The sequence below is a fragment of the Leucoraja erinacea genome, chromosome 8 (genome assembly GCF_028641065.1).
Source record: "Leucoraja erinacea ecotype New England chromosome 8, Leri_hhj_1, whole genome shotgun sequence".
NCBI classification, from domain to species: Eukaryota; Metazoa; Chordata; class Chondrichthyes; order Rajiformes; family Rajidae; genus Leucoraja; species Leucoraja erinaceus.
In genome coordinates this window covers 883,964-956,052 of record NC_073384.1, presented here as the reverse complement: position 1 = coordinate 956,052, position 72,089 = coordinate 883,964, and the positions used below count along the sequence as shown (strand labels likewise).

At 47.2% G+C, this 72,089-nt stretch overlaps 1 protein-coding gene across 3 annotated transcripts; it reads right to left on the bottom strand.

Moving 5' to 3' along the window:
- Positions 1-35,057: 35,057 nt before the first annotated feature.
- LOC129699234 (ewing's tumor-associated antigen 1-like) lies at positions 35,058-71,728 on the bottom strand. Of its 3 annotated transcripts, XM_055638851.1 has the most exons (6): positions 71,640-71,728; positions 61,420-61,557; positions 59,342-59,418; positions 52,683-52,783; positions 40,949-43,176; positions 35,058-36,353 (listed from the first exon to the last, which is right to left on the bottom strand). In XM_055638851.1, the coding sequence occupies exons 1-6, from the start codon at positions 71,725-71,727 to the stop codon at positions 36,226-36,228; spliced, it is 2,760 nt and encodes a 919-aa protein (XP_055494826.1). In that variant the 5' UTR covers position 71,728; the 3' UTR covers positions 35,058-36,225. The 3 variants fall into 3 exon arrangements, with proteins under 3 accessions (XP_055494826.1, XP_055494824.1, XP_055494825.1); XM_055638849.1 differs by lacking the exon at positions 71,640-71,728 and having other exon boundaries at positions 61,420-62,866; XM_055638850.1 differs by lacking the exon at positions 71,640-71,728 and having other exon boundaries at positions 40,952-43,176; positions 61,420-62,866.
- Positions 71,729-72,089: the final 361 nt, after the last annotated feature.

The window sequence follows — 72,089 nt, the reverse complement described above, 5'->3', positions numbered from 1 at the left end:
TGTTCATATTGGTGGTCATGTGGTCCAACCGTAGCTTCTGCAGTGTCTGGACTCTTTGTCAGCATACCACCTTCAGGGTTAGTTATAGGCGGCCCCCACTGTCAAAGTAGGGTTAGTACCACGCTCACATCCCATATGTCCGTGTACCTTGGCCTTGGAGGTCTTAAATTGTAAATTCCCTTCATGAATTTTGTTGTAAAGGGGTGCGTTCCTATCGAACCGTGCCCTGCTTCCGGCATCAGATAGGATGAGAGTGCGCCTCTGGCACTATAGATTGCACTATAACTTTGTTTATAGTTATAGTACAGTTGATAGGAACTCCAAGACATCCATTATCCGAACTGTGTTGTATTTGTTCGGACAGTCCTATGCCTTGAAATGGCCTCCTCAGAATCTGCAGACCAACAAGTTATACGTTCATGTAGTGGATGATTACTCCCTGTAACTGGGTTCACTAGGAGGTCCCTGCTCTTGGGTACAGCCATTACTGGCTGGACTATAATTCCCTACATTTTTGGGGACCAGGCTTGAGTAGGCCAATCTGGCACTACCAATATGCCTGTGGCTTAGTCTTCCTTGATTTTGGTCAAGCATCGATTTGTGAAAAATTGGCGGAAAGCATACATAAACATTCCTCCCCAATTGAGGGAGAAAGCATCCACTGCCTTTGCTCCTGGATCCAGCTCGCAGGACACATATCTGGGTAAGTGATGGTTTGGTCTAGATGCAAACAGATCAATATCTGGTATGCCAAATCGTGTAGTTATTTCGTTAAATACTGTCTGATTCAACATCCATTCTGTGTTGTTATTAAACATTCGTGATCCAGCATCTGTCACCGTGTTATATCTACCTCGTAGATAGACCACTGTTACCCAAATATTCCTCTCGATACACCAGTGCCAAATGAGGTTTCAACAATCTGTCGTAAGATACAGAAGACCTTGAGTCCACCACCCTTGTTAATAGGTAATTGACTCCATGCAGTTGGTGAATTCAGAATCTGAATTTGAACTGATTCCTGGGATTGCATATCGCTTATGAAGAGAGACCGTGAGTGGTTTATACTGTCCCCCAACAATTCTAGGGGTAATTGACTTCCATGTGTTGGGGAATTACAGACTCCTGCTGAAGATTGCTCCATCTGTCCCCCACAGCTCTAGACTGTGTTTGTAAAACCCCCATTTTTACACAGAGAGTGGTGAATCTGCAGAGGGTCTCGAGAACCAGTTCATGGCTATTTAAGAGGGAGTTAGATGTGGCCCTTGAAAGGGGATCAGGGGGTCTGGAGAGAAGGCGTTCGTTATACCACCATCAGTTATTCATACAAGGGCCTCGAAGGGCCGAATGGCTAATCCACCTATTTTTTGCCAATTTGGCCTGTCGTGGAATCTGAGTAATGTTCGTTCCTTTGAATTTGCTGTAAGCATATCGCTACAGAAAACCTTGAGTCCATATTGTGCCCCACCAAAGGTAATTGATTCCTGGTAATGCAAAGGCCCGTACGTACTGCTGGAAATGCAACTACATATTTGCCAATTACACTCGCTGTTTGAATGATAGACTAATAATAATAATGCCCCCACATAACTGTATTTGTTAAGCACCTCCTTAAAACAACTGCATAGGTCTGAAGACCAAAGTGGCTGTACAGCAAATTTTAAAAGTTTCCTTAAGCAAGACACCATAGTTATCAAACATGGCTGCTGGCAATCCACAGAACAATACAACTAACACGAGTTCCTTTGCTCGCTGTAAATTACATATGCAAAGGCCCGTACGTTCAATAAATGCAGCTAAATTTGCCAATTTAAACTCGCTGGCTGATAGATGCTAGTTTGACTATCAGGTCATAGCAGGCTTAATTAATATAGTCGTTTGCCCCTAGGCAAAGTCACCAACATATTTACTGTGTTTGATAGTAAATCCTAGGTAATCAATTACCCTTGTAGTTGTCAATTTTGATTTAACTGGATGGATGAGGTAACCAATTCTTTCAAACAGGGTTTTGGTTTGCTTGACTGATGCTTCTGCCAATTCTTGGTGACTCCAAAATGAAAATGTCCTCCAAATCTGCCATTACTTTGTGGTTCTGAGACCTTTGTAGACCCAGAATTGGTTTCCGTAGTTTAGTCAATAGTCTAGGAGCTGATGTCAACCCATTTGGCAGAGCCATGCGATCCAGTTAAACTTCAAATATCTCCTGTTCTTAGTGAATAGACACCGAATAGTATGCATCTTTGAGGACGATGCATGCCATGTGACCATTTTATAGGAAGCTCCTATAAACAGTAGTTAGACCGTAACAAAAAATTGCTGTTTCTAAAAGTCTGTACTGCACAAATAAGTTAAACCTGGATGAAGTGACATCCTCCATCTGTCACCTGTCTTGGAATGCAATCCTGCCCAAAATACTGGGCCTGCCTTGAAGACAACTCCGGTCCGAGTTCCAACTCTGCTTGGAACCTATGTATGTTGTGCAGTAAAAAATAATCACATGTTATTATCTGTTTTTTAAAACCAGATCTGAAATTCATGTTATTGTCATGTTGAACAAAAACACAAGAGTAAAATTAGCAACATGTAACTGGTCCACAATCCCTTGTTTCAGTAAACCCAGACCCACCTACCTCCATGGCTACTGGTGGTCTTGTGGTAAGCCCAAAGGCCCCTGATGCGGGTTCCTTTTCTCTCCTTGATTGGGAGTTGGACTGGGAGGAAGTGTGGATTCCATGTTTCTCCTGACCTCTGCTTGGGTCTTGGTCTGAAAACCTCATCATACTGAGCCTGCCTTGTAGGACAATTCTGGCCATAATTCTGAGTCTGCCTTGAAAGACGACTCTGATCATATTTCCGTGCCCAGCTTTCAAGCTACCACCGGCTTCAGTGAACTGCGTACCCTATGGAGGTGTGGGGTGTGTTGTCGCCTACTGATGAAGTTTTGCTTGTTGTTGGTACCTTGATTGGTCCGACAGCTTTTGCTTCCTTCTTCTGGTCTTACCTGAAGAGAGGATTCGGCGGCTGGTTTCTCCAAAGTCACCCTGACACGCTGTTCCCTTGCCAGCACTCGTAGCGTGCGGATATTCTGCCAACTGCTGGCTCTTGAGGCCATATGCATGTGCTTCAGTATGTTCATACTTTGAATTCGAGATCAGTTACCTACTGATCACTCACACTCCCCTCCATTGAGAGCGAGGCGGCGGTGATTCGGTAGGCGGCGCGACTCTCGTCAGCAGACCCCTCTGGAGCCTGCGCTGACTGCGTTTCCAGTTATTTTTATTGGGGTGTCTTGCTTTGGGGGGGGACTGGGGTGGGGGTGGATGCTCCTCTCCTCAGAGGGGGAGACTTTTAATCTGCAGCCCTGCACAGGAGACGCCAACCTTTTCTTTACCCGGGCTGATAACTTGTCTTTGGGGTATGCAACGAGGAGCGGCCTCCAACAGGAGAAGACCATGTGGACTTTGAACGTTTGCCGACGTTACCCACGAGGTTATCCTCTCCATCGCGGATCCTCCTGGCCGAGTTGTTTGCGGGCTTTCTCCTTGGCGTTCCCTTCCTCAGCGAGTCGAATAGTGGCTAACCCTCCAATTGGGGCTGCTGCCCTGCTGCTGCTGCTTCCCCGACCTTGTGAGATTCGGAGGCTGCAACTGCGGGTCTGGCGGACTGCGGCACCGGGAGCCCGTGCTGCGGGTCCCTGGAGGGAGGAGCTTTTCAGGGCTCTCGCAAATGGCGAGTTTCTCCCGCCCGAGTTGTCGGGTCAGAAGCTCTCCTGGAGGGAGGGTATCCCTGACCCCGGATCACCGCCCTGCGCGGCTTGGAGAATGGCGGGTGGATTTTACTCCTGCAGAGCGCACGCGGGGCTCCTCTAACACCAAGACCCGGTGGTTGTGTGCCGGCGCAATGTCCGGAAACAAGGCGTTGCCCGCTTCAATGGCCGCGGGACAATCGCCATTCCCCAGCCGGGGGCTTTGACAAACTTGACTCTGACATCGGGGGGGGGGGTCCGAAAGTACACAGCAGTGGAGAGATAAGTTTATTAGGCCTGCCCATCACGAGCGATGTGATGGATGTTTATGTAAATTATGTTGTGTCTCGGGTCTATTTGTTTGTAATGTATGGCTGCAGAAACGGCATTTCGTTTGGACCTCAAGGGGTCCAAATGACAATTAAATTGAATCTTGAATCTTGATCTTGAGATTTGTAGGCAGCCCTGAAAACAGGTGCTGCCGCAGGCCCCTGAGGATACCTGCGCTGACATGGCCCCTCCAGCGGACCTAAATGAGGTTCTTGCTTTGGGTCAGACTGAAACTGACCGTGGATGCTCCTCTCCTCAGAGCAGGAGACATTTGTGAAGCCCTGAAACAGGTGCTGCTGCCTGCGGGTTCTCCATAATACCCGGGCTGATAGCTCCCTCCTTTGGAGTATATCATTGTGGAGCACCTCTCCATCAGGTGCTCCATGTGGGTTTTGAACGTTTAAACACGTTACCCATGAAGGAGGTAATCCTCTCCATCTGGGATCCTTCTGGCCCGACTTGTTTGCGGGCTTTCTCCTTGCGTTCCCTTCCTCAGAGCGAGAGACCAAATAGTGGCTAACCCTCCAATTGGGTTTGCCTAGATACTCCTGGCCGGTTTTGTTTTCCCCATGTGTGAGGCTGCTGGCACGACCTGCTGTAGAGGCCCGTGCTGATACTGCTTCCTCCTTTGGAGCAGATCATCGTTGGAGCAACTTGTCCATAAGTTGCTTCATGTGGGAGAGTCGTCCTCAGACGCTCTCCGTTGAGGGAGGGTATCCCTCTTCCCCGGACTCATCATTGAGTCAACGGGTTTGGTCAGCCTTGCGGGTGGTTTTTTACGCACCCGCTAAGTGCTGGACCGCCTCCCTGTAGCCTCATCCTCCTGCTGACCGTGTCTTTCACCGTTGTATCATCTGCATACGGCGGTAATGTTAGGAACCATGTACAGGTGTTGCCCGCATAGGTGGAGGGAGTAGAGCTGCGGTCTTCGCCCTGAGGAACGACGGTGTTCAGGGTGAGGGTTGAAGACCGTCTTGTCTCTCACAACTGGGCTGTTGGTTAGAAAGTCCAGTAAAAAGCTTCAAGAGGGGTCGAGCGCAGGTAAGTTTAGTGATCAGTTTTTCCTATACCTGCCGAATGCTGAGCTGTAATCGATGAACAGCATTCTTACGTAAGTCCGTCATGTGCGTTGCGTTCAGACGTAATGACGCGTACGCAGACGGACGGCCCTTCTTCACGTAGTCACTCACGTGACTCCGAAGTAAAATTCCCTGTTTTGTCTCTCCAACCTTTCTTAAAAAGTGGGATAACATTAGCTACCCTCCAATCCACAGGAACTGATCCTGAATCTATAGAACATTGGAAAATGTTCTGCCTCCACTGCCTTCTGAGGCAGAGAATTCCACAGACTCACAACTCCCTGTGTGAAAAGGTGTTTCCTCATCTCCGTTCTAAATGGCTTACTCCTTATTCTTAAAATAAGAATTTTACCCCTTATTCTTAACATAAGAAGTCCCAGCCTACTCAACCTCTCCCTGTAGCTCACACCCTCTAGTCCTGGCAACATCCTCGTAAATCTTCTCTGAACCCTTTCAAGCTTGACAATATTTCCTATAACATGGTGCCCAGAACTGAACACAATATTCTCAATGTGGTCTCACCAACGGCTTATACAACTGCAATGTGACCTCCCAACTTCTGTACTCGGTATTTTACACCCCAGCGGTATGACAATAGACAATAGACAATAGGTGCAGGAGTAGAGGCCATTCGGCCCTTTGAGCCAGCACCGCCGTTCAATGTGATCATGGCTGATCATCCCCAATCAGTACCCCGTTCCTGCCTTCTCCCCATATCCCCTGACCACTGTTTTTAAGAGCCCTATCTAGCTCTCTCTTGAACCCGTCTCCACTGTCCTCTGAGGCAGAGAATTCCACAGACTCACCGCTCTCTGTGAGAAAAAGTGTTTCCTCGTCTCCGTTCTAAATGGCTTACTCCTTTTTCTTAAAATATTGACCTACAATTTCAGGTAGTCCCTGCTTTCTCCCTCCTTCCCCTCCCCTTCCCAGCTCCCCCACAGTCCACTGTCTCCACCTCTTCCTTTCCTCTTCCCGTTTCCCCCACCCCCACATCAGTCTGAGGAAGGGTCTCGACCCGAAACGTCACCCATTCCTTCGCTCAATAGATGCTGCCTCACCCGCTGAGTTTCTCCAGCATTTTTGTCTACCTTTGATTATTCCAGCACCTGCAGTTCTCTCTTAAATGCCCTCGATCTACTTATTGTGTTGGTAGCAGAATAACTTCCCAGCAATTTCACAGGCCGACAAATTAATTCTTGGCATAACTAGCTGGGACTGTTACTTGAGATGGACCCAAGCTGCCAAGATGTACATTTCGTTGCATCATTGCCTCCAGGCTTGTACTTAAAAAACAAGTTGCAGCAAGAAGCAAAGGTATGTTTCAGGACAACATCTTCACGGGCCAGTAACTGCACTGACATTTCGAGACACTTTCCTCATTTCTAAAACATTTAATTGCTGGTTCTTAGAAGATTCCAAAGAAATGCAAAGGTTTCTTTTTTTGAAACAGAACAAAGGAATCGAGCTGACTGCTGTGTGAGACCTTGTCATTATCGGGCTGCCTCCTGGAACCCTCTTTGTGTTGGTGTCGGAGGCTGCCAGCTCAGAACAAGGGGATCTATTTTTCTCACTTTATTTGGCGTGAACTGCATTTGGCAGCAAATATTTAGGTCAGAAACAGACATTAGGGCTTTCTCACACGATGCTGGCGGCTTTGTGGAGTTTGAACGAGCTGCCCCGAGTCTCTCCTTCACAGTTATTGGTGGTCAAAGAGGTGGGAGGCCACACGATACCTGTAGTAGCAGGATTAGGCCATTCGGCCCATCAAGTCTACTCCTCCATTCAATGATGGCCGAACTATCTCTCCCTCCTAACCCCATTTTCCTGCCTTCTCCCCATAACCTCGGACACCTGAATGGATGGAGCCTAAAACATGGTGTGTGTGGTGTGTGGTCTGCCATCAGGCATTAGGCAGGGCAATGGGGTTAGGAGGGAGATATAGATCAGGCATGATTGAATGGCAGATTTATTTTGCTTGAATGAAGTGATTTTGTTTATCAACCAGCATTTTAACACCTTGGGCACATGAATCCCTGAGTTTCACTATTCAAATATCCGTCAACCTGCTTCAGTCTTTGCCCTTCTTTTAGACACCAAACCAATGACTTTCCAGCGAGCAGGTGCTGGTTTACAAAAAAAAGCACAGAGTGCTGGAGTAACTCAGTGGGTCAGGCAGCATCTGTGTTCTTTGAATGCAACATCTCCAAGTTTGCGGATGACACTAAGCTGGGGGGCAGTGTTAGTTGTGAGGAGGATGCTAGGAGGCTGCAAGGTGACTTGGATAGGCTGGGTGAGTGGGCAAATGTATGGCACATTTGGCCAGATACATGGATGGTGGACAAAAGTGCTGGAGAAACTCAGCGGGTGCAGCAGCATCTATGGAGCGAAGGAAATAGGCAACGTTTCAGCCTGAAACCCGGAAGGAAATAGGCAACGTTTCGGGCCGAAATCCAGAAGGAAATAGGCAACGTTTTGGGCCGAAACCCGGAAGGGTTTCGGGCCGAAACGTTGCCTATTTCCTTCGCTCCATAGATGCTGCTGCACCCGCTGAGTTTCTCCAGCACTTTTGTCTACCTTCGATTTTCCAGCATCTGCAGTTCCTTCTTAGATACATGGATGGGACAGGGTTTGGAGTGATATGGGCAGGTGGGACTAGTGTAGATGGGACACATTGGCCGGTGTGGGCAAGTTGGGCCGAAGGGCCTGTTTCCACGCTGTATGACTTCAGAAGTTTAGGGGTAACATGAGGGGGAACTTCTTTACTCAGAGAGTGGTGGCGGTGTGGAATGAGCTTCCAGTGGAAGTGGTGGAGGCAGGTTCGTTGGTATCATTTAAAAATAAATTGGATAGGCATATGGATGAGAAGGGAATGGAGGGTTATGGTATGAGTGCAGGCAGGTGGGACGAAGGGAAAAAAGTTGTGTCGGCACGGACTTGTAGGGCCGAGATGGCCTGTTTCCGTGCTGTAATTGTCATATGGTTATATATGATTCTAAGATTCCATCACTCCATAACTCCATTGAACTCGTTTGAGGAAGGACATCCTTGTGATTGAGGCAGTGCAGAGTAGGTTCACCAGATTGATCCCCGGGATGGCGGGACTGTCATATGAGGAAAGACTGAAAAGACTAGGCTTGTATTCACTGTAGTTTAGAAGGATGAGGGGGAAATCTTATAGAAACACATAAAATTATAAAAGGACTGGACAAGCTAGATGCAGGAAAAATGTTCCCAATGTTGGGCGAGTCCAGAACCAGGGGCCACACACAGTTTAAGAATACGGGGTCGGCCATTTAAGACTGAGGTGAGAATTTATGTGAATTTTGTGAATTTATGGAATTCCCTGCCACAGAGGGCAGTGGAGGCCAAGTCACTGGATGGATTTAAGAGAGAGTTAGATAGAGCTTTAGGGGCTAGTGGAGTCAAGGGATACGGGGAGAAGGCAGGCACGGGTTATTGATAGGGGACGATCAGCCATGATCACAATGAATGGAGGTGCTGGCTCGAAGGGCCGAATGGCCTCCTCCTGCATCTATTTTCTATGTTTCTATGTTGTGTCTCTCATATCTAGCAGTTGTCAGGAGAGGTCACGGGCCTGATATGGCCATCTGTTTTTCCTGCTAGAAATGCTACTCAGTTTACAAATTGTTACCAGCAGTTCGGGGTTTCTGTTTGACAGTTCCCAGCACGTTCCCCTTTGTAATGCATGGCGATTTGTTTACAATGCATGGGGCTGGAGAGGCAGTGATGAATGGTCACGCTACAGGTGGGGGCGCTTGGAGAGGCCCTATTTTGGCTGTGGGGGCATTTGCCGAGTCGAGACTTCAATGCTCAATTCTCCGGAGTCCGTCGCTCGCCCTAACCCTAAAATTAGCAGCGTCTCGGTAATAAAGTTGGCAAAAGCCTCGAATGCTCGCTGCAATTGTTTTTTTACACAATGCTGGTATCGAGGTTGCTCGAAGAAGTAGAATATTTTACCGTGTTCAAGAAGGAACTGTGCAGATGCTGGAAGATCAAAGGTAGACAAAAATGCTGGAGAAACTCAGCGGGTGCAGCAGTATCTGTGGAGCGAAGGAAATAGGCAACGTTTCGGGTTGAAACTCGGAAGGAAATAGGCAACGTTTCGGGTTGAAACTCGGAAGGAAATAGGCAACGTTTCGGGCCGAAACCCGGAAGGAAATAGGCAACGTTTCGGGCCGAAACCCGGAAGGAAATAGGCAACGTTTCGGGTTGAAACACGGAAGGAAATAGGCAACGTTTCGGGCTGAAACTCGGAAGGAAATAGGCAACGTTTCGGGCCGAAACCCGGAAGGGTTTCGGGCCGAAACGTTACCTATTTCCTTCACTCCATAGATGCTGCTGCACCCGCTGAGTTTCTCCAGCATTTGTGTGTACCTTAGAATATTAAAATACCAAAAAAGGACTTATTCACCAACTATCTGGCAGGACGATTCGGGTTGAAACTCGGAAGGAAATAGGCAACGTTTCGGGCCAAAACTCGGAAGGAAATAGGCAACGTTTCGGGCCGAAACCCGGAAGGAAATAGGCAACGTTTCGGGCCGAAACCCGGAAGGAAATAGGCAACGTTTCGGGTTGAAACACGGAAGGAAATAGGCAACGTTTCGGGCTGAAACTCGGAAGGAAATAGGCAACGTTTCGGGCCGAAACCCGGAAGGGTTTCGGGCCGAAACGTTACCTATTTCCTTCGCTCCATAGATGCTGCTGCACCCGCTGAGTTTCTCCAGCATTTGTGTGTACCTTAGAATATTAAAATACCAAAAAATGACATTCACCAACTATCTGGCAGGACGATTTCTCAGTTCAAATTTTCCGTCTACAGAGAGAATCATGAAATATGTAAAACATGGAACTGGGACATTTGGCACAAGTCCAAAATAAGATTATGGATCTTGCCAAGCATTTGGCCTTTCGCAAGGTGAAGTCTCCCCTTCAGTCTGAAAATTATTTTCTCTTCCTGAGCCATGGAATTCTTGCTCCCCTTTTGCTGCTCTGGGTAAAGCAGAAACATATGTGGCTGTCAAACATGCCTTGCGATCCAGGCATTGACTGGGAGAGGTCCTCAAGACAGTCGCTCCATGCTCACCCCAACCCATCTTTAGTTGAGTTTAGTGGCGGTGCAGGCTCGAAGGGTCGAATGGCCTCCTCCTGCACCTATTTTCTATGTTTCTTTGTTTCTATATTTACAGATGCAGCACAGAAACAAGGCCCTTCGGCCCACCGAGTCCGTGCCGACCAGCGATCCACGCACACCAACACTATCCTACACACACACACACTGGGGACAATTTACATTTACACCAAGCCAATTAACCTACATACCTGCGTGAGTCTTTGGAGTGTGGGAGGAAACCGGAGCACCCCGAGAAAACCCACGCAGGTCACGGGGAGAACCTGCAAACTCCGTACAGACAGCGCCCGTAGTCGGGATCGAACCCGGGTCTCCGGCGCTGTGAGGCAGCAACTCTACCGCTGCGCCACCGTGCCACGTTTTCATCGTGGCAATGGGGACGATGCAGGAACTGTGGCTGAATTTGCCTCTCAGTTGCACGGGCCGTGATGGAACTACCAACCAGTACGTCTTTGGAGCAGAAACACAGAAACATAGACAATAGGTGCAGGAGGAGGCCATTCGGCCCTTCGAGCCAGCACCGCCATTCAATGTGATTATGGCTGATCATCCCCAATCAGTACCCCGTTCCTGCCTTCTCCCCATATCCCCGTAGTGTGGGAGGAAACTGAAGATCTCGGGGGAAACCCACGCAGGTCACGGGGAGACATGTTAGAAACAGAGAAACATAGAAAATAGGTGCAGGAGTAGAGGCCATTCGGCCCTTCGAGCCTGCACCGCCATTCAATATGATCATGGCTGATCATCCAACTCAGTATCCCGTACCTGCCTTCTCTCCATACCCCCTGATCCCCTTGGCCACAAGGGCCACATCTAACTCCCTCTTAAATATAGCCAATGAACTGGCCTCAACTACCCTCTGTGGCAGAGAGTTCCAGAGATTCACCACTCTCTGCGTGAAAAAAAAAAAATTCTTCTCATCTCGGTTTTAAATAGTCAGCTCGACATAGGTTACAAAACCTACACCAAACCCAAACCAATTAGGAGCAGACGAGGGCATTCGATCCAATTTGTGATCCCGGCTACAAAGACAGATGTGTACAGCAATTCGTTCTTCCCCCGCACAATTAAAGCATGGAATAATCTCCACCCTACTATAGTTACCCAACCAGATGCAACTACATTTAAAGTAGCTCTTTCTTTCCCCAAAACCCCTTCTGGCTTAAGTCCTCCCTCCACCACCTCCAGTTTAAATTCCATTTGGAATATTTTGGAGGACCAAGAAACCAAGAATGTACAAACTCAGTATGGCAGCAACTATACCACTGTGCCATCCACACCTGGCAGATAGCAGTACATATTGGCCACACACGTCCAAGATATTCACTTCAGTTCAAGTTCATTGTTGTCACATGGACCGAGGTACAGTGAAAGGCTTTGTTTCGGAAGCTATCTATACAGATCAGACAATACTGGACATAAATACATTCAACTCAAACTCCAGTCCAACAGGTGGAGCAAAGGGGAAGATACAGAGTGCAGAATATAGTTCTCAGCGTTGTAGCGCATCAGTTCCACAGACAAAGTCCGCTGTCAGAGGTAGACAAAAATGCTGGAGAGACTCAGCGGGTGAGGCAGCATTTATAGATGCTGCCTCACCCACTGAGTTTCTCCAGCAATTTTGTCTACCTTCGATTTTCCACCATCTGCAGTTCCTTCTTGATAGACAACAGACAATAGGTGCAGGAGTAGAGGCCATTCGGCCCTTCAGCCAGCACCGCCATTCAATATGATCATGTCTGATCAACCCCAATCAGTACCCCGTTCCTGCCTTCTCCCCATATCCCCTGACTCCGCTATTTTTAAGAGCCCTATCTAGCTCTCTCTTGAAAGCCTCCAGAGAACCGGCCTCCACCGCCCTCTGAGGCAGAGAATTCCACAGATTCACCACTCTCTGTGTGAGAAAAAGTGTTTCCGCTTCTCTATTCTAAATGGCTTACCCCTTATTCTTAAACTGTGGCCCCTGGTTCTGGATTCACCCAACATCGGGAACATGTTTCCTGCCTCTAGCGTGTCCAAACCCTTAATAATCTAGGGGGAGAGGGAGGGGGAAGGGAAATGAGGGAGACTGGGGGAGGTGGGGGGGGGTGGGGGAGATGGGATGGGTGTACGAGAGGGGGCAGAGGAGCAGGGTTGACGGGGTGGGGTGGGGGAGATAATGGGAGCACACTGGGGGAGGGGCAGAAGAAGGGTGAGGCTTGGGGGAGTTACTTGGAGTTGGAGATCGCACGTCTCGTCTTTACCATAGAATGTGTGTGAACGGGTGATCGATGGTCAGAGTGGACTCGACGGGCCGAAGGGCCTATTTCCGTGCTCTATCCCTAACCTAATCTAAACTCAGGCCAATTGTGTACCTTCGATTTTCCAGCATCTGCAGTTCCTTCTTGAACAACATGCTGTGGAGAATATGGTCATAAATGATAGGAGTAGAATTATGCCATTCGGCCCATCTAGTCTACTCCGCCATTCAATCACGGCTGATTTATCTCCCCCTCCTAACCCCATTCTCCTGCCTTCTCCCCGTAACCCCTGACACCCGCACTAATCAAGAATCTATCTATGTTTAAGAAGGAACTGCAGATGCTGGAAAATCGAAGGTAGACCAAAATGCTGGAGAAACTCAGCGGGTGCAGCTCCATAGATGCTGCCTCACCCGCTGAGTATCTCCAAGAATCTATCGATCTCTGCTTTAAAAATATCCACTGACTTGGCCTCCACAGCCTTTCGTGGCAAATAATGCCACAGGCCATTTGGTAAAATGGGCTGAAAGATGGCAGATGGAGTTTTATGCTGATAAATGTGAGGTGCTACACCTTGGCAGGACAAATAGAAACATAGAAACATAGAAATTAGGTGCAGGAGTAGGCCATTCGGCCCTTCGAGCCTGCACCACCATTCAATATGATCATGGCTGATCATCCAACTCAGTATCCCGTACCTGCCTTCTCTCCTACCTTCAAAATCAAAATAGGACGTACATGGTAAATGGTAGGGCATTGAAGAATACAGTTGAACAGAGGGATCTGGGAATAACCGTGCATAGTTCCTTGAAGGTGGAATCTCATTTAGATAGGGTGGTAAAGAAAGCTTTTGATATGCTAGCCTTAATAAATCAGAGCATTGAGTATAGAAGCTGGCGTGTAATGTTAAAATTGTACAAGGCATTGGTGAGACCAATTCTGGAGTATGGTGTACAATTTTGGTCGCCCAATTATAGGAAGGATGACAACAAAATAGAGAGAGTACAGAGGAGATTTACTAGAATGTTGCCTGGGTTTCAACAACTAAGTTACAGAGATAGGTTGAATAAGTTAGGTCTTTATTCTCTGGAGCGCAGACGGTTAAGGGGGGACTTGATAGAGGTCTTTAAAATGATGAGAGGGATAGACAGAGTTGATGTGGACAAGCTTTTCCCTTTGAGAATAGGGAAGATTCAAACAAGAGGACATGACTTCAGAATTAAGGGACAGAAGTTTAGGGGTAACATGATGGGGAACTTCTTTACTCAGAGAGTGGTAGCGGTGTGGAATGAGCTTCCAGTGGAAGTGGTGGAGGCAGGTTCGTTGGTATCATTTAAAAATAAATTGGATAGGCATATGGATGAGAAGGGAATGGAGGGTTATGGTATGAGTGCAGGCAGGTGGGACTAAGGGAAAAAAGTTGTTCGGCACGGACTTGTAGGGCCGAGATGGCCTGTTTCCGTGCTGTAATTGTTATATGGTTTATATGGTTATTCACCACCCTCTGACTAAAGAAATTCCTCCTCATCTCCTTCCTAAAGGAACATCCTTTTATTCTGAGGCTGTGACCTCTAGTCCTGGACTCTCCCACTAGTGGAAACATCCTCTCCACACCCACTCTACCCAGGCCTGTGTATATCCAAGTTATGTACCAATGAATAATGAAGGGAATTGGAACGGCTGTTTGAAATGGCGCATGAAACGGTGCCAAAACAGACATTGTTGCCATGTGCCATTACAGTTTTTATTGCTCTTTCAGGCTGCAGCGATCCAGTCTCACATTATAATGGTCGTAAAATAGAAAAGGATGCAATTTTAAACTGCAATAAATAACTGGTATATTTGAGACGGATTTAATCTTAAGGTTCTGTTGATGTTCATGGAATATTCACTTAGGATTCCTGGCAGTGTGGCAGATCTTTGATGGCTGCCGGCTTGTGCCTTGCACGTTCCCTTCAACAACTGGATGTAACGCACACATAGAAACATAGAAAATAGGTAGGGAAATAGGGAAATCGGCCCTTCGAGCCTGCACCGCCATCCAATATGATCATGGCTGATCATCCAACTCAGTATCCCGTACCTGCCTTCTCTCCATACCCTCTGATCCCCTTGGCCACAAGGGCCACATCTAACTCCCTCTTAAATATAGCCAATGAACTGGCCTCGACTACCCTCTGCGGCAGAGAGTTCCAGAGATTCACCACTCTCTGTGTGAAAAAAGTTCTTCTCATCTCGGTTTTAAAAGGATTTCCCCCCCTTATCCTTAAGCTGTGACCCCTTGTCCTGGACTTCCCCAACATCGGGAACAATCTTCCTGCATCTAGCCTGTCCAACCCCTTAAGAATTTTGTAAGTTTCTATAAGATCCCCTCTCAATCTTCTAAATTCTAGAGAGTATAAACCAAGTCTATCCAGTCTTTCTTCATAAGACAGTCCAGACATCCCAATGTAGCGCACACATAGAAAATAGGTAGGGAAATAGCAGTAGTAGGCCATTCGGCCCTTCGAGCCTGCACCGCCATTCAATATGATCATGGCCGATCATCCAACTCAGTATCCCGTACCTGCCTTCTCTCCATACCCCCTGATCCCCTTAGCCACAAGGGCCACATCTAACTCCCCCTTAAATATAGCCAATGAACTGGCCTCAACTACCTTCTGTGGCAGAGAGTTCCAGAGATTCACCACTCTCTGTGTAATCTTTCCCTCCTCACCTTAAACTTATGCCCTCTTTCTTGATTCCCCTACTGGATAAAGTATGCTGGGCATTCACCCTCTCTAATCCCCTAATGGTTATATACGTATAGTATCATAGAGTGATACAGTGTGGAAACGGGCCCTTTGGCCCACACCGGCCAACAATGTCCCAGCTACACTAGTCCCACCTGCCCACGTTTGGTCCATATCCCTCCAAACCTGTCCTATCCATGTACCTGTCCAACTGTTTCTTAAACGTTGGGATAGTCCCGGCCTCAACTACCTCCTCTGGCAGCTTGTTCCATACACCCACCACCCTCTGTGTGCCCCTCGGGTTCCTATTAAATATTTCCTCCCTCACCTTAAACCTATGTACTCTAGTTCTCCATCCTGACGACGGGCGCTGTCCATACGGAGTTTGCACGTTCTCCCCGTGGGTATTCGGACGTCACGGTGGCGCAGCGGTAGATTTGCTGCCTCACAGCGCCAGAGACCCGGGTTCCATCCTGACTACGGGAATAGATCGAGTAGATGCACAGAGTAGTCTTTTGCCCAGAGTAGGGGAATCGAGGACCAGAGGACATGGGTTCAATGTGAAGGAGAAAAGACAATAGGAATCTGAGGGGTAACTTTTTCACACCAAGGGTGGTGGGTGTATGGAACAAGCTGCCAGAGGAGGTAGTTGAGGCTGGGACTATCCCAACATTTAAGAAACAGTTAGAGAAGTACATGGATAGGACAGGTTTGGAGCGATATGGACCAAGCCCAGGCAAGTGGGACTAGTGTAGCTGAGACATTGTTGGCCGGTGTGGGCAAGTTGGGCCGAAGGGCCTGTTTTCACAAGTGCTGCCATTCACAGCATTCAATTAGATCCATCGACACCAGGCCTGCTTTTGCTTTTAAAAACTATCATTGTCCAGAAAATTATTACTAGCCCAATATTAAAAATATACTGAAGAGAGACACAAAATGCTGGAGCACCTCAGCGGGTCAGGCAGCATCTCTGGAGAAAAGTGTTGTTGCCTCACGGCGCCAGAGACCCGGGTTCCATCCCGACTACGGGCGCTGTCTGTACGGAGTTTGCACGTTCTCCCCGTGACCTGCGTGGGTTTTCTCCGGGTGCTCCAGTTTGCTCCCACACTCCAAAGGCGTACAGGCTTGTAATTTAACTGGATTTGGTAAAAAATTGTAAATTGCCCGTGGTGTGTGTAGGATAGCGTTAGTGTGCGGGGATCGCTGGTCGGCGCGGACTCGGTGGGCGGAAGGGCCCGTTTCCGCGCTGTGTCTCTAAACTAAACCAAACTAAACTAATTTAAACAACAGGAGAGGCAGTCTGTCGATGGAAATCCCTAAGGATCACCTAAATTAGAAAATGTAATTATTCAATTTACCATGTTAGGGAATAGACTGGAAACAATATTTAAGTTGAACTTGTTTTATAGTGATCGAGTATTGTTAGCCTCCATTAAGTTTAATGTTGCAGCCAATGTTCAGAAAATATGTTTACAATAATATTCTTGGTTTTACACAGTCTAGGGTAATAATCTTCATATGGGATTGAAGGTAGAACAAAAATGCTGGAGAAACTCAGCGGGTGAGGCAGCATCTATGGAGCGAAGGAGTAGGTGACGTTTCGGTCCAGACCCTACTTCAGACTGATAGGTGCAGGAGTAGGCCATTTGGCCCTTCGAACCAGCATCGCCACTCAATATGATCACGGCTAATCATCCACAATCAGTACCCCGTTCCTGCTTTCTCTCCATATCCCTTGATTCCGTTAGCCCTGAGAGCTAAATCCAACTCTCTCTTGAATTGTCCTCCACTGCCTTCTGGGGCAGAGAATTCCACAGATTCACAACTCATAAGAACATTATATATTGTCCCTGAGTAATACAGCTTGGAGAAAGACCCTTCGGCCCTACTCATCCATGCTGGCCATGACGTCCCATCTAAACAAGTCTAATTTGGCCCATATTGCACATTACCGTACCTATCCATGTATCAACCTGTCCAGTTGTCTTTTGACGTTCAACATACATACATTCACAGCGCCAGAAACCAGTGTTCGATCCTGAACTCAGGAGCTGTCTGTGTGGAGTTTGCACGTTCCTCCTGTGACCACGTGGGTTTCCTCCGGGTGCTCAGGTTTCCTCCCACATCCCAAAGACGTGCGGGTTTGTGGGTCAAATTGCCCCCTAGTGTGTAGGGAGTGGGTGAGAAAGTGGGATAGCATAGAACTAGTGGAAACGGGTGATCACTGGAACAGGCATGGACTGGATGGGCCGAAGGGCCTGTTTCCGTGCTGTATCGTATCTCTAAAAACATAAGCTTTACACTTTCAGACGTTGGAGCTGCAGCATGAAAACAGGCTATTCGGCCCATCGAGTCCGTGTCGTCCCGCGATCGCCCCGTACACTAACCTGTACTCACCAGGGACAATTTTACAACTTAGCACAGCCAATGAACCTACAAACCTGCACGTCTTTGGAGTGCGGGAGGAAACCGGTGATCCTGGAGAAATCCCACGCAGGTCACGGGGAGAACGTGCAAACTCCGTACAGACAGGTGGAAGCTGGGTCTCTGGCGCTGTGAGGCAGCACCTCTACCGCTGCACCACCACCGTGCCCATCACACACACACACACCCCCCCCCCCCTCCTCCACACCGAGCAGAAACTGGGAAGAGAAAAGTATTTAAATCAGGCTCAGCTGACTGCACCATTCACACAGATCCTCCGCTCGGTAATTCTAACCAGACCCAAGCACTGTGCATGATGAGGAGACAGTGGGGGGGGGGGGGGGGGACAGGGGAGGGGGTAGGGAGTGAGTGAGGGGGGGGGGGTAGGGGAGGGGGGTAGGGAGTGAGTGAGGGGGGGGGAGTGTGAGTGAGGGGGGGGGGGTAGGGGAGGGGGGGAGATTGAGGTGGGAGCAGGGGCGGGACAGACACACACACACAGACTGTGTGAGGGGGGTGTGTGAGGGGGGGGGGGGTGAGGGGGGGATGTAAGGGGGGGATGTAAGGGGGTGGTGAGAAAGGGGGGGTGTAGAGAAAGTGAGGGGGGAGGGGGGGGTGGGGGGGAGGGGGGGGGAGAGTTTGAGGTGAGAGCAGGAGCGGGCAGACAGACACACACAGACTGTGTGAGGTGAGGGTGAGTGAGTGAGGGGGGGGGGGTGTGAGGGGGGGGGGGGGGGGGTGGGTGAGTGGAGCACTCCAGCTCCGTAAAAACCCTCACATCAGGCCCGTTCAGTTTCTGACCCAAGCAACCTTCACTTTGGACCTTGTTGTCACCCAAAACCACACACTGCCTGATCGAGAATACGATGAAAGAATGGGCCGACTGGGCTTGTATTCACTGGAATCTAGAAGGATGAGAGGGAACCTTATAGAAACATGTAACATTCTGAAAGGATTGGACGGGCTAGATGCAGGAAAAATGTTGGGGGAGTCCAGAACCAGGGGTCACACAGTTTAAGAATAAGGGGTCGGCCATTTAGGACTGAGATGAGGAAAAGCTTTTTCACCCAGAGAGTTGTGAATCTGTGGAATTCTCTGCCACAGACGGCAGTGGAGGCCAATTCACTGGATGTTTTCAAGAGAGAGTTAGATACAGCTCTTAGGGCTAACGGAATCAAGGGATATGGGGGAAAAAGCAGGAACAGGGTACTGATTTAGATGATCAGCCATGATCATATTGAATGGCGGTGCTGGCTCGAAGGGCCGAATGGCCTACTCCTGCACCTATTTATTTTCAATGTTTCTGGTTACAGGTTCTGTTTATATCTTGAACCCAGTGAACAATAGGAAATAACGGATGCTTTTCTTTTGAATGTATTTGACTTTATATAAGTTTATATCAGAAAATAGTATCATCGTATTTTTTTCTATATAACCTACAAACTAAAATATAGTATCATCCTTTAGACTTTAGACACACAGCGCGGAAACAGGCCCTTCGGCCCACCGAGTCCGCGCCGACCAGCGATCATAGAAACATAGAAATATAGAAATTAGGTGCAGGAGTAGGCCATTCGGCCCTTCGAGCCTGCACCGCCATTTAATATGATCATGGCTGATCATCCAACTCAGTATCCCGTACCTGCCTTATCTCCATACCCTCTGATCCCCTTAGCCACAAGGGCCACATCTAACTCCCTCTTAAATATAGCCAATGAACTGTGTCCTCAACTACCCTCTGTGGCAGAGAGTTCCACAGATTCACCACTCTCTCTGTGTGAAAAAAAGTTCTTCTCATCTCGGTTTTAAAGGATTTCCCCCTTATCCTTAAGCTGTGACCCCTTGTCCTGGACTTCCCCAACATCGGGAGCAATCTTCCTGCATCTAGCCTGTCCAACCCCTTAAGAATTTTGTAAGTTTCTATAAGATCCCCTCTCAATCTCCTAAATTCTAGAGAGTATAAACCAAGTCTATCCAGTCTTTCTTCATAAGACAGTCCTGACATCCCAGGAATCAGTCTGGTGAACCTTCTCTGCACTCCCTCTATGGCAACAAGATCCCCGCACACTAACACTATCCTACACACACCGGATACAATTTACAATTTTACCAACAAACCTGCACGTCTTTGGAGTGTGGGAGGAAACCGGAGCGCCCGGAGAAAACCCACGCGGTCACAGGGAGAACGTGCAGACTCCGTACAGACAGCACCCGTAGTCAAGGTCGGACTGCGCTACAGTTAGCCAACCCGACCATTCACCACGATCACAATGAGTGGCGGTACTGGCTCGAAGGGCCGAGTGGCCTAATCCTGTTTCTAAATGGAGGTTTATCTTTGAAACTGTGCAGCTGTGCAAAGTTCCCCGAGTCGCTGGGTCAGCGGGTAGATGTTTCTTAAACAAATCTTACAGCTTGAATCTTCTGAAATTCTGACCATCTGGAGGGTAAATAGTCTGCAGGTGCTCCCATCACCGAAATATCTGGCCCGCAGCATCCACAACATCATAGGTCTGGGCTGGAAACTTGCTTGAGTAGTTTTAAGCCACAAGCACCTGTAAATGATTGGGCTGGCGGGAACGTTGGGATAAGGTTTTATTGAAAAAAGGTACGGGGGTTTTTCCTCTCTGTTGCAGGCAACTGATGTTGTTTGCTTCCAGATGCCCCCTGTTGCCGCTGCTGTCTTTTAGCCCCGATACTGACGGCAGTTGCTAGTATTGCTACAACTCTCATCCACAACACATTCCTCGACTGCCTGCTAAACCTCAGAGGATTTCCACGCTGATTTGCAAAGCTCGTACGGGGTACAGAGCAAACTGCTCCAGCCTCCGGGTTAAGCACGGTAACCATATAACAATTACAGCACGGAAACAGGCCATCTCGACCCTTCTAGTCCGTGCCGAACACGTATTCTCCCCTAGTCCCATATACCTGCGCTCAGACCATAACCCTCCATTCCTTTCCCGTCCATATGACTATCCAATTCATTTTTAAATGATAAAACTGGAAGCTCATTCCACACACGGTAATAGTCTTGGGCTGCAGATGCTGGTTTGTAACATAGACGGGCACAGAGTGCTGGAGTAACTCAGCGGGTCAGGCAGCATCTGTGGAGAACATGGATAGGTGACGTTTCACAGAGTGCTGGAATAACTCAGCGGGTCAGGCAGCATCTGTGGAGAACATGGATAGGTGACGTTTCACAGAGTGCTGGAGTAACTCAGCGGGTCAGGCAGCATCTGTGGAGAACATGGATAGGTGACGTTTCACAGAGTGCTGGAGTAACTCAGCGGGTCAGGCAGCATCTGTGGAGAACATGGATAGGTGACGTTTCACAGAGTGCTGGAGTAACTCAGTGGGTCAGGCAGCATCTGTGGAGAACATGGATAGGTGACGTTTCACAGAGTGCTGGAGTAACTCAGCGGGTCAGGCAGCATCTATGGAGCTAAGGAAATAGGCAATGTTTCGGGCCGAAACCCGTAAGGGTTTCGGCCCGAAACGTTGCCTATTTCCAGAAGGATTTCGGCCCGAAACGTTGCCTATTTCCTTAGCTCCATAGATGCTGCTGCACCATAACTCAGCGGGTCAGGCAGCATCTGTGGAGAACATGGATAGGTGACGTTTCACAGAGTGCTGGAGTAACTCAGCGGGTGCAGCAGCATCTGTGGAGAACATGGATAGGTGACGTTTCACAGAGTGCTGGAGTAACTCAGTGGGTCAGGCAGCATCTGTGGAGAACATGGATAGGTGACGTTTCACAGAGTGCTGGAGTAACTCAGCGGGTCAGGCAGCATCTATGGAGCTAAGGAAATAGGCAATGTTTCGGGCCGAAACCCGTAAGGGTTTCGGCCCGAAACGTTGCCTATTTCCAGAAGGATTTCGGCCCGAAACGTTGCCTATTTCCTTAGCTCCATAGATGCTGCTGCACCATAACTCAGCGGGTCAGGCAGCATCTGTGGAGAACATGGATAGGTGACGTTTCACAGAGTGCTGGAGTAACTCAGCGGGTCAGGCAGCATCTGTGGAGAACATGGATAGGTGGCGTTTCACAGAGTGCTGGAGTAACTCAGCGGGTCAGGCAGCATCTGTGGAGAACATGGATAGGTGACGTTTCACAGAGTGCTGGAGTAACTACAGGGAAGGGTTGAGTAGGCTGGGACTCCATTCCTTGGAGCACAGAAGGATGAGGGGTGAACTGATAGAGGGGTACAAAACCATGAGAGGAATAGAGTCTCTTGCCCAGAGTAGGGGAAGTACAGTAAGAACCAGAGGGCAGAGGTGAAGGGTTTGAAAGATTTAATGGGAACTTGAGGAGTAACTTTTCCACACAGAGGCTGGTGGGTGTATGGAGCGAGCTGCCAGAGGAGGTAGTTGAGGCTGGGACTATCACAATGTTCCGGAAACGTTTGGACAAGTACATGGATAGGACAGGTTTGGAGGGGTATGGGCCAAACGTGGGCAGGTGGGACTAGTGTCTCCACCGCCCTCTGAGACAGAGAGTTCCACAGACTCACAACTCTCTGTGTGAAAAAGTGTTTCCTCGTCTCCGTTTTAAATGGCTAACCCCTTGTTCTGAAATTGTGGCCCTGGTTCTGGACACCCCCAACATCGGGAACATGTTTCCTGCCTCTAGCGTGTCCAAACCCTTAATAATCTTGTTTCAATGAGACACCCTCTCATCCTTCTAAACACCAGAGTGTACAAGCCCAGCTGCTCCATTCTCTCAGCATATGACAGTCCCGCCATCCTGGGAATTAACCTTGTAAACCTACGCTGCACTCCCTCAATAGCAAGAATGTCCTTCCTCAAATTAGGGGACCAAAACTGCACACAATACTCCAGGTGCGGTCTCACTAGGGCCCTGTACAACTGCAGAAGGATCTCTTTGCTCCTATATTCGATTCCTCTTGTTATAAAGGCATCAGTCATCATATGTCATCTGTCTAATCCCTCCACAGATGCTGCCTGACTCATTGAGTTGCTCCAGCACTTTGTGTTTTTTACATACAACACTTCTGCAGGCATTTCACTGACTATAAACCACATCAGAATACAATGAGAGAGTATGTCAAAGAGGACTCTCTCTCGAACTTCTACAGGTGCACAGTAGAGAGCATGCTGACCGGTTGCATCGTGGCTTGGTTCGGCAACTTGAACATTCGGGAGCAGAAAAGAATGCAGAAAGTTGTGACCACTGCCCAGTCCATCATCGGCTCTGACCTCCCCACCATTGAGGGGATCTATCGCAGTCGCTGCCTCAAAAAGGCTGGCAGCATCATCAAAGACCCACACCATCCTGGCCACGCACTCATCTCTCCACTGCCATTGAAGGGAAGAAGGCACAGAAGCCTGAAATCTGGAACATCCAGGCTCAGGAATAGCTACTTCCCCACGGCCATCAGGCCATCAAACAAACTCTGAACTATACCAGCCTATTGCATTTTATCTGTTATTTATTGTGTATATGTATGTCTATGGTATATAGACACACTGAACTTTTATCTCCTGTTCTGTATTATGTTTACATATTGTGTTGTGCTGCAGCAAGCAAGAATGTCATTATCCTATCTGGGACACATGACACTCTTGAATCTGACAATTAATAAAAGCAGGGCTCTCTATTCCCACCTTTTTGAACCAGGCCGGGGGAATAATATAAATTGAGTTGAAGTTAATTCAGTTTTGTTTTAGTTTCAGAAATACAAACAGGCCCTTCATCCCACCGAGTCCACCCAGGGAGTGCAGAGAAGGTTCACCAGACTGATTCCTGGGATGTCAGGACTGTCTTATGAAGAAAGACTGGATAGACTTGGTTTATACTCTCTAGAATTTAGGAGATTGAGAGGGGATCTTATAGAAACTTACAAAATTCTTAAGGGGTTGGACAGGCTAGATGCAGGAAGATTGTTCCCGATGTCGGGGAAGTCCAGGACAAGGGGTCATAGTTTAAGGATATGGGGGAAATCCTTTAAAACCGAGATGAGAAGAACTTTTTTCACACAGAGAGTGGTGAATCTCTGGAACTCTCTGCCACAGAGGGTAGTCGAGGCCAGTTCATTGGCTATATTTAAGAGGGAGTTAGATGTGGCCCTTGTGGCTAAGGGGATCAGAGGGTATGGAGAGAAGGCAGGTACAGGATACTGAGTTGGATGATCAGCCATGATCATATTGAATGGCGGTGCAGGCTTGAAGGGCCGAATGGCCTACTCATGCACCTAATTTCTATGAATCCACAGCCATCACTCGTCCACACTAGTTCTATGCTATCCCACTTTCTCATCCACTCCCTACACACTAGGGGGCAACTTACAGAGGGGCCGATTAGCCTACAAACCTGCACGTCTTTGGAGTGTGGGAGGAACCCGGAGCAGCCGGAGAAAACCCACGCAGGTCACGGGGAGAACGTGCAAATTCCACACAGACAGCACCCGGGGTCATAGAGTGATAGTGTGGAAACAGGCCCTTTGGCCCAACTTGCCCACACCGGCCAACATGTCCCAGCTACACTAGTCCCACCTGCCTGCACTTGGTCCATATCCCTCCAAACCTGTCCTTTCCATGTACCTGTCTAACTGTTTTTTAAACGATGGGATAGTCCCAGCCTCAACTACCTCCTCCGGCAGCTCGTTCCATACACCCACCACCCTTTGTGGGAAAAAGTTAGCACTCAGATTCCTATTAAATCTTTTCCCCTTCACCTTAAACCTATGTCCTCTGGTCCTCAATTCCCCTACTCTGGGCAAGAGACTCTGTGCGTCTACCCGATCTATTCCTCTCATGATTTTATACACCTCTATAAGATCACCCCTCATCCTCCTGCGCTCCAAGGAATAGAGACACAGCCTGCTCAACCTGTCCCCATAACTCGGACTCTCTCGTCCTGGCAACATCCTCGTAAAAATCAAAGTCAGGATCAAAATTATTGAAACAGAACAAAAATCCAATAGGTTGAACACTCTCTGAACTAGTTTATGGCCCACAAAGTCTGTGCAGGGTAGAAGCAGCAGTGGGCACTATAGATCTGGTAAAGACTGGATATTTCAAGCATTAGAAAAAAAGCCCTTTTGATTGTAGGAAGCCCCCACCTCAGTAACAAGACTTATGATTGATCAGTCAGTTTTAACCATTGAAACGAGTCTCAAAGTAGTTGAATATTTTCCACTTGGCAAGCAACCAAAATAGAAACCCCAGTTTTCATGAAAGGAAATGAATCCAAGGATATGTCTCTATTTAACGGAACACTGTAATTAATCATAAAGTCTTAAACTAAAAGCCTAAGGCTTTATTTTTAGGAATTTGACTTAACCTCGGAAAGTGGTTTGTTGCTGTTTTGGCTTCCTCCAGCAAAGTAAAGCGTTTATAGTAGCCTTCAACCCCAAATGTCAGCATAAATTTCAATGCAGAATCGCAGGGGAAAAATCGCTTCATTTTCCTGGGAATAGTTGCGGGAAGTTCCAGTGGATAGTTCATTTTTTTATTTTTTAAGGAAAGAGTGAAAAGTGCAAAGAGGAAGGGTTTGTTGGGAGCGTTTGTCTTGATCGGTGAGAGCTTGGCAGCTGTCAGTAAGGGATTAGCTTCAGGTCTCTTTAGAAGCAGCTTTCTGTTGGAGTGAAACTCATAGAATGCAGTTTAATCTCAGCAAGTGTGAGATTAGTTTCGGTTAGATTAGAGGTACGGCGTAGAAACAGGCCCTTCGGCCCATCGAGTCCGCGCCAACCAGCGATCCCTGCACGCTAACACTGTCCTACACACACTATATACACTTCACTCACCCCCCTGCAGGAACTATATAACAGGAGGTGCAACTCCAGAGCAAACAAAATCATGAGAGACCCCTTCCACCCCTGCAACAGACTGTTCCAGCCGCTACGGTCAGGCAAACGCCTCCGTTGCCATGCGGTGAGAACGGAGAGGTTGAGAAGGAGTTTCTTCCCAGAGGCAATTCGGACTGTAAACGCCCATCTCACCAGGGACTAACTCTACAGAACGTTTTTCCTTCTATTATTTATTATGTAAAATAATATGTGTGTTATGATTGTGTTTATAATTTGTTTGGTTGTTTTGTTGTTTGTCTTTTGCACAAAAGTCCGCGTGCATTGCCACTTTCATTTCACTGCACATCTCGTATGTGTATGTGACAAATAAACTTGACTTGACTTGACTTGACTAGGGACGATGAACTATTTTTCCCAGGTGTTGTCAGGCAACCTATCGCAGAGACAGTGGTGAACTACTATTGGACTATCTTTGATCAGACTTTACTTTGATAGTAAAGGGCCTGTCCCACTTGCCGATTCAGCCGGCGTCATATCAGTGTCGCCAAAAGATTTAGAACATTTCAAAATCCAGCGGCGACAAAAAAAATGTTGCGGCACTTGAAAAAACACCGCGCGTCATACGTCGCCACGCCACGTATTTTTCGGTGACCTGATACATCGGTCAATGATGCCGGCAGTCGCCAGGTGGGACAGGCCCTTAAAATATCCCCTTATCCCTTTCATGGAGTATTGTGTGCAGTTTTGGTCCTCTAATCTGACGAAGGACATTCTTGCTATTGAGGGAGTGCAGCGTAGGTTTACAAGATTAATTCCCGGGATGGCGGGACTGTCATATGCTGAGAGAATGGAGCAGCTGGGCTTGTGCACTCAGTTTAGAAGGATGAGAGGGGATCTCATTGAAACATATAAGATTGTTAAGGGTTTGGACACACTACAGGCAGGAAACATGTTCCCGATGTTGGGGGAGTCCAGAACCAGGGGCCACAGTTTAAGAATAAGGAGTAAGCCATTTAGAACGGAGACAAGGAAACAAGGAGAGTGGGGAGTCTGTGGAATTCTCTGCCTCAGAAGGCGGCGGAGATGCTTTCAAGAGAAAGCTCTTAAAAATCACAGTCAGGGGATATGGGGAGAAGGCAAGAACGGGGTACAGATTGGGGATGATCAGCCATGATCACATTGAATGGCAGTGCTGGTTCAAAGGGCCAAATGGCCTCCTCCTGCACCTATTGTCTATTCCCTTATCACGTATCTATACACTTTAAAAGGCTCGATTGTAATCACATATTGTCTTTCCGCTCTGGTTGGCGCGCGACAGAAGCTTTTCACTGTACCTCGGTACACGCAACAATAAGCTAAACTGAACTGCATAAGAAGGAACTGCAAATGCTGGAAAATCGAAGGTACACAAAAAAGCTGGAGAAACTCAGCGGGTGCAGCAGCATCTATGGAGCGAAGGAAATAGGCAACGTTTTGGGTCGAGACCCTTCTTCAGACTGCTGAACTGAACTGAACTTGTGGGCTGCGTCCACAATTCGCTGCAATTCCTTGACGGTCTTGGATGGAGCTGTTCCCAAACCAAGCTGTGATGCATCCTGATAAAATGCTTTCTATGGTGCATCTGTAGAAGTTGGTGAGAGTGTTTTGGGGACTTCTTATGAAGTAGAGGCGTTGGTGTGCTTTATTGGCCGCTGCTTCAGTAAGTGTGGTCCGGAAGTTGTTGGTGATAGATATAGATATGCCATTTATTGTCACTATACATGTACAGTGAAACTGAAAGCTGCTCGTACTCAGTGCATACATACAATTTAGCACAACAAACAAGAAACAGAAAAAAAACAGAAGGGAGATGGGGGGGGGGGGGGGGGACATATATACATATATCATATATACATATATACAGATGGAAGTCCGTGTTGGGCGGTGTAGTCAGTGCATGTGTGGATTTGAATTTATGGTAGATATAATTCTCGGGAAGCAACTATTCCTGAGTCTGTTTGTCCTGGATTTGATGCACCTATAGCGCCTTCCAGAGGGCAGCAGGTCGAACAGTCCAAACGCAGGATGGGAGCTGTCTTTGATGATCTTCTTTGCCCTGCTAAGGCAGCGGGAGGTGTAGATGTCCATCAGGGTGGGGAGAGGGCAGCCTCTGATGTTGACTCTGAGGAATTTGAAGTCTTCAACCATCTCTCCTTCGGCTCCATCGATGCAAACTGGGGCGTGTGAACCGCTTCCCTTCCTGAAGTCCGTCACTATCTCCTTTGTCTTGCTGACGTTGAGAGGAAGGTTGTCGTCTCGACACCAGGAGGTTCTCAATCTCCTCCCTGTACTCCGTCTCATCATTATTTGATATATCCAGCCCACAACGGTGGCGTCGTCTGCGAATTTGTAAATGGAATTAGATGTGTACAAGGCTGCACAGTGGTGGGTGTACAAGGTGTAAAAATGGGGGGCCGAGAACTCAGCCTTGTGGAGCAGCAGTGTTGAGAGGGATGGGAGATTGCAACTTTCATCTAACGTTATCTAAAATTGGAGAATTCAACATTCATATTGTTGGGTTGTCAGTTAGATTCTTGATTAGTACGGGTGTCAATAGACAATAGGTGCAGGAGGAGGCCATTCAGCCCTTCGAGCCAGCACCGCCATTCAATGTGATCATGGCTGATCATCCCCAATCAGTACCCCGTTCCTGCCTTTTCCCCATATCCCCTGACTCCGCTATCTTTAAGAGCCCTATCTAGCTCTCTCTTGAAAGTATCCAGAGAACCGGCCTCCACCGCCCTCTGAGGCAGAAAATTCCACAGAATCACAACTCTCTGTGAGAAAAAGTGTTTCTTCATCTCCGTTCTAAAAGGCTTACCCCTTATTCTTAAACTGTGTGGCCACTGGTTCTGGACTCCCCCAACATCGGGAACATGTTTCCTGCCACTAGCGTGTCCAAACCCTTAATAATCTTATATGTTTCAATAAGATCCACTCTCATCCTTCTAAACTCCAGAGTGTACAAGCCCAGCCGCTCCATTCTCTCAGCATATGACAGTCCCGCCATCTCGGGAATTAACCTTGTAAACCTACGCTGCACTCCCTCAATAGCATGAATGTCCTTCAGGGGTTATGGGGAGAATGGCGTTGGGAGGAAGAATTAGATCAGCTATGATTGAATGGTAGAGTAGACTCGATGAGCTGAACGGCATAATTCGGCTCCTACAGTATGTCTTATGGTCTATCTGTGAGGATGAAGGTATTCCTGAGTTGGGTGGTGCGTACTTTTAGATTTCTGTACCTTCTGCCAAACAGGAGCAGGGAGAAGGAGGAATGACAGGAATGGGACATGTTTTTGATTCTGTTGGCAGAAAAGACTATGAAAAGCTGTGACCACTGCCCAGTCCATCATCGCTCTGACATCCCCACCATCAAAGGGATTTATCGCAGTCGCTGCCTCAAAAAGGCTGGCAACATCATCAAGGACCCACAACATCCTGGCCACACTCATCTCTCCGCTGCCATCAGGTAGAAGGAACAGGAGCCTGAAATCTGCATCAACCAGGTTCAGGAATAGCTACTTCCCCACAGCCATCAGGCTATTAAACTCGACTTCAAACAAACTCTGAACTATAACAACCCATTGCACTTTATCTGTTTATGTATATATATATTCTATGGTATATGGACACACTGATCTGTTCTGTATTTATGCCTACGATATTCTGTACTGCAACGGCCAGGTTCAGGAATAGCTACTTCCCCACAGCCATCAGGTTATTAAACTTGGCTCGGACAAAACTCTGAACATTAATAACCCATTATCTGTTATTTGCACTTGATCAGTTTATTTATTCATGTGTGTATATATTTATATAATGGTATATGGACACACTGATCTGTTCTGTAGTCAATGCCTACTAAGTTCTGTTGTGCTGAAGCAAAGCAAGAATTTCATTGTCAGGGACACATGACAATAAACTCTCTTGACTTGACTCGACTTGCTTGTGTGAGGCAGCGTGATATGTAGATGGAGTCAATGGTAGGAGGTCTGATCTGTGTGAAGGACTGGGCTACATACAGTGTGTGACTCCTGTAGTCTTGGGCAGAGTTGCTGCCAAACCAGGCTGCGACACGACACAACAGTACACTTTCCATGTTTAGGAAACATAAAAACATAGAAACATAGGCAATAGGTGCAGGAGTAGGCCATTCGGCCCATCGAGCCTGCACCGCCGTTCAATATGATCATGGCTGATCATCCAACTCAGTATCCCGTACCTGCCTTCTCTCCATACCCCCTGATCCCTTTAGCCACAAGGGCCACATCTAACTCTCTCTTAAATATAGCCAATCAACTGGCCTCAACTACCTTCTGTGGCAGAGAGTTCCAGAGATTCACCACTCTCTGTGTGAAAAAAGTTTTCCTCATCTCGGTCCTAAAAGATTTCGCCCTTATCCTTAAACTGTGACCCCTTGTTCTGGACTTCCCCAACATCGGGAACAATCTTCCTGCATCTAGCCTGTCCAACCCCTTAAGAATTTTGTAAGTTTCTATAAGATCCCCCCTCAATCTTCTAAATTCTAGCGAGTACAAGCCGAGTCTATCCAGTCTTTCTTCATATGAAAGTCCTGACATCCCAGGAATCAGTCTGGTGAACCTTCTCTGTACTCCCTCTATGGCAAGAATGTCTTTACTCAGATTAGGAGACCAAAACTGTACGCAATACTCCAGGTGTGGTCTCACCAAGACCCTGTACAACTGCAGTAGAACCTCCCTGCTCCTATACTCAAATCCTTTTGCTATGAATGCTAACATACCATTCGCCTTCTTCACTGCCTGCTGCACCTACATGCCTACTTTTAATGACTGGTGTACCATGACACCCAGGTCTCGTTGCATCTCCCCTTTTCCTAATCGGCCACCATTCAGATAATAATCTACTTTCATGTTTTTACCACCAAAGTGGATAACCTCACATTTATCCACATTATACTGCATCTGCCATGCATTTGCCCACTCACCCAGCCTATCCAAGTCACCTTGCAGCCTAGCATCCTCCTCACAGCTAACACTGCCCCCCAGCTTCGTGTCATCCGCAAACTTGGAGATGTTGCATTCCCTCGTCCAAATCATTAATATATATCATAAATAGCTGGGGTCCCAGAACTGAGCCTTGCGGTCACTGCCTGCCATTGTGAAAAGGACCCGTTTACTCTTACTCTTTGCTTCCTGTCTGCCAACCAGTTCTCTATCCACATCAATACTGAACCCCCAATACCGTGTGCTTTAAGTTTGTATACTAATCTCTTATGTGGGACCTTGTCGAAAGCCTTCTGAAAGTCCAGATATAACACATCCACTGGTTCTCCCCTATCCACTCCACTAGTTACATTCTCGAAAAATTCTATAAGATTCGTCAGACATGATTTACCCTTCATAAATCCATGCTGACTTTGTCCAATGATTTCACCACTTTCCAAATGTGCTGCTATCCCATCTTTAATAACTGATTCTAGCAGTTTCTCCACTACCGACGTTAAACTAACTGGTCTGTAATTCCCCGTTTTCTCTCTCCCTCCCTTTTTAAAAAGTGGTGTTACATTAGCTACCCTCCAATCCTCAGGAACTACTCCAGAATCTAAAGAGTTTTGAAAAATTATCACTAATGCATCCACTATTTCTGGGGCTACTTCCTTAAGTACTCTGGGATGTAGCCTATCTGGCCCTGGGGATTTATCGGCCTTTAATCCATTCAATTTACCTAACACCACTTCCCGGCTAACCTGGATTTCACTCAGTTCCTCCAACTCATTTGACCCCCCCGGTCCCCTGCTACTTCCGGCAGATTTTTTATGTTTTCCTTAGTGAAGACAGAACCAAAGTAGTTATTCAATTGGTCTGCCATGTCCTTGTTCCCCATGATCAATTCACCCGTTTCTGACTGCAAGGGACCTACATTTGTTTTAATTAACCTTTTTCACTTCACATATCTATAAAAGTTTTTGCAGTCAGTTTTTATGTTCCCTGCCAGTTTTCTTTCATAATCTATTTTCCCTTTCCTAATTAAGCCCTTTGTCCTCCTCTGCTGGACTCTGAATTTCTCCCAGTCCTCTGGTAGGCTGCTTTTTCTGGCTAATTGGTACGCTTCATCTTTTGTTTTGATACCTATGCTTGATTTCCCTTGTTATCCACGGATGCACTACCTTCCCTGATTTATTTTTTTGTCAAACTGGGATGAACAATTGTTGTAGTTCATCCATGCAGTCTTTAAATGCCTTCCATTGCATATCCACCGTCAACCCATTAAGAATCAATCGCCACTATATCTTGGCCAATTCACGTCTCATACCCTCAAAGTTACCTTTCTTTAAGTTCAGGACCCTTGTTTCTGAATTAACGATGTCACTCTCCATCCTAATGAAGAACTCAACCATATTATGGTCAGTCTTGCCCAAGGGGCCACGCACAACAAGACTGCTAACTAACCCTTCCTCATTACTCAATACCCAGTCTAGAATAGCCTGCTCTCTGAAAGAACTGCAGATGCTGGTTTAAATCGAAGGTAGACACAAAAAGCTGGAGTAACTCAGCGGGACAGGCAGCATCTCTGGAGAGAAGGAATGGGTGACGTTTCGGCTCGAGACCCTTCTTCAGACTGATTTTTGATTGGCTGATGTATAAAATCATGAGGACTAGATCGGGGTAGACAGAGTCTCTTGCCCAGAGTTGGGGAATCGAGTACCAGAGGAGTGGAGTGGTGCGCCCTTTCCTGGAGACCGGCCCGGAGCTTCAAGACTTTAACATCGAGGATCGCCAGTGAAGGAGCTCCGACCGCGGGGCCCGGGACTCTAACACCGTGAAGCCCGCGGTCTCCGGTAAGAAGAGGCCGGCTCGGGAGCTCCATGTTCCGATCCGTCCCGACGCCGGAGTTTCTATCATCCCAACACGAGGGCCTCGGACATCGGACCGTCGGCAGTGGCGACTGCGTCGGGTTCAGCCCCGACCACGGGTGAACAAAGGAGGAAGATGTATGAACTTTATTGCCTTCCATCACAGTGAGGAATGGGGATTCCACTATGGTGGATGCTTATGTTACATTTTATTTTGTGTCTGTGTGTGTTGTTGCTTTTTTACTTAGCATGGCCGTATGGTAACTCAAATATCACTGTACCTTAATTGGTGCATGTGACAATTAATGCAAACCTGAACTTTTTCACACAAAGGGTGGTGGGTGTATGGAACAAGCTGCCAGAGGAAGTAGTTGAGGCTGGGACTATCCCAACGTATAAGAAACAGTTAGACAGGTACATGGATAGGACAGGTTTGGAAGTACAGTATATGGACCAAGTTCAGGCAGGTGGGACTAGTGTAGCTGGGACATGTTGGCCGGGTGGGCAAGTGGGCCGAAGGGCCTGTTTCCAGTCTGTGTCACTCTATGATTGGAGAAAGGATAATGTAGAAAATAGGCAATAGGTGCAGGAGTAGGCCATTCAGTCCTTCGAGCCAGCACCGCCATCTATTGTGATCATGGCTGATCATCCACAATCAGCACCCCGTTCCTGCCTTCTCCCCATATCCCCATTTCGACGACCTGCTGCGACTATGACGGGTGCCGGCAGTCGACGAAAAAAGTTGCGTAAGTGGGATAAGCCCAAAAGGCACACAAAGCTGGAGTAACTCAGCGGGACAGGCAACATCTCAGAAGAGAACGCATTTCAACCACCCAGCTTTTCGATCACTTCTCTGCTGGCTTATTACATAAACGGTGTCATTAATTTATAATAAATGTAAGCCTTTAAGATTAAGATGAGATTGGAACATGATCCTGCTCAACAGCAAGTTGCTGGACTCAGAGATCACACGATATTCTGGTTTTCACATTGGATTCATTTAACAATACTTTCAATGCTTCTCAAATTTCTTAAATTAGAAGCATGGTCCCCAAATAACAGCAGGGAATGAAAATAATGTACCACAACTTTCAGAGTGGTGTCAGAGGTTGTGGGGAGAAGGCAGGAGGATGGGGTTCCGAGGGAGAGATAGATCAGCCATGATTGAATGGAGGAGTAGACTTGATGGGCCGAATGGCCTAATTCTGTTCCGATCACATGACTTTATGATTAGTGAAAGGCTTGGACAGAGAGGATGTGGAGATTACACAAAAATGCTGGAGAAACTCAGCGGGTGCAGCAGCATCTATGGAACGAAGGCGATAGGCAGTGTTTCGGGCCAAAATCCTTCTTCAGTCTGACGAAGGTTTTCGGCCCGAAACGTTGCCTATCTCCTTCTATTTTCCAGCATCTGCAGTTCCTTCTTAAACACCTGGATGTGGAGAGGATGTTTCCACTAGTCGGAGAGTCTAGGACTAAAGGTCACAGCCTCAGAATAAAAGGACGTTCTTTTAGGAAGGAGATTAGGAGAAATTTCTTTAGTCAGAGGGTGGTGAATCTGTGGAATTCTTTGCCACAGAAGGTGTGGAGGCCAAGTCGATGGATATTTTAAAGCAGAGATAGATAGATTCTTGATTGGCATGGGTGTCAGAGGTTTAGGGGGAGAAGGCAGGAGAATGGGGTTGAGAGGGAGAGATAGATCAGCCATGATTGAATGGTGGAGTAGACTTGATGGGCCGAATGGCCTAATTCTGCTCCTATCCCTTATGATCGTTATAACAGAAAATCTTCACAGTTTTGCAATATGGATTGCCACAAATTTGACAAGCACTCATCCAAATACAGAAAGTGAACTATTCACATAGTAGTAGTAAAGGGAACTGTGTCTGGGTAAATTGCAAGGTGCATCAATTTGCCATTTTAGAATACTAAATGACTCCTTCCATTTTTTGTTTATTAGATGTCTAGACACTTAGTTAAAAAAACTCCAGGTATACATAAACACTTACATATGTACACTTGCCAAAGTATTATAGTACAGCTGAAACCTACTGCAAAGAATAATGCTGCATAGTTGGATCATTACAATTGCTCTCTGACCACTCTAAGAGCCGAGACTGCAAACATTAGCGACACAGTACACACAAAACTGTATCAGATTTAACTAAAAAAGGCACGTATTTAATAACTGACAAAGCATTACACGAATTTCACCGGGTTATTGAATTAAATAAAGCACTGGCCAGAGTCAGGAATATTTTAATTCAATGCCCATGTTTTGAGGTAGATTTTAAAAGATAACAGAGAGTGTGTTTGTGATAAAACATTTATTTAAGGGGCTGTCCCACTTACGCAATTTTCTTCGGCAACTTGCCGGCACCCGTCATTAGTTGCAGCAGGTGGCCAATAATTTTCAACATGTTGAAAATCCAGAGGCGACCAGAAAAAGGTACGACTCTTTGTGCGACTAGTCACGACCATACAGGCTTCACCCCGTGACGCACGTATGGTCGCGAGTTGTCGCCCAAAAAGAGTCGTACCTTTTTCTGGTCGCCGCAGGATTTTCAACACGTTGGAAATTTTCGGCGACCTGCAGCGACTAATGACGGGTGCCGGCAAGTCGCCGAAATTAAAAATCGCGTAAGTGGGACAGGCCCTTTATGCAGTAAAATTTACAGTACATCATCAGTCACAAAAATGTCAACACATTAAAAAATGTAATTCCAGCTTTATTCTCCAGACAAACAAGCTGAACACAAGGTTGTATTTGTGCCAGACTGTGTATAGAAGCTGACCTTTCATTGTATCAAATGCAAATGAACTAAAAAGAGAGGAGACCTGCTTACGTTTTTACTCAGCTCCACAAATTAACCTAACGAGTTTTATGATTTCCACGATTCTTCTCACTGTTCTGGGAAAGTAATTAAAGTGTTAAAAATAGATAGCTCAAATGGTGTCATTGGAAATTTTAGCTGAGTTCCTTGTCATAGGATGCGCGACTCAGGCAATTCCAAAATGTCAACTGAAAAGATCGTAGCAACATTAAACAGCAATAAGAAAAGAAAACCACACACATACTTGCAGTCTCCTTTGGATGCGATACCTTTCACAACAAGGATGCACCTCTTGGAAGCACTTCATTCGAAAAACAAAATACATAAATTAAACTAGGATGAACGATTTAAATAATACTTAGTGCAGCTCATAATTGTGCCATTCAATCAGAGAAGGCTGAGAGAGAAGTTGCTGTTGTCTCCAGTTCAAATTTTGATTGGGAATTCAAGGGAACTGGAGATAAGACACAAAATGCTGGCGTAAACTCAGCAGGACAGGCAGCATCTCTGGAGAGAAGGAATGGGTGACACTTCGGGTCGAGACCCTTCTTCAGACTCTCTCCTCAAGGGAACTGGAATTGGGAACTGTTTCTGGAAAGGTCCCACAATCAAACTCCTGGCCAAGGCAAATCCATACAGACCCGTTTCATTAATGCCAGTCTTGGCCAAGTAGGACTTTTCTCAGGTGGGTAGCACGAGGGGAATCTTTAATCCTTGATTTAAAGGAGGAATATAATCCAAGAGTTGTCTCCGGTTTTCATCAGTAACTCCTGCATCCTGTACCTGGAATGATACTGTTGAGCTTAAACACTGGGCCTGGAGAGGATACAGGGGAAGCACTAGCAGAACAGAGAGCTGTGGGGAAAAGCCGAGCCTTAATCATGATATCATTAATCAGTGGGATGATGATACAAAGTCCAACTGAGTAAGAGAGATTCTGAGTGCTTCTGTTTAGTACGACAGAAGGAAAGCCCATTTCTCTGGCCTTGCCACCACTTTCCTGCGGTTTCTTTGTTACTTTCCTGTAATAGAGTGATCATTTGGAGATCACACAGTTGGCGGGTGGTTACAGCTGGCTTGCATTTTCATCTTCCTCCGGGCTACAGCCGCTTGCTTCTTGTTCTCGATCTCTTGCAGAGAACACTTTGCCGATCTCCTCCCCGCCAGTTCGCCAACTGCACAAATCAAAAAACACAGAACGCAATCGTCTTTGAGACAAACACCAGCTTTCCGCGCATCGCCCGCTAACCACTGAAGGCTGTGGAGGCCAAGTCAATGGATAGTTTTATGGCAGAGATAGATAGATTCTTGATTAGTGCAGGAGTCAATAGACAATAGGTGCAGGAGGAGGCCACTCGGCCCTTCGAGCCAGCACCACCATACATAGAAACATAGAAAATAGGTGCAGGAGGAGGCCATTCGGCCCTTCGAGCCAGCACCGCCATTCACTGTGATGTGATCATGGCTGATGATCCCCAATCAGTATCCTGTACCTGCCTTCTCTCCATACCCCCTGATCCCTTTAGCCCCATCTAACTCCCTCTTAAATATAGCCAATGTAGGAGAGATGGGCCTGAACTACCCTGATGGGCTGAATGGCAGAGTTCCAGAGATTGAAGTCCACTCTCTGTGTGAAGATGGAAAAAGTGCTGGAGTCTCATCTCAGTTTTAAAGGTGACGTTTTTCCAGACCCCCTTATCCTTAAGCTGAGTGACCCCTTGTCCTGGACTTCCCTAACATCGGGCCAAGGAGCCCACAATCTTCCTGCAGTATCTAGCCTGTGAAACCCCCCTTAAGAATTTTGGAAAGTTTCTATAAGATCCCCTCTCAATCTCCTAAATTCTAGAGAGTATAAACCAAGTCTATCCAGTCTTTCTTCATAAGACAGTCCTGACATCCCCAGGAATCAGTCTGGTGAACCGTCTCTGCACTCCCTCTATGGCAATAATGTCCTTCCTCAGATTAGGACACCAAAACTGTACGCCATACTCCAGGTGTGGTCTCACCAAGACCCTGTACAACTGCAGTAGAACCTCCCTGCTCCTATACTCAAATCCTTTTGCAATGAAATTTCAAGACAGATTCAGTTGAAACAATTCGTGAAGAACGAATTATATGGAATCAGACCCAAGCAGTCTTTCCAGGTGCGGCAGAGGTTCACCTGCACCTCCTCCAACCTCATCTATTGCATCCGCTGCTCTAGGTGTCAGCTGCTCTACATCGGTGAGACTAAGCGTAGGCTTGGCGATCGCTTTGCCCAACACCTCCGCTCGGTCCGCAATAACCAACCTGATCTCCCGGTGGCTCAGCACTTCAACTCCCCGTCCCATTCCGAATCCCATTTCTGTCCTGGGCCTCCTCCACTGTGGCCTCCTCCATGGCCACAGTGAGTCCCACTGCAAATTGGAGGAGCAGCACCTCATATTTCGCTTGGGTAGTTTACACCCCAGTGGTATGAACATTGACTTCTCCAATTTCAGGTAGTCCTTCTTTCCCCTCCCCTTCCCAGCTCTCCCACAGCCCACTGTCTCCGCCTCTTCCTTTCTTCTTCCTGCCCCCTCCCCCCCACATCAGTCTGGAGAAGGGTCTCGACCCGAAACGTCACCTATTCCTTCGCTCCATAGATGTAGCCTCACCCACTGAGTTTCTCCAGTATTTTTGTCTACCTTCGATTGTTCCAGCATCTGCAGTTCCTTCTTAAACATATGGAATCACTGAAGTTAAGGGCCTGTCCCACTTCCATGCGACTGCATGCGTTTGGCGCGACCAAAACGGAAGCGGAGTTCGTGCTAAGTTCGCGCGTGACGTAATTCGCATCACTCACTGATCAGCTGGGCAGGAGGCGGGCCGACTAAATTTGGGCGTCGCACGTGTCAGGCGGTGACGTCATCGCACAACGGCACGCTCTAGGCGTATGCCTTCAAGACGCTGCGTACGCCCTCAATGCGCCTGCGGGCCGACATGCCGTTGGCGCGCGGAATTTTCGGACAGTGCGGGATTTTCAGAGCCCCGCGTGATGTCGGGACCCTCCCCGCACAACTCCATACGCCTCTGCGCTTGGAAGTGGGACCGGCTCCGCGTGGCCCGTACGCCTCAAGCGACCACATTTGGTCGCGCCAGACGTTTGCAATCGCTTGCAAGTGGGACAGACCCTTTACTTTCACCGACTTTCCCCCTCAATTGTCCTAAATCAGCCTGGCTTCGCCACAAACTCCAAAACAGCTGATATGCAAAGTAGAGCTGCTACCTCACAACGCCAGTGCGGCACGGCGGTCTGTACGGAGTTTCCAATTTCTCCCCGTAACCTGCGTGGGTTTTCCCTGAGATCTTCGGTTTCCTCCCACACTCCAAAGACGTGCATGTTTGTACAGGTCTGAAGAAGGGTTTGTAGATTAATTGACTTGGTACAAATGTTTTTAAAAAAGTCGTCCCTAGTGTGTGTGTGTAGGGCAGTGTTAGTGTGCGGGGATCGCTGGTCGGCGTGGACTCGGTGGGCCGAAGGGCCAGTTTCCGCGCTGTACCTCTAAACTAAACTAAAGTCAGTTAGTTTAAGAAGGAACTGCAGATGCTGGAAAAATAGAAGGTAGACAAAAATGCTGGAGAAATTCAGCGGCCCACCTGCTGAGTTTCTCCAGCATTTTTGCCCACTCTAAACCCAGTTAGCATCTGTGGACAACACGGATGATCGATGTCGTGGGTTGGGACCCTTCTTCAGCGATTGCAGTAGGGGAGAAAGGTGAGGGCAGAACAAAGCCTGGCAAGTGATAGGTGATACAGGTCAATTTATCTTCCTTCGTTCCCACAAAAGGCACAGTGCCCTTACCTCCCACTGCATTCACATGAAGATTTTATCACAAAGCCTTAAGGGGCTGTCCCACTTGCACGGTCTAATTGGCAAGTTTAGAAGAGTTTGAAAAAAATGACGTTGAAGACCTCCTTCGACTATGTTGAAGACCAGCTACGACTAACTTCGGGAAATTTGAATACAGAATAGTGGAGAGTGAAGACAACCTCCTTCGATCTCCTTCAACCTCCCTTCGACTATGATGAAGACAATCTACGACTACCCTTAATTACCTACGACTAACATGCCGACCTACTACGACTAAGCCTACGAGTAAAAAAACGCATCGATTTTTTCCATGGCAACCTTTTTATACTTTTATAACCTTTTTATACTCGCGGGCATTTTTTAACATATTGAAAAAAAACCGCCGCGCCCTAGCTGAGGCTTCGATTACGCGGGGACCACTCACGAGCATGAAGGAGAGTTACAAAGAAATTCCTACGACCTTGTGTCGACCATGCTGCGAGTATGAGTCGAGGGCAAACTCGCAAGAACTCGCGGATTAGGTCGCCCAAGTGGGACAGGCCCCTTAACTGTGTTTTTCCTCCCTCCCTCCCCACCACCGCTACAATCCCATCAGTTATCATAAGTGATAGGGGTAGAATTAGGCCATTCGGCCCATCCAGTCTACTCCGCCATTCAATCATGGTTGATCGATCTCTCCCTCCGAACCCCATTCTCCTGCCTTCTCCCCATAATCTCTGACACCTGTACTAATCAAGAATCTATCTATCTATCTCTGCCTTAAAAATATCCACTGATTTGGCCTCCACAGTCAAGTCAAGTCAAGTTTATTCGTCACATACACATACGAGATGTGCAGTGAAATGAAAAGTGACAGCCTTCTGAGGCAAAGAATTCCATAGATTCACCACCCTATGTTTAAAGAAGTTCCTCCTCATCTCCTTCCTAAAGGAACGTCCTTTACTTCTGAGGCTGTGACCTCTGGTCCTAGACTCTCCCACTAGTGGAAACATCCTCTCCACATCCACTCCAGCCAAGCCTTTCACTATTCTGTACGTTTCAATGAGGTCCCCCCTCATTCTTCTAAACTCCAGCGAGTACAGGTCCAGTGCCGATAAACGCTCATCATGTTATAGATATTTTAGCTGTTTAATAGCATTTATACCAAATGGATGACTACATGAACTGTTATCCTACACCTGTGACATCTGTCCTGACCCGAAACATCACCTATCCATGTTCTCCACAGATGCTGCCTGACCCGCTGAGTTACTCCAGCACTCTGTGAAACGTCACCTATCCATGTTCTCCACAGATGCTGCCTGACCCGCTGAGTTCCTCCAGCACTCTGTGAAACGTCACCTATCCATGTTCTCCACAGATGCTGCCTGACCCACTCAGTTATGGTGCAGCAGCATCTATGGAGCGAAGGAAATAGGCAACGTTTCGGGCCGAAACCCTTCTGGAAATAGGCAACGTTTCGGGCCGAAACCCGCAAGGGTTTCGACCCAAAACGTTACCTATTTCCTTAGCTCCATAGATGCTGCTGCACCCGCTGAGTTCCTCCAGCACTCTGTGAAACGTCACCTATCCATGTTCTCCACAGATGCTGCCTGACCCTCTGTGTTACTCCAGCACTCTGTGCATTATTTTGTTGTATTAAACCAGCATCTACATTTCTTTGTATCTCCGACTTACTGTTTGTGTTGCTAACTCAGGAAATTGTCCCTGTTGAAACAACATTTGAGATCACAGCATGTGGGAAGGAACTGTGGATGATAAGACACAAAATGTTGGATTAACTCAGAGTGTCAAACAGCATCTCTGGAGAAAAGGAATAGGTGACGTTTCGGGCCGAGACCCTTCCTCAGACAAATGTTTAACAAATATTCCATTAAAGAGTAACAATTACAATTGATTAAAAGTCAGTGTTACATGTTGAAAACTAAACAATCTCACCACCTTTGAGCACTAAAGTCGAGTCTGAAAAATGCCTCTTTAGTGATGGTGTTGGACTGCAGGTGGTTTTAGTGCTCGGGGCTGACTGAACACATCTTTCGTGCAGGTCTCTGTTGACAAACACCTTCTCGCACTGCGCTGAGCTGCTGCTGCTGTTGCCTGGAATACCAGCCAGGGAAGAAGTTGTGATCTTGCTGAAGGTGAACCTGGGTGTCCTGGCAATGCCAGCAGAGCTGGGTGCTCTGGGACCCGGCTGGCCAGCGTTCCCGCCGGGCGTCTGCACGCTCTGCCCTCCGTCAAAGTTTGCCGCAGCTAGAGTCCGCGGCACGTTTGAAGCATGGGCGGAATATCTCCAACCAGTCACAGAAGGTAATCCGTTAAAATTCACTCCGCACACTTTGGACGTATTTGTGAAAACTTGACCTTGGATATTGCCTGCAGAGTTCAAATGGTGGCTCTGTGTAGGTGGGGTGGCTGTGGTACATACCGTGCAGATCAAATCTGTTGACCCAGGCTGAGGACCCAACGCGGGCAAGGCATTATGTTTTGCTACAAACTGTCCCTGTTCCCTGGAGCAGATTTTTCTTTCTGGGATAACAAATGTTTGATTTTGGTTTGAGTGTTTTTGCTGCCCATTGAGCTGATTTCTAAGCACGTCACTCGTTAATATCCGGTTGCCATTTGCTCCTTTTGTCTCTACGGTTCCAGCGGGCAAGGTGGGATCAGAATTTTGGTCTTCGATCCGCTTTTCCACATCGTCACACATGCGGTTTAAATCGTCATCGCTGGTCTCCCATAGGCTTTCCGACTCGGGGAACATGTCCTGGATTTCACTGTAGAACTCAGCGTCGTTCCAATCGTCGGGGGGGAACGGGGAGAGGGTACTCTGCATCTCCACGTCTGCAGCGGCCCGCGGTGGACTTTTGCCAGCCGCCCTCAGCCCACCGGCCAAGCTCCATTCTGCACCGTCCCAGCGAGCCGGCCTCTGTGAAGCGAGAGAACTCCTCTCTACACTGCCATCGCACCAAGTCGCCCGTTTAAAAGGCGTTGCACTAGCTAAGGAAGACAATGCCCTGACTGGCGCATGAAGGGAACCCCGTTGAGGTGTTGAAGCATCAGAATTACCACAGTCTCTTTTAAGTAGCGTATTAACCAGACTCTGACAGTCTTTACCCAGCTGACACTTTGCAACAGGTTGCTCCTCAGTCACCTTCCTGCATGTATTGCTTTGCAATGAAAATGTAATCCTTGGCTTTGCTCTTTCAGACCCTTGCCCAAACTGACAGATCTTTGCTGCTAACTCTATGTCACTGGGTGAGCTGGTGGAAGACGGCACAGGTGATACAGGTGGTCCTGTTCTAGGACTGCCCTGTGGATTGTTAGCATGATCGGAGTCCCGAGTAACTTTGTGGCCAGCACCTTGCAAGGACTGGCTTTTGGCCGCAGAGTCGCCCAGCTCTGGGAATTGTGTGATCTGCTGTATAAAAGAGTCATCTTCCATCCAGTCGTCGAAGCCGTCGTCGGCTGGCTCCGATTCTGACGTGTGCGCTGCACCTGCTCTGCCTTTCGAGGGGACGTTGGTCTCTTCCCCTCGATCCAATACAAAATCTACAGTGGAATCTCCACAAACCAGCTTGGTGTCGCACTTGGAGACGGTTGCGTGGCCAAAGAAAGGCCCTTTGTCTGGTGGATCCAGTACGATGGGCGAAGATACTTGGGGAATGTCAGTGTCGTTCGAGGCAGTTGGAAAGGGGACGGTTGGCTCCCCTATCCGTGAGGCAGTAGTGTTTACACCGCGACCAGTGTTTCCTTTCACAGACGCCCAGGCAGCTTTGGCCACGTGACAGTGATCAAATTTTGGGCTTGAGCTTTCATCTTCTGAGAGGCCCTGACTCAAGGGGCGACTGACATGCTGAGTGGGCCCATCAAACAAGGCATTGACAGCAGCTTCAGCCTCCAGATCCAGCGACCTTTGGCTGCTACTCTGCTGTGATCTAGGAAGGGCACCGCTTCCGTCGTCCTCAACTGGCTCAGCGATTGGGGTCTCGGGTACGTTTCCCAGTGTTGGAAAATGACGGCTTGCCCGCTTAATGTGTAGTGTTTGCTCCGAATCTTCATCATCCAGAATCTCGTTGCCTTCGTCACCATAGCTGACATCCTGTTCAACCATAGTGCGATCAAATTCCTTTGCCAACTTCATCAGTTCTTCATCTGTGCTCCTTTGAAATCTGAAATGAGTTAAAAAAAAAAAACTTGAAAATGTCTCACATTTTTTGAAAACATACTTTAGTTTAGTTTAAGCAGGAACTGCAGATGCTGGTTTAAACTGAAGATTGTCACAACATGCTGGAGTAACTCAGCGGGACAGGCAGCATCTATGGAGAGAAGGAATGAGTGGCGCTTCAGGTCAAGCCCCTTCTTCGGACTGAGTTCAGAGTTTAGTTTAGAGATACAGTGTACAGAAACAGGCCCTTCGGCCCACCAAGGTGCTGGGTAGACTGATGGGACTGAAGGCTGATAAATCCCCAGGGCCTGATGGTCTGCATCCCAGGGTACTTAAGGAAGTGGCTCTAGAAATCGTGGATGCATTTGTGATAATTTTCCAACGTTCTATAGACTCAGGATCAGTTCCTGTGGATTGGAGGGTAGCTAATGTTATCCCACTTTTTAAGAAAGGCGGGAGAGAGAAAACAGGAATTATTGACCAGTTAGCGTGACATCGGTGGTGGGGAAGATTGTATTGTATTGTATATCTTTATTGTCATTTCCTGAGTATTCGCATACCCAGAGGAAACAAAAAAACGTTGCTCAACCAGTGTCCATTCAGTGTGCATGAAAAATAAATAGAAATTTAAAAAAAATACATGTATCATGAACAAATTTAACTCTCTACTAAACATTCAACAGCCGTTCCGACCGGCAGCGGCACAACAGTGGCTCTGCTGCAGTGTGGGGGTTTGTGCGCGATACTTGGCAGGGGGCAAAGTCCATTTAGCAGTCTTATAGCCTGTGGGAAGAAGCTGAGGAGCATCCTGCTGGTTTTGCAGCTAATGCTCCTGTACCTCTTCCCAGATGGCAGGATGGAGAAAATGTCATGCGATGGGTGGTAAGGGTCTTTGATGATGGAGATGGCTCTGCTGATACATCTCTTCCTGTATATGTCCAGCAGGAAGGGGAGTGGAGCACCAATAATCCTGCTGGCGGTCTTCACAATCCTGTCTAGTTGGTGCCGTTCGTACGCCTTGCAGCTCCCGAACCAGGAAGTGATGCCGTAGGTCAATGTGCTCTCGACAGTCCCCCTATAAAAAGTCCGTAGGTGTGTAGTGGGGAGGCCTGCTTTACGTAGTCTTCGGAGAGGGTGAAGTCGCTGCTGGGCTCTTTTGACCAGAGCTGTGGTGTTGGCCGTGGACGTCAGGTCATCAGACAGATGTAGTCCTAGGAACTTCATGCTGCTGACCCTTTCCACATCAGCTCCGTCGATGTGCAGAGGTGTATGGTGTTGTTTCCCCGCCAGATGCTGGAGTCAATTATAAAAGATGAAATAGCCACACATTTGGATAGCAGTAACAGGATCGGTCCGAGTCAGCATGGATTTACGAAGGGGAAATCATGCTTGACTAATATTCTGAAATTTATTGAGGATGTAACTAGGCAAATTGACCAGGGGGAGCCAGTGGATGTAGTGTACCTGGACTTTCAGAAAGCATTCGATAAGGTCCCACAGAGGAGATTAGTGGGCAAAATTAGGGCACATGATATTGGGGGTAGAGTGCTGACATGGATAGAGAAGTGGTTGGCAGACAGGAAACAAAGAGTAGGGATTAACTGGTCCCTTTCAGAATGACAGGCAGTGACTAGTGGGGTACTGCGAGGCTCGGTGCTGGGACCGCAGCTATTTACAATATGCATCAATGATTTGGATGAAGGGATTCAAAGTAACATTAGCAAATTTGCAGATGATACAAAACTTGGTGGCAGTGTGAACTGTGAGGAGGATGCTAATGAGAATGCAGGGTGACTTGGACAGATTGAGGGAGTGGGCAGATGCATGGCAGATGAAGTTTAATGTGGATAAATGTGAGGTTATCCACTTTGGTATTAAAAACAGGAAGGCAGATTACTATCTAAATGGCGTCAAGTTGGGAAAAGGGGAAGTACAACCGGATCTGGGGGTCCTTGTTCATCAGTCTATGAAAGTAAGCATGCAGGTACAGCAGGCAGTGAAGAAAGTGAATGTTGGCCTTTATAACAAGAGGAGTCAAGTATAGGAGCAACGAGGTCCTTCTGCAGTTGTACAGGGCCCTAGTGAGACCACACCTGGAGTATTGTGTGCAGTTTTGGTCCAATAATTTGAGGAAGGATATTCTTGCTATTGAGGGAGTGCAGCGTAGGTTTACAAGGTTAATTCCCGGGATGGCGGGACTGTCATAGGCTGAGAGAATGGAGCGGCGAGGCTTGTACACTCTGGAGTTTAGAAGGATGAGAGGGTATCTCATTGAAACATATAAGATTGTTTAAGGTTTGGACACGCTAGAGGCAGGAAACATGTTCCCGATGTTGGGAGAGTCCAGAACCAGGGGCCACAGTTTAAGAATAAGGGGTAAGCTACTTAGAACAGAGACGAGGAAACACTTTTTCTCACAGAGAGTTGTGAGTCTGTGGAATTCTCTGCCTCAGAGGGCGGTGGAGGCCGGTTCTTTGGATACTTTCAAGAGAGAGCTAGATAGGGTTCTTAAAGATAGTGGAGTCAGGGATATGGGGAGAAGGCAGGAACGGGGATAATCAGCCATGATCACATTGAATGGCGGTGCTCGCTCGAAGGGCCGAATGGCCTACTCCTGCACCTACTGTCTATAAGTCTGCGCCGACCAGCGATCCCCGCACACTAACACTATCCTACACACACCAGGGACAATTTACTTTTATACCAAGCCAATTATCCTACAAACCTGCACGTCTTTGGTGTGTGGGAGGAAACCGAAGATCTCAGAGAAAACCCACGCAGGTCACGGGGCTCAGTACAGACAGCGCCCGTAGTCGGGATCGAACCACTGTAGTCGGGACCAAACTGATCTCTGGCGCTGTAAGGCAGCAACTCTACCTCTGCGCCACCGTGCCGCCCTGGTTGGATTTCCTTTTCCCTTCAAGCATAAAATCTGTGGGTATTAATTTTTATTCTTAGTGATAGTCATAGAGCAGTACAGTGTGGAAGCAGGCCCTTCGGCCCTACTCGCCCACACCGGCCAACAATGTCCCAGCTACACTAGTCCCACCTGCCTGCGCTTGGTTCATTTCCCTCCAAACCTGTCCTACCCTTGTACCTGTCTAATTGTTTCTTAGACAATGGGATAGTCCCAGCCAGGGGCGGAAAAACCGGGGGGGGGGGGGGGCCAGAGGGGACACGTCCCCCCCATGTTTTGGGAGGCGGGCGACATCCCCGCCAGGTTAACCTGCCTGGGCTTGCGGGAAATATGGCCAGCGCGGAGAAGCAGCGCTGGTATCCCGTCAGTCCAAACGGGGCTGTTGGTTAACCCGGTGAGACAGGCACAGCTGAGCTGCATTTAGCGCTGGATTGAGGCTCCTCTATAATCTTTGCTCCGAAGCCTCGCGCGTGTGTGTGTGCGCATGCGCGCGGGGCCACCAAAAAATTGTGTCCCCCGTCCCCTCCATGTTTTGATAGTGAGTTCCGCTCTTGGTCCCAGCCTCAACTACCTCCTCTGGCAGCTTGATCCATACACCCACCACCCTTTGTATGAAAATGTTACCCCTCGGATACCGATTAAATCTTTTCCCCTTCACCTTGGACCTCTGTCCTCTTTGATCCCATGTTTGCATTTGCAAAAGCTCAACGGTAATTAGCAGTAACCAATATGCTACACTGCTTTAATGACAGAAAGCATCATATGTATGATGGCTAGATTGACAACAGGTGTTCATATATTGAGTAGTGTGGTTTTGGTAAACCTTGACAGAATACCAGAATTAATATCAATTAAGTACCAGATCAAATTATCCCCCAAAAATTAGATTATAATAAATTGAGCAGGAATCTTTCACGAGATTATGGAATGTTCAAGAATGCAAGAAGGCCCCTTTCCCTTCCGCAGTTTAATGCAAGATATTTAGTAGAAGACAAACTCTGTAGCTTTCTGCTAAACATTAACAACACAAAATGCCCCTGTCAAGGAATTAGTAAATAGGCGCAGAACAACTAATTGGCTTTTTTTTTTAACCTTAACAAAAAAAAAAATCACAGAAACTGTCAGATTGAAACTGTCTACTTTCCTGGGGTAATACTTCATGCAAGGCGAACTAATCCACACAAATGATATTAAGGGCACAAGACTTGCACAAAGACATTAATAATGCAATGAATGACAGAATGAAACCTACATAAAATAGAGACACAAAACGCTGGAGTAACTCAGAGGGACAGGCGGCATCTCTGGAGAGAAGGAATAGATGACGTTTCAGGTCGAGACCCTTCTTCAGGCCTGAGTTACTTCAGCATTTTGTCTCTATCCTCAATGTAAACCAGAACCTGCAGTTCCTTCCTGCATAAAATATACGTATAAGAAACATCAGCATGCACACTTAATGCAGAAGAGTTAACTACATGCAAACCGCTCACTTTAAACATTGAACATGGAAAAGTACAGCACAGGCAAAGGCCCTTTGGCCCACAAGATCTGTGCTGAACATGATGCCAAGCTAAACTAATCCCATCTGCCTGCACATGATCCATGTCTCTCCTGCCCTGCATATCCATGTACCTAACTGAAAGCCTCTATTACATCTGCCTCCACCACCATTACTCCTGTTATAGAGTGATACAGCGTGGAAACAGGCCCTTCGGCCCAACTTGCCCACACTGGCCAACATGTCCCAGCTACACTAGTCCCACCTGTCTGCGCTTTGCCTATATCCCTCCAAACCTGTCCAATCCATGTACCTGTGTTCAAGAGGGAACTGCAGATGCTGGAAGATCGAAGGTACACAAAATTGCTGGAGAAACTCAGCGGGTGCAGCAGTATCTATGGAGCGAAGGAAATAGGCAACGTTTCGGGCCGAAACCCTTCTTCCATGTACCTGTCTGTTTCTTAAACGTCGGGATTGTCCCAGCCTCAACTACCTCCTCTGGCAGCTTGTTCCATACACCCACCTCCCTTTGTGTGGAAAAGTTACCCCTCAGATTCCTATTACATCTTTTCCCCTTCACATTGAACCTATGTCCTCTGGTCCTCGATTCCCCTACTCTGGGCAAGAGCCTCTACACCCATCCGATCTATTCCTCTCATGACGTTATACACATTATGTTCCAGGCACCCACCACCACATATCTCCTTTAAACTCTGTCCCTTTATTCTTAAAGCTATGCCCTCTAGTCTTTGACATTTGCGCTCTGGGTAAAAGCTTAGTTTAGTTTATTGTCATTTGGTTAATTTAGTGTGGTGTACCGAGGTACAGTGAAAAGCTTTTGTTGTGTGCTATCCCGTTAGCGGAGAAACTATATGTGATTACAATCGAGCAATTCACAGTGTACGGATACATGATAAGGGAATAATGCTTAATGCAAGGTAAAGTCCAATCAAAGATAGTCTGAGCTAGACAAAATTGCTGGATAAACTCAGCGGGTGCGGCAGCATCTATGGAGCGAAGGAAATAGGCAACGTTTCTGCCCGAAACGTTGCCTATTTCCTTCGCTCCATAGATGCTGCCACACCCGCTGAGTTTCTCCAGCAATTTTGTCTACCTTCGATTTTCCAGCATCTGCAGTTCCTTCTTGAACAAAGATAGTCTGAGGGTCACTAATGAAGTAGATAGAAGTTCTGACTGCCTGACCTTTTTTGGGGAGAGTATCCGTAACAGGGATTAACAAATTTACACAGATCTACAAGACTAAGATCAGTAGATCTGAAGGTTCAGAATTTTTTTTTAAAGTTTTCTTTCAATAAAAGTCATAATTGATTTTTTCCAAATGCTGATTATTTTACCCCATATCACAAAGCACAAGGATTGAGCTTAGAATGGCTTAGAATTTCAGTTTATAAAGCGACTGGAGCAGAATTAAATGTTGATGATATCTAGACACAAATGCACCAAGGCATAAAGTAGTTAACGTTGTAAACAAGTGGAGACTTTTGTTTCTAATTCAAAATATCTCTTGGCTTTCGTTTAACTTGATTAGTCACCCAATGATGTCATTCTCTGCCACAGTCCCCCAGGAAACTTAAGTAAATAAAGGTCAGACTGCCTCAGCGAGAAATTAAATCCTAAAGTTCACACGGTGATTTATATGACGTGAAGAATTTTTGAATTAGCTTTGTGAATGGGCTATTTCAGGATATTACTCAAGGACACTGCAAGGGTTGACGTTCATTAATAATGTTATCAATTCTGAATGCTACATACATTGCGATGATGGAAAGCCAAGCCCAAGTATTTTCAACAGATTTTGGCACAGATTCTTAATCAAGAGCTATCAAGTGCGAATGAACCTTGGAATTTATTTTAACAGTGTATGCGTTGATCCATGTTAGTAAGGCAGGAAAAATGTTCCCCATGTTGGGGGAGTTCAGAACCAGGGGTCACACAGTTTAAGAATAAGGGGTAGACCATTTCGGACTGAGATGAGAAAAAACTTTTTCACTCAGAGAGTTGTGAATCTGGGAAATTCTCAGTCACAGAAGGCAGTGGATGCCAATTCATTGGATGTTTTCAAGGGAGAATTAGATATAGCTCAGCCTGAAGAAGGGTCTAGACCCGAAAAGTCACCAATTCCTCCTCTTCATAGATGCTGCCTCACCGGCTGAGTTACTCCAGCATTTTATGTCTACGTTAGATTTAGCTCTTAGGGCTAACGGAATCAAAGGATATGGGGAAAAAGCAGGAACAGGGTACTGATTTAGATGATCAGCCATGATGATATTGAATGGCGGTGCTGGCTCGAAGGGCCGAATGGCCTACTCCTGCACCTATTTATTTTCAATGTTTCTGGTTACAGGTTCTGTTTATATCTTGAACCCAGTGAACAATAGGAAATAACGGATGCTTTTCTTTTGAATGTATTTGACTTTACATAAGTTTATAATAGAAAAAAGGATCTTAATGAAACATGTTGGGGGAGTCCAGAACCAGGGGCCACAGTTTAAGAATAAGGGCTAAGCCATTTAGAACGGAGATGAGGAATCACTTTTTCACACAGAGAGTTGTGAGTGTGGAATTCTCTGCCTCAGAGGGCGGTGGAGGCAGGTTCTCTGGATACTTTCAACAGAGAGCTAGATAGGGCTCTTAAAGATAGCGGAGTCAGGGGATATGGGGAGAAGGCAGGAACGGGGTACTGATTGGGGATGATCAGCCATGATCATATTGAATGGCGGTGCTGGCTCGAAGGGCCGAATGGCCTCCTCCTGCACCAATTGTCTATTGTTTATCATCATATTTTTTTCTATAAAACCTACAACAGTATAATTCTTTAGCAACATAGCGCGGAAACAGGGTCATTGGCCCACTGTGTCCGTGCTGTAATGAGTCGAGTCAAACACATGCTGTAATGAGTCGAGTCAATAAATGGCATATCTATCTATCTATATCAGGTCTGAAGAAGGGTTTCGGCCCGGAACGTTACCTATTTCCTTTGCTCCATAGATGCTGCCGCACCCGCTGAGTTTCTCCATATCAGGATACAACACGTTTATTATATGTACTTACAGAATTAGTCTGCAGGACATAACGCTTTCTAGCAGCTACTCAAACTGAATGGCGGAGGCAAACTCTTGCTAATATAAAACGCATGTTACGTGGAGCGACTACTAACAAGCACTACAATTGGCTAGTAGGAAATAACCAATCTACACGCGCGAACCAGGATCCCCGCACACCGACACTATCCTACACACACCAGGGGACAACTTACAATTTTACCGACACCAATTAACCTACAAACCTGTACGCCTTTGGAGTGTGGGAGGAAACTGGAGCATCTGGAGAAAACCCACGCGGTCAAAGGGAGAACGTGCAGACTCCGTACAGACAGCACCCGTAGTCAAGATTGGACTGTGCTCCAGTTAGCCAACCTGACCATTCACGCTCTCCACCATAGGTACACAGAGGATACAGACTGCACCATTTACCAAACACGCACGACTGCTCTAACTGTGCCTCCCAATCTCGACACCACCATTGCAGGGCCCCTTCCCCGTCACATACCACCCTGACTTGGAAATGTACCCCTTGTTCAGTATCATCACTGTATCCGAGTCTCAAAACCTCTTACCCAACAGTACAGGGCGGCATGCTGGTGCAGCGGTAGAGTTGCTGCCTCATAGCGCCAGAGACCCGGGTACGATCGTGACTACGGGTGCTGTCTGTACGGAGTTTGTACGTTCTCCCCGTGACCTTCATGGATTTTCGCTGAGATCTTCGGTTTCCTCCCACACTCCAAATACGTACAGTTCTGTAGGTTAATTGGCTTGGTATGTAAATTATCCCCAGTGTGTGTAGGATAGTGTTAGTGTGCGGGGATCGCTGGTCGGCGTGGACTCGGTGAGCAGAAGGGGCTGTTTCCGCGCTGTATCTCTAAACTGAAGTACAGGGGAGTGTCTTTCCCAGAAGGACATCAGTTGGAAGTAGGGAAACAGAAGTTGGGAGGTCATGTTGCAGTTGTATAAGACGTTGGTGAGACCGCATTTACAGTATTGTGTTACGTTCTGGGCGCCATGTTATAGGAAAGAAATTGTCAAGCTTGAAAGGGTTCAGAGAAGATTTATGAGGATGTTGCCAGGACTAGAGGGTGTGAGCTATAGGGAGAGGTTGAGTATGCTGGGACTCTATTCCTTGCAGCGCAGGAGGATGAGGGGTGATCTTATAGAGGTATATAAAATCATGAGAGGAATAGATCGTGTAGACGCGCAGTCTCTTGCCCAGAGTAGGAGAATAGAGGACCAGAGGACACAGGTTCAAGGTGACGGACAAAAGATTGAATAGGAATCTGAGGAGTAACTTTTTCACACAAAGGGTGGTGGGTATGAAACAAGCTGCCAGAGGAGGTAGTTGAGGCAGTGACTATCCCAACGTTTAAGAAACAGTTAGACAGGTACATGGATAGGACAGGTTTGGAGGGATTTGGACCAAGCGCAGGGAGGTGGGACTAGTGTAGCTGGGGCATTGTTGGCCGGTGTGTGCAAGTTGGGCCGAAGGGCCTGTTTCCACACTGTATCACTCTATGACTCTATGATTTCAGCAATTTAAGGCAAAGCCTCAAAATAGTCTCAATGACAATAAATGCCAGCTCACATCAACCTACAAAATGAAAAGAATTTAGGATATTTCTTTAATAATGCTTACAAAGCAGTCTACTTTAAAAGTCACATTTTTTTTTAGTTTAGATACAGCACAAACAGGCCCTTTGCTCCACCAAGTCCACACCAACCAGCGATCCCCGCACACTAAACACTAGGGACTATTTTATTTATACACTTATACCAAGTCAATTAACCTACAAACCTGTACGTCTTTGGAGTGTGGGAGGAAACCGAAGCACCCGGAGAAAACCCACGCAGTTCAAGGGGAGAACGGACAAACTCCGTACAGACAGCGAGCGCCCGTAGTCAGGATTGAACCCAAGTCTCTGGCGCTGTGAGGCAGCAACTCTACCGCTGCGCCACCGTGCTGCTCTAAAATTCTACAAGAAATGTTAATTCAATCTCTTCAAAGACTGAAAATTTGTGCGTACCTTGAATAATTTGCTTTGATCCTTTCTCGATATGAAAGAGCTGGACTACACTGGATAGCGTCTGCTCCGAGCCACATGTTCAGAGACACTTCAGGTGATTGCTGTTCATCCAAAAAAAAAACACAAATACCAATCTTCAACGCGCATATTTTCAACTTAAAAAAAAAAAGGAAAATAGATTTTGACAGGCATAAGAATAGGACAGGTTTGGAGGGACAGCTGGAGAGGACAGGTTTCATCAGTCTGAAGAAGGGTCTCAACACGAAATGTCACCCATTCCTTCTCTCCAGAGATGCTGCCTGTCCCGCAGAGTCACTCCAGCATCTGGTTTAAACAAGCATCTGCAGTTCCTATTGACACACAGGTTTAGAGGAATGTGGGCCAAATGCAGACAGGTGGGACTAGCGTTGATGGGGGCATGTTGGCTGGTGTGGGCAAGTTGGGCCAAAGAGCCTGTTTCTATGCGGTAACACTCTATGACTCTAAAAGCAAAAAAAAAAAGCACTCAAAATCATGAATTTCACTTGGAAGGAAGCATTATTTTCGAAGGAAAGATGAAATTGCATTAAAAAAGAGACTATTTCAGAAAATGCTAGGATCACTCATTTTAGACAGCATATGCTTGTGCAGAAACAAGTGTGAACATTTCAGGACAAAACTTAAAGTTGGAGATGCAAGAGGTTTTATACACTTATATTTAGTTAACATTTTACATTCCAGATGAAAGATCTTGAAACATTGACTGTCCCTCTCTCTGTTCCAAGGGATATGGGGAGAAGGCAGGAATGGGGTACTGATTATGGATGATCAGCCATGATCACATTGAATGGCAGTGTTGGCTCGAAGGGCCAAACGGCCTACTCCTGCACCTATTATCTATGTTTCTCTCTCTCCACAGATGCTGCCTGAGCTACTGAGTATTGTCACATTTTATTTCAAGGGTCAAGTGTTTTATTGTCATGTGTCCCAGACAGAAGAATGGAATTCTTAGTTGCAGCAACACAATATATAGCATACCAGAAGTTCCAAACAATATGTAAACATAGTATTCTGATTCAGATTTTGAGAATCTACAGGACCCCGTCTTTTCAATTATATTCACTTATAAACAAACTGACACAAAATTCATAGCAAAAGGATTTGAGTATAGGAGCAGGGAGGTTCTCCTGCAGTTGTACAGGGTCTTGGTGAGACCACACCTGGAGTATTGTGTATAGTTTTGGTCTCCTAATCTGAGAAAAGCCATTCTTGCCATAGAGGGAGTACAGAGAAGGTTCACAAGACTGATTCCTGGGATGTCAGGACTTTCATATGAAGAAAGACTGGATAGACTCAGCTTGTACTCGCTAGAATTTAGAAGATTGAGGGGGGATCTTATAAAAACTTACAAAATTCTTAAGGTGTTGGACAGGCTAGATGCAGGAAGATTGTTCCCGATGTTGGGGAAGTCCAGAACAAGGGGTCACAGTTTAAGGATAAGGGGGAAATCTTTTAGGACCGAGATGAGAAAAACATTTTTCACACAGAGAGTGGTGAATCTGTGGAATTCTCTGCCACAGACGGTAGTTGAGGCCAGTTCATTGGCTATATTTAAGAGGGAGATATGGCCCTTGTGACTAAAGGGATCAGGGGGTATGGAGAGAAGGCAGGTACAAGATACTGAGTTGGATGATCAGCCATGATCATATCGAATGGCGGTTCAGGCTCGAATGGCCTTCTCCTGCACCAATGACAAACTATAGACAATAGATAATGGGTGCAGGAGTAGGCCATTCGGCCCTTTGAGCCAGCACTGCCATTCAATGTGATCATGGCTGATCATCCCCAATCAGTACCCCGTTCCTGCCTTCTCCCCATATCCCCTGACTCCGCTATCTTTAAGAGCCCTATCTCTCTTGAAAGTATCCAGAGAACTGGCCTCCACCACCTTCTGAGGCAGAGAATTCCATAGACTTACAACTCTCTGTGAGAGTGTTTCCTCGTCTCCATTCTAAATGGCTAACCCCTTATTCTTAAACTGCGGCCCCTGGTTCTCGACTCGGGAACATGTTTCCTGCCTCTAGCATGAACAAACCCATAATAATCTTATATGTTTCAATAAGATCGCCTCTCATCCTTCTAAACTCCAGAGTATACAAGCCAGTAGGAAAGAACTGCAGGTGCTGGTTTAAATCGAAGATAGAAACAAAATGCTGGAGTAACTCAGCAGGACAGGCAGCACCTCTGGAGAAAAGGAATAGGTGACGTTTCGCGTCGAGACCCTTGTTCAGATTCTTCAAATTCTTCAGATGAAGAATTCTTCTTCATAATCTTGAACTTATAATGCACATTCTTTGATACTTAAGAAGAAAGGTATTAAAATATAGACACACAAGGAACTACAGAAGCTGGAAACCTGTATAGAATACAATGCGATGGAGTAACTTAGTGCGTATTAAGATATGATAAGGAACCTGGAGAGTTGTTTATATTAAATACAGAATAACAATTTTTTTTGAAAAAGCAATCTGAATTTCATTTTCTCCACTGCAATAACTTTTAATCAAGCAGCAAATTAATTTATTTATTAATTATTGGTAAACTGCATTCAGCGGGGAAATAATTAATTAAAAACGCGAGATTAAATTTTCAACGGTGCAAATTCTGCTGATGATATATCATTTCAATGAATGAGTTTGTTAATAACCCAACATCAGCATTCTCTCTAGTTCATAGCTCATCTTCTGAGTGGACTGCCATAGAGTGATACAGTATAGCAACAGGCTCTTTGGCTCAACTTATCCACACCGGCCAACATGTCCCATCTACACTAGTCCCACCTGCCAGCATTTGGCCCATATCCCTCCAAACCTGTCCTATCCATGTACCTGTCTAACTGTTTCTTAAAAGTTGGGATAGTGCCAGCCTCAACTACCTCCTCTGGCAGCTTGTTCCATACACCCACCACCCTTTGTGTTATCCCTCAGTTTCCTATTAAATCTTTTTCCCTTCACCTTAAACCTATGTCCTCTGGTCCTCGATTCCCCTACTCTGGGCAAGAGACTGTGCATCTACCTGATCTATTCTTCTCATGTCAATAAAGACCACAGACAACTACTGGACACGAACCATTTAATGTTTTCAACTGTCTTGAAAATTTTGATAGGGCTATAGAAAGGAGATGTGGTGAAATATCGTGCATAAGTGAAAAATTAGTCATCTGTGAACACTACACATATCACAACTTTTTTTTACAGCAAGAAAACAGGCCGTTCGGCCCTCCATGCCCTTGCTAACCATTGATCACCCATTCACACCAGTTCTATGTTATCCCACTTCCTCATCCGCCTCTTACACAATACAGGCATTTTACAGAGGCGCAAATAACCTACAAACCTGCACGTCGTTAGGATGTGGGAGGAAATATGATCAGTTTTAATCTGCAATTTGAGAGGGAGAAGGTTAAATCAGAAGTGTCAGTGTTGCAGTTGAACAAAGACTAATAGATAAATATGACCAATTCTTAAAGAGTTGGTCTCCTTTCATCGACTTTTTGGAATCATGTGATGCAGCGGTGCCGTAAGGATTGCTGATTTCAGTTCATGACGCGGATAGATCTACATCTCCGAATACAGATTTGAAAAATTCTCTTTTAAGGGGCCTTCACTTCTATTTCTACTTTCCTCTTTCTCTCTTCCTTTTTTTATTTTTTATATACACACTTCACGTTTTTCTACTCTCTACCATCTATTTCTCCACTTTTTCCCCTTTCTATTGCTTTCTTTTTCTTGTTCTGCTTACTTCTTTCTTATAACATAAAACTAGAGGTTGTACATAGAATGGATTACGTTATTACATAGTTGGCACCTAAAATTAGGTGCCACTGTACTGTTTTTTGTGATTTATTAACTTCTAATAAAATGAACAAAGGGCTCTATGAAGGCATGAGAGAGGAGCTGGCCAAGGTCGACTAGAAAAGGATCCTAGTAGGAATGACGGTGGAACAGCAATGGTAGGAATTTCTGGGCATAATCCAGAAGATGCAGGATCATTTCATTCCAAAGAGGAAGAAAGATTCTAAGGGGAATAAGAGGTAACCGTAGTGGACAAGGGAAGTTAGGGACGGTATAAAACTAAAAGAAAAGGTGTATAACATAGCAAAGAGGATTGGGAAACTTACAATAGACATCAGAAGGTAACAAATAAGGCAATACGAGGTGAAATGATGAAGTATAAGGGTAAGCTGGCCAGGAATATAAAGAAGGACAGTAAAAGCTTCTTTAAGTATGTTAAGAGAAAAAGAGTAGCAAAGACAAATGTGGGTCCCTTGAAGGCAGAAACAGGTGATATTATTATGGGTAATAAGGAAATGGCAGAATAGCTGAACAGGTACTTTGGTTCTGGCTTCACTAAGGAAGACACAAACAATCTCCCAGATGTAGTAGAGGACAGAGGATCTAGGGAGATAGAGGAACTGAAAGCTTGTACTCTCTAGCATTTAGGAGATTGAGGGGGGATCTTATAGAAACTTACAAAATTCTTAAGGGGTTGGACAGGCTAGATGCAGGAAGATTGTTCCCGATGTTGGGGAAATCCAGGACAAGGGGTCACAGCTTGAGGATAGAGGGGAAATCCTTTAGGGCCGAGATGAGAAAAACATTTTTCACACAGAGAGTGGTGAATCTCTGGAACTCTCTGCCACAGAAGGTAGTTAAGGCCAATTCATTGGCTACATTTAAGAGGGAGTTAGATGCGGCCCTTGTGGCTAAAGGGATCAGGGGGTATGGAGAGAAGGCAGGTACAGGATACTGAGTTGGATGATCAGCCATGATCATATTGAATGACGGTGCAGGCTCGAAGGGCCGAATGGTCTACTCCTGTACCTATGTTCTAGGTTTCTATGAAATAAATTTGCATTTGGCGAGAAATAGTATTGGGTAGACTGATAGGACTGAAGGATGATAAATCCCCTGATGGTCTGCATCACAGGGTACTCAAGGAGGTGGCTCTAGAAATTGTGGACACAATGGTGATTATTTTCCAATGTTCTATAGATTCAGGATCAGTTCCTGTGGATTGGAGGGTAGCTAATGTTACTCTACTTTTCAAGAAAGGAGCGAGAGAGAAAACGGGATTCAGACCAGTTAGCCTGACTTCGGTGGTGGGGAAGATGCTGGAGTCAATTATTAAAGAAATAATATCGGCACATTTGGATAGTAGTAAAAGGATTGGTCCAAGTCAGCATGGATTTATGAAGGGGCAATCCTCCTTGACTAATCTTCTGGAATTTTTTGATGATGTGACAAGTAAAATGGATGAAGGAGAGCCAGTGGATGTAGTGTATCTGGAATTCCAGAAAGCCTTTGATAAGGTCCCACACAGGGGATTAGTGGGCAAAATTAGAGCATATGGTATTGGGGGTAGGGTATTGACATGGATAGAGAATTGGTTGGCAGACAGGAAACAAAGAGTAGGGATTAACGGGTCCCTGTCAGAATGGTAGGTAGTGGCGAGTGGAGTGCCGCAAGGCTCAGTGCTGGGGCCGCAACTATTTACAATATATATTAATGATTTAGAGGATGGGATTAAAAGTAACACGAGCAAATTTGCAGATGACACAAAGCTGGTTGGCAGTGAGAACTGCGAAGAGGATGCTAGGAGGATGCAGGGTGACTTGGCAGGTTGAGTGAGTGGGCAGATGCAATGCAGATGCAGTATAATGTAGATAAATGTGAGGTTATCCACTTTGGCGGCAAGAACAAGGAGGCAGGAAAAAGGGAAAGGCAACGAGACCTGGGTGTCCTTGTACACCAGTCACTGAAAGTAAACACGCAGGTATAAGCAGGCAGTGAAGAAAGCTAATGGCATGTTGACCTTCATAACGAGAGGATACGAATGCAGTAGTAAAGAGGTCTTCCTGCAGTTGTACAGCGCCCTGATGAGACCACATCTGGAGTATTGTGTACAGTTTTGGTCTCCTAATTTGTGGAAGGACATCCTTGCTATTGAGGGAGTGCAGCATAGGTTCAGCGTAGGTTAATCCCCGGGATGGCGGGACTGTCATGGGAGCAAAGATTGGAAAGACTGGGCTTGTATTCACTGGAATTTAGAAGGATGAGAGGAGATCTTGTAGAAAAATATAAAATTATAAAAGTACTGGACAAGCTAGATGCAGGAAAAATGTTCCCAATGTAGTGGAGTCCAGAACCAGGGGCGGCAGTCTAAGAATAAAGTGGAGGTCATTTAAAACTAAGATGAGAGTTGTGAATTTGTGGAATTCTTTGCCACAGAAGGCAGTGGAGGTCAATTCACTGGATGAATTTAGTAGAGAGTTAGATAGAGCTCTTGGGGCTAGCGGAATCAAGGGATATGGAGCGAAGGCAGGAACGGGGTACTGATTGTGGATGATCAGCTATGATCACAATGAATGGCAATGGTGGCTCGAAGGGCCGAATGTCGCGGGGTGAAGCCTGTTTGGTGGTGAGTATTCGCCCAAAGAGTCGTGCCTTTTTCTGGTCGCTGCTGGATTTTCAATATTTTGACATTTTTCGACGACCTGCCCCGTGACGGGCGCTGGCAAGTCACTGAAAAAAATTGCGTAAGTGGCACAGGCCCTTAACACTGCGAACAACAAAAAGCTCTCTGATCAGACACAGGAGGTTGACGAAATACTTGGTTACCTGAGGAGCAATACGATTAACAACATCGGATATTTCCACCGCACGCTGAGAAGTCGCACATGTCTTCCTTCCATTGCCTGGGTGACAAAAGGTGAGCGGCTAAATTAACTTCTGGTAGAATTTCATAAAGATATATTTCATTTCATTGCAGCTAAAACTGAGTCGAGAAGGAAAGAGACTTCGTTACTTTTTACAAGCAAATTAATTGTGGATATTTCTTGTTTGTAAAGAATCATAAATTGGGGAGAAGGCAGGAGAAAGGGGTTAGGAAGGAGAGATAGATCAGCCATGATTGAATGGCAGAGTAGACTTGAAGAATATTTTCCCAAGGATGACAAATTCAAATTCTAGAGAGCATACATTTAAGGGCCTGTCCGACTTACGTGTCCTTGGCACGCAAATTACACAACCGCATGGTCGCATTGAGGCGCACGGGCATTTTGGGGCCGGTCCCACTGAGAAGCGCGGAGGGGTATGTCGTTGTGCGCGACATCGCGCTGGGTTCCGAAATTTTTGTTGTGAACAAAATCTCTGCGCGCCAACGGCCTGTCGCGGAACTGACGGCCAAAGTGGGACAGGCCCAAGACCCTGGCTCGACGCAACGTCTCACCTCCAGCAGCAGCAGAAGCAGGCAAACGATCGCCAAACTCGGCCTGGGGCTCACGGCCGTCGCGGTCCGGATCCGCCCCCACTTCTACTCCTAGAGCGGGGCCAAGAAAATTGAAGATAGACACAAAATGCTGGAGTAACTCAGCGGGACCGGCAACATCTCTGGAGAGAAGCAATGGGTGAAGTTTTGGGTCAAGACCCTTCTTTTCAGACTGATTCTCGACACGAAACGTCACCCATTGCTTCTCACCAGAGATGCTGCCGGTCCCGCTGAGTCACTCCAGCATTTTGTGTCCATCTTCAAATGACGACACGTGCTCCAGAAGGCTGTGCGTATGCATGTAATCGCACCCGACCTTCGCGGGCCCATCGCGGCTCAATTTGCGTGCCAAGGACACGTATGTGGGACAGGCCCTTAAAGGTGAAAGGGACCAAGTATAAAGATGACAAGATGATATGTGATAGGAGTAAAAGTAGGCCATTCGGACCATCAAGTCTACTCCGCCATTCAATCACGGTTGATCTATCTTTCCCTCCTAAGCCCATTCTCCTGCCTTCTCCTCATAACCTCTGACACACAAAGGATAGTCAAGAATGTTTTATTGTCGTATGTCCCAAATGGGACAGTGAAATTCTCACTTGCTGCAGCACAACAGAATATGTGAATATGTAAACATAGTACATAACCGGGGAGGGGGGAGATGGGGGGGGGAGCAAGTTTTCCCCCCCGCAGAGAGTGGTGGGTGCCTTGAATGTGCTGCTGGGGCTGTGGTTGAAGCAGATTTGATCCAAATAGATTGGCATTGTGTTCAGCACAGACATTGTGGGCCGAAGGGCCTGTTCTTGTGCTCTAGTGTTCCGCGTAACAACATTGAACGTACACAATGCACAGTTTTCTTGATACTTAGCAAGACAAGTATGATGAACAAGGTGGGCAGATTTGTTAAGAGGCAGGAAACATGTTCCCGATGTTGGGGGAGTCCAGAACCAGGGGCCACAGTTTAAGAATAAGGAGACGAGGAAACACTTTTTCTCACATTTAGAACGGAGACGAGGAAACACTTTTTCTCACAGAGTTGTGAGTCTGTGGAATTCTCTGCCTCAGGGGGCAGTGGAGGCCGGTTCTCTGGATACTTTCAAGAGAGAGCTAGATAGGGCTCTTAAAGATAGCGGAGTCAGGGACTATGGGGCGAAGGCAGGAACAGGGTACTGATTGGGAATGATCAGCCGTGATCACATTGAATGGCGGTGCTGGCTCGAAGGGCCGAATGGCCTACTCCTGCACCTGTTGTCTAATGTTAATATTGAATGACTGAAGAAATACAGATGGTGAAATTGGAGGCAATAGGGGGAGGTTAGGCAATGAGGCAAAAAGATAAAAGCGGGGAAAATGCATAATGAACCAAAGCTCAGTTAAAATGCAGGATTTCCCAAACCTCAATCATACAATTGTAAACGAGATACTTTACCCAATTTAAATGTGGTTGGAGAGTGTTGATCCCAATAAATATCTTGCTGCAACTCGGGGTCAGTGACAGGAGATTCATGATTAGGATTGAACTGCTGCTTTCTTAATATCCTTTTCGGAGTTTTATGTGGCGGTATTTCTGGAAGATAAAAGGTAACTAAGATGTAAATACAAATATAAATAAAAACTTTTAGGAAATTCAATCTTTCCAACACTAATTTACTCTCTAATTTTAAGGGCATCACGGTGGCGCAGCGGTAGAGTTGCTGCCTCACAGCGCCGGAGACCCGGGTTCAATCCCCACTACGGGTGCTGTCCGTACGGAGTTTGTACGTTCTCCCCGTGACCTGCGTGGGTTTTCTCCGAGATCTTCGGTTTCCTCCCACAATTCAAAGTTACAAGTTAAAAGGTTAATTAGCTTGGTGTATGTGTAAATTGTCCCTCATGCGTGTAGGAGTGTTAGTGTGCGGGGATCGCTGGTCGGCGCGGAGTCGGTGGGCCAAAGGGCCTGTTTCCGTGCGGTATCTCTAAACTAAACTAACCCGGATACAAGATACAACAATGAATGCTTCAAAGTGAATTATTTTCAACCTCAATTTAACAATGAAATTAAACAAGCCTCCATTGGTAATATCGTTCTTTACGTATGCTTCTTAATCTGGTGGATGTAGAATACATTGTTCATTCCTAATTAATGAAAAACAAATAGAAATTGTACCACATCCAAGGAGAAATCTCAGTTCAGAATTTTAAGTTACTACGACCAATCATTAGAATGAAAATGCTTTCTGTTCACAAAATAGCTAATTATATTTGAATACTTTGCCATGAAGAAATATTCAAACAAACCTCAATTGAAGAGGAATTCTTTCAGTCATTGGTTTTAAAATGTATTCCCATGCTCTCCCTGAAGGCTTAATTATACCCATGGGGTCCCCTGATTATTTCTCCCGTATGTGTGTGTCGCTAGTTCATCCCAGCCATGAAAGAAGTAAAAGTATATACAAAACGAATGTTAAAACCCAAATGGGGAGGTAAAAATAGCTAGTAATCCCAGACCTAAATGTCATTCAACAGATTGTGATCTAAAGCATAAACTAATGCAGGAAAGAAAATCCCAATGTTCGGGGAGTCCAGAACCAAGGGTCACACAGTTTAAGAATAAGGGATATAGGACTTTTAGGACTGAGATGAGGGAAAACATTTTCACCCAGAGAGTTGTGAATCTGCCACAGAAGGCAGCGGAGGCCGATTCACTGGATGTTTTCAAGAGAGAGTAATGGGCCTGTCCCACTTACGTGACTTTTTCGGCGACTTGCCGGCACCCTTCATAGGTCATTGTAGGTCGCCAAAAATGTTTACCATGTTGAAAATCCAGCGGCAACCAGAAAGACGCTACGACTCTTTGGGCGACTGAGGAGACGACTCACGACCATACAGGCGACACCCTGGCGACCAGAACAAGGTATGACATTTTGGGCGACAACTCACGACCATTCAGGCGTTACCCTGCGACATGTCGCCTGTATCGTCGTGAGTAGTCTCTTCAGTCGCCCAAGAGTCATAGCGTCTATCTGGTCCCCGCTGGATTTTCAACATGGTAAACATTTTTGGCGACCTGCAACGACCTATGACAGATGCCAGCAAGTCACGTAAGTGGTACAGGCACATTAGATTTAGCTCTTAGGGCTAAAGGAATCAATGGATATTGAATTGAATTTCTTTATTTTTCACTCAAAAACAAGTTTGAACAAATTTCGTTACCATGCAGTCATAACAGTAAAAAACAAACAAAACACACAATTAACACAATTTAACGCAGACATCCATAACAGTGACTCTCCTCCAGGCACCTACCTCCTCACTGTCATGGAAGGTAAAAAAAGTTTTTTTAAGCAGGAAGGGGGTAATGATTTTAGACGATCAGCCATGATCACATTAAATGGCTGTGCTGGCTCAAGATACAAGATTCAAGAGAGTTTATTGTCTTGTGTCCCAGATAGGACAATGAAGGATAAAGTGAAAATAAACAGATAATGGGCTATTAATGTTCAGAGTTTTGTACGAGTTGAGTTTAATAGCCTGATGGCTGTGGGAAAGAAATTGTTTCTGAACCTTGACGTTGCAGTCTTCAGGCTCCTGGAACCTCTACCTGTAGGTAGCGAGGAGATGAGTGTGTGGCCAGGATGGTGTGGGTCGTTGATGTAGGAGTGCCGAATGGCCTACTCCTGCACCTATCGTCTATTGTCTATTGACAGGACTGACCAATTTTCACTTCTGCCTGCACAGTACAGCAAGGAAAGTCAGCTCACTGAGCCATCATTGTTTCCTGAACTGTTACAGAAAACCTGCATCTTCTAAAGAATGTTCATGTCCACATGGAATTGATTCTGCTTTAAATTACTCGTAACATTGAACGGTTACTTTCCCATATGTTGCTTAACTTGAGTAACCAGACAATTCAATTTTTTGAAAGCATGAAAATGACTCTAATTACATCTTGGTCTGTTTTTATATCGGAATATCAGCAGCTTAACATTAACCTCCAGCATTAAGAACAGTCATCGCTGAAAGTAGTTTTAAACAATGGCAGATGAAGGAAAATCAGGGCAGCAGAGTGGCAATCTAATATTCACCTGATTGATTTTCTTGCCATTAAACTCAGACAAAGCTGCCAGGTTTCTATCGCCAAAGGTGAAAGTCACCCTCATTGTGGGAACTTGGCAAACACAGATTTAGAACAGTATATTCAATGTAATCCTTTAATTAAAAGTTGTTTCCGACAGGTTGCACAGAAAATTAAATTGCTTGTAGACAAAAAAGCTGGAGAAACTCAGCGGGTGAGGCAGCATCAATGGAGCGAGTAGGTGACGTTTCGGGTCGAGACCTTTCTTCGGACTGATGTGGAGGTCTGAAGAAGGGTCTCGACCCGAAACGTCACCTACTCCTTCGCTCCATAGATGCTGCCTCACCCGCTGCGTTTCTCCAGCATTTTTGTCTATCTTTAACCGGCGCTGCTGAGTGCCCCCCACCCCCCCTGGACTGTCTCCCTCGGATGGTCATGACACACAGCTTATTTATTTATTTTACTTTTCTTTTTCATTGGTTGGAGCTGCATACTAAATCTCGTTGCACTGACGTGCAATGACAATAAAAGATATTATTATTATTATTATTAAAAAGAAAAGCATATTACAGTAGATAGAATATTTTGGAATGCAACAATTAAAAATATGACCATTTCACATTTATGACTCATTTAAGTTCAAAATGAACAAACCCCTTATTTTGAATTCCAGAGATTCACCACTCTCTGTGTGAAAAATGTTTTTCTCATCTCGGTCCTAAAAGATTTCCCCCTTATCCTTAAACTGTGACCCTTTGTTCTGGACTTCCCCACCATCGGGAACAATCTTCCTGCATCTAGCCTGTCCAACCACTTAAGAATTTTGTAAATTTCTATAAGATCCCCCCTCAATCTTCTAAATTCTAGCGAGTACAAGCCGAGTCTATCCAGTCTTTCTTCATATGAATGTCCTGACATCCCAGGAATCAGTCTGGTGAACCTTCTCTGTACTCCCTCTATGGCAAGAATGTCTTTCCTCAGATTTGGAGACCAAAACTGTACGTAATGCTCCAGGTTGGGTCTCACCAAGACCCTGTACAACTGCAGTAGAACCTCCCTGCTCCTATACTCAAATCCTTTTGCTATGAATGCTAACATACCATTGGCTTCCTTCACTGCCTGCTGCACCTGCATGCCTACTTTCAATGACTGGTGTACCATGAAACCCAGGTCTCATTGCATCTCCCCTTTTCCTAACCGGTGGAGACAGTGGGCTGTGGGAGAGCTGGGAAGGGGAGTGGAAGGAGGGAGAAAGCAAGGACGACCTGAAATTGGAAAAGTCAATGTTCATACCGCTGAGGTGTAAACTACCCAAGCAAAATATGAGGTGCTGCTCCTCCAATTTGCGGTGGGACTCACTCTGACCATGGAGGAGGTCCAGGACGGAAAGGTCAGATTCGGAAATGGAGGGGGAGTTGAAGTGCTAGGCCACCGGGAGATCAGGTTAGTTAATGCGTATCTTATATGTTTTATAAATAATTTTCTCTCTCGTTTTTTTATTTTCAAATTTTGAAAGTATAAAATTTGGGTCAAATTTTGATCACAAATTAGCTCAAAAGGATCATAAGTAGGCCCATTTTTAATCCTGTGATATTTCATTATGATTTAATAACTTTCAAATTTGCCCATCCATGTCACAGGTTGGTATCCATATTTACAGAAACGCCCATAGAGACACATGCACACATAAAAAAAACAATAATAACAATATTATGTAGTTTAGAGCTTATTTGGAGGTTGTAGTGTGTAATAGCCTAATGGATGTTGAGAGTAATGGCTTTTGTATATGATTATATATAAGCATAGAAACAACAGTTTAAGCACATTTAGCTTATCCTTTATACATAATAATTGAAGCACATATTTTCTCGCTGACTCCCATATTCAATTTTCCTTTTCATTTATCAATTTCTTAGTCATCCTTTAAGGGTCTGTCCCACTTACGCGATATTTTTTCGGCGACTTGCTGGCCCCCGTCATAGTCGCAGCAGGTCGCCGAAAATGTTCAACATGTTGGAAATCCAGCAGCGACCAGAAAAAGGTACGACTCTTTGGGCGACTACTCACGACCATACAGGCGTCACCCGTGAGTAGTCTCCCAAAGAATCGTACCTTTTTAATTTGCAATAAAACATTTAAATAAATGTTTTATCACAAACACACTCTCTGTTATCTTTTAAAATCTACCTCAAAACATGGGCATTGAATTAAAATATTAGTGACTCTGGCCAGTGCTTTATTTAATTAATTCAATAATCCAGGGAAATTCTTGTAATGCTTTGTCTGTTATTAAATATGAAAAAAATCACGTAAGTGGGACAGGCCCTTTACTGAATTCAAAACATATTCCCCCGTCCCCACACTTGTTGCATTCCCTGGCAAATGTGTAAACATCGGATTTGTAATTTTTAATTTCTCCTCAAACCATCCTTGGATCGTTTTCCCTGTTATATATATCTTGCCAATCATGCATTATCAGCTTAATTGCCCATGCACTGTCATGCTCTTTAAACTAATCAGTCGTACAGCACGGAAACAGGCCCTCTGGCCCAACTCATCCATGCCAATCAATATGCCACATCTAAAGGTCTCATTTGCCTGCGATTGGCCCATATCCCTCTAAACCATTCTTATCCGTGTACCTGTCCAAAAGTCTTTTAAATACTGTTAGAGTACCTGCCTCAACTACCTACCTCCTCTGGCAGCTCATTCCTGTGTGAAAAAGTTGCCCCTCAGGCTCCTATTAAATCTGAGGAGTGACCTCAGGCAGGGGGGAAGGTGACGTTAGGGCAGGGGTGATGACGGGTAGGCGTGGGGGGGGGAGGTGACGTCAGACATGCGGGATGACGTTGGATATGAAGTGGTCCAGGGGTGGTTTCATGTAGGGGTGCTGGTGAGTGAAGTCAGGCATGGGGATATGCAGGTGCGGGAAGACGGGTAGTGGGCTGACGTCATGTGCAGGTGGCGCCATGTATCAATGATGTCATGTAGGGGTATTGTTGGGTGACATCAGGCATTGGCGATGACTTGTAGCCGGTGACGTCAGAGACTAGGTGACATCAGGTGTGGATGACATCAGGCCAAGGTGACGTCAGTCAAGGGGGATGTCACGTACGAGTGACGTAGGGATGAGGTCACGAATGAGTGACATCATGTATGAGAGATGTCGGGCACTGGGTGATGTCAGATATCGAGTGATGTCGGGCCAGGATGATGACACGTGTGGGTAGCGTTGGAGTGACGTCATGTACGGATGACATTAGACACAGCGGCCCCAGCTCCCTCCCGGTCGCTACACACCGAGCCTGCAGCCTCGGCTCAGTCAAATGGCGTCATGTATGAGTGAGGTCAAGCAAAGGTGATGTCAGGTAAGAGTGACTAAGAAGGAACTGCAGATGCTGGAAAATCAAAGGTAGACTCGGATTCGGAATGGAAGGAGGAGTTGAAGTGCTGAGCCACGGGGAGATCAGGTTGGCTATTGCGGAACGAGCGGAGGTGTTCGGCGAAACGATCGCCAAGCCTACGCTTGGTTTCACCGATGTAGATCAGCTGACATCTAGAGCAATAGATCAGGTTGGAGGAGGTGCAGGTGAACCTCTGTCGCACCTGGAATGACTGCTTGGGTCCTTGAATGGAGTCGAGGGGGGAGGTAAAGCGCCAAGTGCAGCATCTCTTGCGGTTGCAAGGGAAAGTGCCTGGGGAGGGGGTGGTGCGGGAGGGAAGGGAAGGATTAACCAGGGAGTTACGGAGGGAGCGGTCTTTGCGGAAAGCAGACAGAGGAGATGGGAAGATGTGGCGAGTGGAGGTGGCGAAATGACGGAGGACTATTTGTTATATGTGACGGCTAGTGGGGTGGAAGGTGAGGACTAGGGGGACCATGCCCTTGTACGAGTGGGGGGGATGGGGAGAGAGAGCAGTGTTAAGGGTATCGAAGAGACCCTGGTGAGAGCTTCATCTGGGGGAGGGGGACCCCCGTTCCTTGAAATATGAGGACATTTCTGATGCCCTGGTGTGGAACGCCTCATCCTGGGAGCAGATGCGGTGTAGACGGAGGAATTTTGAGTAGGGGATGGAGTCCTTACAGGAAGCAGGGTGGGAAGAATAGTAGTCAAGATAGCCATGGGAGTCAGTGGGTTTATAATGGATGTCGGTCAGAAGTCTATCACCTGAGATGGAGATAGTGAGGTAAAGAAATGGTAGGGAAGTGTCGGAAATGGTCCTGGTGTATTTGAGTGCCGGATGGAAGTTAGTGGTGAAGCGGATGAAGTCAGTCAGTTGTGTGCGGGTGCAGGAGGTAGCACCAAAGCAATCGTCGATGTAACGGAGATAGAGGTCAGGGATGGGGCCCTGGTACGTATTGAACAAGGATCGTTCGACGTACCCGACAAAGAGGCAGGCATAGCTGGGGCCCATATAGGAATATTTTGGAGGACAAAGAAACCAAGAAGCAAGAACCATGCGCGTGCCCATAGCTACGCCTTGTATTTGGAGGAAATGGGAATGGGAAATGGGAGGAAAAGAGTGACGTTGTGTCCGGGTGACGTCACGTATGGGTGACGATGGGGTGGAAGTGACGTCAGCACGGCCCCAGCTCCCTCACGGAGACTGAGTGACACCAGACACCGATCACAAGGTGTGGATAACGTCAGGTCTGGGTGACGGTATGTATGAGTGACGTCAGATTATGGGTGATGTCGGATCAGTGCGGCGTTCAATAGGGGTAACGTTGGGGTGATGTCGGTGCCGAGTGATGTCAGGCCAGGGTGACATCCCGTGTGGGTGACATCAGGTGTGGGTGACGTCATGTCTAGATGACGGTAGATGTCAGTGACGTCAGGTCAGGGTGACTTCAGTGCCAAGTGAAGTCATGTGTGGGTGATGTCAGCTGTAGGTGACATCAGCTGTGGGTGACATCAGTCGTGGGTGACATCAGTTGTGGGTGACATCAGTTGTGGGTGACATCAGTCGTGGGTGACATCAGTTGTGGGTGACATCAGCTGTGGGTGACGTCAGCTGTGGGTGACATCAGCTGTGGGTGACATCAGCTGTGGGTGACATCAGCTGTGGGTGACATCAGCTGTGGGTGACATCAGTTGTGGGTGACATCAGCTGTGGGTGACGTGGGTTGTGGGTGACAGCAGCTGTGGGTGACATCAGTTGTGGGTGACATCAGCTGTGGGTGACGTGGGTTGTGGGTGACAGCAGCTGTGGGTGACATCAGCTGTGGGTGACATCAGCTGTGGGTGACGTCAGTTGTGGGTGACATCAGCTGTGGGTGACATCAGCTGTGGGTGACGTCAGCTGTGGGTGACGTGGGCTGTGGGTGACGTCGGCTGTGGGTGACGTGGGCTGTGGGTGACATCATCTGTGGGTGACGTCAGCGGTGGGTGACATCAGCGGTGGGTGGCCTCAGCTGTGGGTGACATCAGCTGTGGGTGACATCAGTTGTGGGTGACATCAGCTGTGGGTGACGTCAGTTGTGGGTGACATCAGTTGTGGGTGACATCAGTTGTGGGTGACGTCAGTTGTGGGTGACGTCAGCTGTGGGTGACATCAGCTGTGGGTGACATCAGTTGTGAGTGACGTGGGTTGTGGGTGACGTTGTGGGTGACATCAGCTGTGGGTGACATCAGCTGTGGGTGACGTTAGTTGTGGGTGACATCAGCTGTGGGTGACGTGTTGTGGATGACGTGTTGTGGATGACGTCAGTTGTGGGTGACATCAGTTGTGGGTGACATCAGCTGTGGGTGACATCAGCTGTGGGTGACATCAGCTGTGGGTGACGTGGGCTGTGGGTGACATCAGCTGTGGGTGACATCAGTTGTGGGTGACATCAGTTGTGGGTGACGTCAGCTGTGGGTGACGTCAGTTGTGAGTGACGTGGGGTTGTGGGTGACGTCAGTGGGCGACATCAGCTGTGGGTGACGTCAGTGGGCGACATCAGCTGTGGGTGACGTCAGGAGTGGGTGAGGTCGGTTGTGGGTGACATCAGTTGTGGGTGATGTCAGCTGTGGGTGACGTGGGTTGTGGGTGACGTCAGTTGTGGGTGACGTCAGCTGTGGGTGACGTGGGTTGTGGGTGACGTGGGTTGTGGGTGACATCAGTTGTGGGTGACATCAGCTGTGGGTGACGTCAGTTGTGGGTGACATCAGTTGTGGGTGACATCAGCTGTGGGTGACATCAGCTGTGGGTGACATCAGTTGTGGGTGACAGCAGCTGTGGGTGACATCAGCTGTGGGTGACATCAGCTGTGGGTGACATCAGTTGTGGGTGACGTCAGCTGTGGGTGACGTGGGTTGTGGGTGACATCAGCTGTGGGTGACGTGGGTTGTGGGTGACATCAGTTGTGGGTGACATCAGTTGTGGGTGAGTCAGTGTGGGTGACATCAGTTGTGGGTGACATCAGTTGTGGGTGACGTGGGTTGTGGGTGACATCAGTTGTGGGTGACATCAGCTGTGGGTGACATCAGTTGTGGGTGACATCAGTTGTGGGTGACGTGGGTTGTGGGTGACATCGGATGTTGGTGACGTGGTTTGTGGGTGACGTGAGCTGTGGGTGACGTGGGTTGTGGATGACGTCAGGAGTGGGTGACGTCAGGAGTGGGTGACGACAGTTGTGGGTGACGTGGTTGTGGGTGACATCAGTTGTGGGTGACATCAGCTGTGGGTGACGTGGGTTGTTGGTGACGTCAGGAGTGGGTGACGTCCGCTGTGGGTGACGTGGGTTGTGGGTGACGTCAGGTGTGGGTGACGTCGTGTGTGGGTGACGAGTTGTGGGTGACGTCAGTTGTGGGTGACGTGGGTTGTGTGTGACATCAGCTGTGGGTGACGTGGGTTGTGGGTGACATCAGCTGTGGGTGACATCAGCTGTGGGTGACGTGGGTTGTGGGTGACGTCAGTTGTGGGTGACATCAGTCGTGGGTGACATCAGCTGTGGGTGACGTGTTGTGGATGACGTCAGCTGTGGGTGACATCAGCTGTGGGTGACATCAGCTGTGGGTGACGTGGGGTGTGGGTGACGTCAGCTGCGGCTGACATCACCCAGGGCCGACGTCACGTGTAGCTCACGTCAGCTGTGGGTGACGTGGGGTGTGGGTGACATCGGCTGTGGGTGACGTGGGTTGTGGGTGACATCAGCTGTGGGTGACATCAGCTGTGGGTGACATCAGCTGTGGGTGACATCAGTTGTGGGTGACATCAGCTGTGGGTGACGTCAGCTTGTGGGTGACGCGTTGTGGGTGACGTCAGCTGTGGGTGACATCAGTTGTGGGTGACGTGGGTTGGGGGACGTGGGTTCAGCTGTGGATGACGTGGGTTGTGGGTGACGTGGGTTGTGGGTGACGTGGGTTGTGGGTGACATGGGCTGTGGGTGACGTGGGTTGTGGGTGACATCAGCTGTGGGTGACGTGGGTTGTGGGTGACATGGGCTGTGGGTGACATCAGCTGTGGGTGACGTCAGGAGTGGGTGACGTCAGCTGTGGGTGACATCAGTTGTGGGTGACGTGGGTTGTGGGTGACATCAGTTGTGGGTGACATCAGCTGTGGGTGACGTCAGTGGGTGACGTGTTGTAGGTGACGTCAGCGCCCGCCCTCACCTCGCTGGCCGCCCGCCCTGCAGCCCCGGCCCAGTCTCCTCCTCCTGCGGCCCGCATCGTCCGGGCTCAGCGGCGGCCTGGCCGGCATCCTCCTCGCCCTCCTCCTCCCCCCCTCCTCCTCCTCCTGCTCCTCCTGCTCCTCGCCGCCGCCGCCGCCGCCGCCGCCCGCCGTTGCCTCCTTCATCCTTCACTCTTCACTCGGGCCCCCGGCTCCGCTCCGCCATCTTGGCCCTGCCTTCCTTCCCGCCTCCGCCAACCGCCAACCGCCAACCGCCTGGTATTGGCCGCCGCGCGCAGCCCCGCCCCCCCCCCCCCCCCCGCCCGCCCGCGTGGCCCGGCCCGGCCCGGCCCGGGCCCGGCACACGTCCCCATGGCAACCCCGCGCCCGCTGTCAATCACCGCTCCACAGCCTGGGGCCGGGGGCAGCAGCATCGCTGGAAATTGCGGACA

Bases quoted from the DNA above. Each gene is read 5' to 3' on its own strand.
- LOC129699234 (XM_055638849.1), bottom strand. From the start codon at position 61,660: ATGCCCTTAAAATTAGAGAGTAAATTAGTGTTGGAAAGATTGAATTTC. The intron at 52,784-59,341 runs GTAACCAAGTAT...TTGGATGAACAG, and splicing joins TTAATCGTATTGCTCCTCAG to CAATCACCTGAAGTGTCTCT. The intron at 43,177-52,682 runs GTACGCACAAAT...AACTCATTTCAG, and splicing joins ATCAAAGCAAATTATTCAAG to ATTTCAAAGGAGCACAGATG.